The following is a 72089-nucleotide window of genomic DNA, read 5'->3' on the forward strand; positions in this document are numbered from 1 at the left end:
TTTGAAAGAAGATGTTGTACAGGGCGTTCTGGCATAACGCGACAGCTACATTCTGCTGCAACCTCGTGCTATTGAAAATCACCCTATGAAAATCATTATCGTTGAGCGGAAGGTTTGTGTTATCCGAACAACACCCACAATTCGTCAGTCCTGTTATAGCCAATTCATATTGAAAAGAAGTGCCTCATAACAGAACTACCTATATTAGTACTATCAGTTGAATTTGTTCCTGGCACACAAACTTTAATTACTGCTAAACAAACATAAGAGCCGATCTTTTTAAAAAAATATTATATTTGCTGTTTTTTTTAAATAAGTGGATTGATTGGACTTGGTTAATGATTGTAATCTGTGATGTCATAGCCCTCAAAAACAAGCAGACGAATATGGTACGATAGTTTGACATGAGCACAGCTAATCTATTATTTCACCTCGAATGGTTGTAAAGGAGTATTGGATGGTGATAAGCGAGGACAGAAGCGGATAGTTAATGCATTTCTTCCATTTTCAATCGAATGCATTCTTCGACTTGTCAAAAGTGATTGTCAGACAGTGAATTAGCAAGAACAGAAAATCCCTGCTTAATTCTGAATTGACAGGAGACAAAAATATTGATTGTGGAAATCTGTTGGTATAATATACATTTACATATACAACTGTCAGTAATATTACAGTTGTTTATAAATTCTGATGGGTGGTGGGCGGAGACCATTAGAAATATATTTTGTTTCAGGAAAAGAAAAAGACCAAAGCTGGACAGGAAGAATACAAAGTCACATGGCTGACCAGTTTCATTCCAGAGGAGGTAGACATTCTTGACTGAAGTATTCAAATATTTTTTAAAATTCAACAATGAGAGGTTCGAAGTTCTTAAGAAGATTGGTAGAGCAGGTTGTGGATGACGTTGTTGCCTTTCTTACTGAGCTGATAATTTTGTTTGCAGACGTTTCATCACTATACTAGGTAGCAACATCAGTGCACCTACCGTGAAGTATTGGTATGCTGCACTGCTTGCTATTTATATGTCCTGGTTTACTGAGGTGGGTGGTATCATTTGCGCTTTTCATTCTTAGTGATTGGTATATGAGTCTAGCTCTACATGTTTCTTAGTGGAGTCTTCCTGTTGTGGTCTGTTGTTTAGATACCGGCAGAGTATGCATTATGGATAACGTTGTTTTAGAAGATGTCATGTGGTGTTCTTCAGCTTTGCACAGCTCTGGGGTGCTGCATTATGTCACAGCTTGCTTAAGCAATGCATCTGGTACAGCTCAGTGTGTTGGTGTTGAGATGGTTGCTGATGTAGTTGGGCACATAAGTTGTTTAGGTTGCCTTCCCGTATACTGAAGCTTACCGTTGATCTTGGATTTGACCATTACGTCCAGTAAGGGAAGTCCATCCTTGTTCTTTCTTGCTTAGTGAATCGTATGTTGGTCAGGTTTTGTTTATGAGTTGATGGTATCTCTTTCCCAGTTGAGCACGTTTAGTATTGATGAAAGAGTCATCCATATAGTGAATCAAAGTTTAGGCTGGATAGTGAGAAGGGGTATCCTTTCTGGACTTCACATTACAGTTTCCACTATTAATCCTGATTTCCATAATTCCATGCATGTTAATTTGATTTGTCTGTGAATCTGGCCGTTGAAGATGAAATGGGTTGTGAAGGACAGATTCAAGTAGTTTCAGGGTGCTGTTCTGACTGATGGTTTTTTTGTGTAGGTTGAGGAGAGCCCATCCCCCACCACACACCCCCGACCTCATTTTCGCCGCATTCTACAGAGCGTTCATTGAGAGTGCACTGAGCTGCTGCATCACTGAATCGTTCAGAAATGGCACCGCCTTGGATCGTTAAGCACTAGAACACATAGTGAGGTCAGCTGAGAAAATTATTGGGGCCTCTCTTCCCTCCATTATAGATAATTACACCACACACTGCATCTGCAAATTTACAAGCATTGTGGAAAACCCTACACGTTCCTAACTCAAACTCTTTTCCTTCCTGCCATCTGGCAGAAGATACCAGCGCATTCGGTCTCTCATGTGCAACTGTTTCTTCCGCCAAGCCATCAGGCTCCTTAACGCTGTATGATTACGCTCTATTCCATCTTAAATTCTTTGCACGACTTTGAATCCTGCTAGAAAAGTATTTTATAAATAATAATTCTTTTATCACACTGTAATTTGTGCACCACTGTGCCTATTGTCTTGACATGTGAGGAATTACTATGCTACCTTACGTATTTTGCACTTGTTATGCTCTTTATGCCGCACTGTATATGATTGTGCAGTTTGTGCTGTCCATGTAGCACCTTGGTCCTGGAAGAATGCTATTTTACTATGTCAGTTATATATTGTAGAAACGGCAAATAAAGCTACTCTTGACTCTTAGTCTTGGTGTTGTAAGGTGTCTGTATCACTAATCCATCTCGCAGTGACGCTAACATTGCCTTGGTTACGGAGATGTCTTTGGATGTAATTATAGTACAGTCACATCAAAGGAGATCATAATCTCGACTTCATTTATTCTGGTGATGTTGATGAATTCTTGAGTGGAGTGGATAGAATGATTAAGCTGCTTGCCACGTGTTTCAGTCTCCATTGCAGTTATTTTTCTCGTCTTCTGTGTTGTTGAACTCAGAAGTGAAACTCTGGGTCTGAGGGAGACCTCTGGTTTCTGTGCCTTGGGGAATCAACAGAAGTAGGGTATGCTGGATCCCTCTGCATTCATGATTTGGTAATCAATCTTGCTAATTTCACCTGTCTTGTGTAGATATTTCACAGCTGACACAGACCAAGAAGACACAACACGTCTGGATACACTGGTTACCCTGCATCAACAACATATCAGAAATGACCAACAGACTCCTCCAACCCCTTGGTATCATGATAGCCCACAAACCAATAACTACGTTATGACAGCTACTGACGAGTATAAACGATCTAATTCCCTCTACTAACAGAACCAATATTACAAAATCCCATGTGAAGACTGCCAGAAATATTACATAGGGCAAACCAGAAGAAAACTAGCCATCAGGGTATATGAACAAGAACTAGCCGACAAAAGACATGATCAGCTATCACTTGTGTCCATACACACAGCCAAAGAAGGGCACTAATTCGACTGGGTCAATGTATCCATCCTTAGGACAAGTGAAACAAAGCCATACACGGGAATTCCAGGAGGACTCGCACTCAACCCCAAACTCAGTTAACAATGTGTAGAGGCAGGCCCCACATGCCAACGAGTATGAAACAAAGTCGGAAATGATACTGGCCAATCAGCAAACTGGAACACATAAATAGCAAGCGGCACAGAACACAAGTGTTTCACCGGACGTGCACTGATGTTATCCAGTATGGCGATAAAATATCTGCAAAAAACCTACCAGTTCAACAAACAAGTCAGCGACCTCAGTATGAAAGTTGTTTATGAAGAGCAATGTTGTGATAAGTGGAGACAAACTGCAAAATATTCATCCAGATTATGTTTGCTTTTGTCAATGTAAAGGATCCTTATCAATATCGCACATTTATTCTCAAACTTACATTCCTGTCCTGGGCCTGCTGCAATGCTCCAATAAAGCACACTGGAAGTTTAAGGAACAACATCCGACATTCCATTTAAGCCTTTCACATACTTGAGATATCAACACTGAATTAAAAAAAAACTTCAAAAAAAATCGCATCATGTCTGTTCTCCATTTTTCATAAATTTGATGTCCTCGTCCAACCCAAGGAACTTTGAGACATTTGCAACAACAACAAAAAAAACTGATGTTGATGAAAAAAAGCTCAGCAGGTGTGACAGCATCTGTTGAGAGAAATAACAGTTGGCGTTTTGGGTCCATTGCCCCTTCTTCAAAACAGATGTTAGCCGAGAAAATGATCGCATGAATGCAAAGTTAGCGAGGTGGAAGAGTAAACAGTAGGTGGAAATTATTTCCAAAGACAGTGAAGAAAAAGAAATGTGCAAACAAAGAAGTGGATAAGGGGCCACTTAGGAGAATGAATAGCTGCTAATCGAGACTATTGCTCGCTTACAAAGAATTGTGTGTGGTCATAGCCCATGTGATGATAAGACCTCGTGTATCAGGGTGGGAAAAAGACTTGGGGGAACTGTACTCAAGTCTTAAAATTATTGAACTCGATATGAAGTCCAGAAGACTGCAGAGTTCCTTCGTGGAAAATGAAGTGCTGCATCCCAGCTTGCACTGAACTTCGCTGGAACACTGCATTCAGCCTCAGACAGAGATGTTGGCTAGGTGTCAGGGTGATATGTTGAAGTGTCAGGTAGGTGGACAGAACGTAAGTGTTCTGCAAAGTGGTCACAGTATGTTTCCCAATGTAGAGGAAACAACATTGAGCAGTGAACACAGTAGCGTGGAATTTCAGACAAAATGTTTTTTTCCATCTGGAAAATGTGTTTTGGGGATTGGATATTGAGGAGGGAGGAAGTAAATGGGCAGTCATTGCACCTTCTGTAGTTGCAATGGAAGGTGCCGTACGGCTGTTGGGACTTGTCGGAAGTGAAGGAGGAGTGGATCTAAATATCCCAGAGGAACAGTGTTTGGTAGTGGCATACCGCTGGACGTAGTCGCAGCTAATGATCTCATTGATATGAATGCTGGGGGGAGATGTTTGTAATATTTGTCTCTTGCTTATCTTGCACGAGAACACATCGTCCCTTTTCACAATTTAATTTTCACTCATTTTACATTTTTTTTCTTTTGCCGGTTGTGAAGTTGAAAGCATGTACTGACCCTTGAAGAGACAGCGAATGCTATTTTACACGGAGAACTTACACGAACCTGGCATATGATGAGCTAGCAGTCTCAGAGTATATTGGAAAATTGAAAGTATAACTTTTGGCTGTGCAACAGATACCTGCGTTTTGGTTGCAATTTTGACAGGTGAAATTGTGAGATAAACTAAGAGGAAAAACGAAGGATACATCAGTTGTAGGTGACTGAAGGCAGAGTAAGTTTTGGAAGAATATCGGGAATGTTTGGACCAATAAGAAACGTGGAATTAAGTGGGCTAAAAGGGCTAATTAAATATCTTTAGCAAAAATGGTTAGGGAAAATCCCAAAGCCTGTTATTCATACATAAGGAGCAAGTGGGTAACTAAAGAAAGGAATAGCCCTCTCAAGAACAAAGGAGGAAAGTTCTGCATGGTGTCAGATAAAATGAGTGAGATCCTTAATGAACACTTTGCATCGGTATTCACCAAGAAGAGGGACAAGGCGGATGTTGAAGTTAGTGATAGATATTTGATTACTTTGGGACAAGTCAGCATAAGGAGGGAGGAAGTGTAGGGTATTTTAAAGGGCAGGAAGGGGAACAAGTCATCAGGTCTGGAAATATGTATCTCAGGTTAACGAGGCAGGCGAGAAAGGAAATAGCTGGAGACTTAACAGATATCTTTGCAGCATCCTAAAACATGGTTGAAGTCCCGGAGGACTGGACAACCGCTAATGTTGTTCCCTTGTTTAAGAAGGGAAGCAGGAATAATCCAGGTAATTATCGACCGGTGAGCCTGCCGTCAGTCGTAGAGGAACTGCTGGAGAAGATACTGAGCGAAAGAGTCTATTCCCATTTGGAAGAAATTGGGCTAATCAGTGATAGGAAACGTGGTTTTGTGCAAGGAAGGTCATGTCTTGCCAACTAAATAGAATTTTTTGAGGCAGTGACAAAGTTGATTGATGAGGGAAGGGCGATAGATGCCATATACATGGACATCAGTAAGGCATTTGATAAGGTTCCCCATAGTAGGCTGATGGAGAAAGTGAATTTGCATGGGGTCCATATGGCCCTTCAGCCCTCAATGTTGAGCCGACATGTGGAACCAATCTGAAGCCCATCTATCCTACACTATTCCATTTTCACCCATACGGTTATCCAATGACCATTTAAGTGCCCTAAAAGTTGACGAGTCAGTCACTGTTGCAGGCAGTGCGTTCCATGCCCCTACTATCTCTGAGTTAAGAGAATACCTCTAACATCTGCCCTGTATCGATCTCCTTCAATGCAATCATCCGAAATATTACTTTACTTACTCAGCAGTCCCGTGGCCGCTCCTGCTCAGCATGCACTCTGTCGATTCATGAGGTATGTTTTAAAATCAGTAACCCACATATGTCGGAAGTTTAAATTCAAGAAAATATGTGGACTGAAAATCTGGACAAATTGCGACCATTTAATCATTGTCACTTGTCGGGAAAGAAGCGGATCTGCTCCAATAAAATTATTTTTGGAGGCAACACTGTTGTCGTTATTTCAGAGATCAGGCAGCATGTGTCGAGAGAAAGCGGAGTTACTTGACTTATGCAGAGGGATCATTGGACGAGAGAAAAATAACTCTTGTTTCTCTCCACAGTTGCTGGCTGACCTGTTGAGATTTTCCACCAATTTCTGATTTTTGGCATACACAGCTAAGTTTGCTTTGTTTTGCCTTCCTTACAGTTGTCTGGTCTACATGTGACTCCAAATTCTCAGCGATTTGCTGATATAAATCCGAGATGAAGGTGCTCTTTTCTCTGCAGTTGACAAAAATACGCACAACCTAATGAAAGGCAGTTACTTGTAGTTATGATGTTGTGCCGTTACAGATTCTTGCATATCACAGGGACTGGAATGGCTATTGAACTCTCCAGTGTTTAGATGTTTCAAAAGGAATGGTGGAGGGGGAGAGGTAAAAGAGATTGGGGAATGGCGTTGCTATTCAGGGATAGTATCACAGCTACAGAAAGGGAGGTCATCGAGGGGGGTTTGTCTACAGAGTCAATATGGATGGAAGTCAGAAATGAGAAAGGAGCAGTCACTTAATTAGAAGTTCTGTACAGACCCCCCCCCCCCCCCCCATAGCAACAGAGAGACGGAGGTGCAGATTGGGACGAAGATTTTGGAAAGGTGCAGAAGTAATAGGTTTGTTATCATGGGCGACTTCAACTTCCCTAATATGGATTGGAAGCTACTCAGTTCAAATAGGTTAGATGAAGCAGGTTTTTGTCAGAGTTGTGTCCAGGAAGGATTCCTGATGCAATATGTAGGTAGGCAGACTTAAAGACAGCCCATGTTGATTTTGGTGCTTGGCAACAAAGAATGGCAGGTATTCGATCTCTCAGTTGGAGAACATTTCGGTGATAGTGAACTCAACTCCCTGACTTTTACTATACTCATGGAGAGTGATAGGAGCAGAAGGTATGGGAAAGTATTTCATTGGGAGGGGAGGAATTGCAATGCTATTAGGCAGGAAGTGGGGAGCCGAAGTTGGGAACTGTTGCAATCAAAGAAATGCACAACAGAAATGTGGCGGTCGTTGTGCTGATAGTGCTGGATAGGTTTGTCCCACTGAGGCAAGGAAAGGATGGCAGGTTGAAAGAATATTGAGTGACAAGGGATGTGGAACATTTAATCAAGAGAAAGAAGGAAGCTTATTTAAGGTTGTGGAGTCTGGGGTCAGACAAAGCTTGAGAGGGTTACAAGGCTGCCAGGAAGGACCTGAAGAATGAACTTCAGAGAGCTGGAAGGGGGCATGAAAAGAACTTTAGTGGTCAGACTAAGGAAAACCCTAAGGCACTCTACACTTACGTGAGGAACAATAGAATGACCAGACTGAGCATCAGGCTGATCAAGAATTGTGGAGGGGACTTGCGTCTGCAGTCTGGGGAAGTAGGGGTGGTTCTTAACGAATACTTTGTTTCAGTATTCACTACTGAGAGGGATCTTGATGTTTCTAAGGACATCGTGAAACAGACTGATATGCTAGAGTAAGTTAATATTTGGAAGAAGGACATGCTGAAAATTGTGAAAAACATAAGGATAGATAAATCCCCTGGGCCAGATGGGTTATACACTATGTCACTACAGGATATGAGGGAAGAGATTGCTGCAACTTTGGCGATGATCTTTCAATCGTCACTGTCCACTGGAGTAGTGCCAGATGATTAGAGGGTGGCAAACGTTATTCCCTTGTTCAAAAAAGGGAATAGGGATATTCCTGAGAATTACAGAATAGGCAGTCTTACATCAGTGGTGGGCAAAGTTTTGGAGAGGATCCTGAGGGACAGGATTAATGATTATTTGGAAAACCATAGATTGATTAGAGCTGGACAGCATGGCTTGGTGAGGGGCAGGTCATGCCTCACAAATCTTAGTGATTTATTTGAAGATGTGATGAAGGTAGAGCAGTGGATGTGGTGTACATGGATTTTAGCAAGCTGTTTGATGTGGTTCCACATTCTAGGCTAGTTCAGAAAGTAAGGAGGCATGGGATACAGTGAAATCTGGCTGTCTGGAAAAAGAATTGACTAGCCTATAGGATACAGAGGGTGGTATTAGATAGAAATGAATCGGCCTGGAGCTCAGTATTCCACTGGGATCGGATCTGGGACCTCTGCTCCTTGTGACTTGGATGAGGAAGTGGATGGTTGGGTTAGTATGATTGCCGATGACCCGAAGTTTGGTGGAGCGGTGGATAGTGTGCAGGGCTGTTATAGGTTGCAACGGGACATTGACAGCATGCAGAACTGGGCTGCTAAGTGGGAGATGAATTTCAAACTGGAAAAATGTGAAGTCAGTCACTTTAGAAGGTCAAAGTTGAATGTCGAATGCAGGCTTAAAGGCAAGATTTTTGGTAGTGTCAAGGTACATAGGAGTCTTGAGGTTCATGTTCATAGATCCCTCAAAGTTGACAACAAAGTTGGTAGGGTTGCTAAGAAGGCGTTTTGTGTGTTGGCTTTCATCAGCAGGTGGATTAAGTTTGAGAGCCACAGGATATGCTACAGTTCTGTAGAGTCCTTTAAGATCATGCGTGGAATATTGTGTACAGTTATGGTCACATCATTACAGGAAAGATATGGAAGCATTGAGCAGAGTGCAGAGGAGATTTACTAGGATGCTGCCTGGACTGAAGAGCATGTTTTATGAAGAAAGTTTGAGGAAGCAAGGAATTTTCTCACTGCAGTGAAGAAGGAAGAGAGGTGACTTGATAGAGGTGTAAAAGGTGTTGACAGGCATAAATAGAATGGATAGACCCGAGCCCAAAGCGGAAATTTCTATCACGAGAGGGCATACGTTTAAGGTAATTGAAGGAAGGATTAGGGGAGATGTCAAAAGCAGGTTCTTTGCACAGAAAATAGAGGGTGTTTGGAATGCACTGTCAGCATTGATAGTAGGGTCAGGTACATTAGGGACATTTAAGTGACTCCTGGATCGGCACATGGAAAATAGTACAATTAAGTGTATGGAGGTTAGTCTGATCTTAGAGTAGGATAAAAGGCCAGCACAACATCAAGGGCCGAAGGGCCTGTACTCTTCTTCCATACTGTTCTATGTTCCATGAAAGTCTTTTATTTACACTCACTCGCTCTTACATGCTCTCGTTTTAGCTTGTAAGTCAGAGACTTTATCAGAGTTAGCTATCATTGTGCTGCGTCTCCCGCAGGCACATGATAAAAATCTGGACAGGAAAGATCGAATAACAAGGAAGATCGAATAACATGCCAACAGGTTCTGAGAAGCTAACTGGATCAACTGAGCGCACTTGGAAAGCACAGACCATCGAAGTGCCTTTGAAGTTTGTCTCTGCATTCATAACCGGGATCAGATATGCTTTACGAAGAAAAGTCTTTGCATTTATGGGAGTTGGTTGAGGATGAGTGGGAAACATCTAAATAGAACACCCACAGAACAAGTGTAGCATGATGGTGGGATGGTGGTCATTGACTGTCGTTCAATCTAATAACTAGTAATATTTGCATTCATGAAATCTAAATGCTTGCTTCAATGTTCACATTTTCAACAATTTACTGATACTTTGAAGAGGTGAGATAAATTTTATGTGTTTGTTCTCATTCCTGTTCAGCACATTTTTCCCTTTCCTGGATTTTTGTAAAATAGAAAGAAAAGTGTGATATGGAATTAACAAAGTAAAGTTGCTATGACTTAACTTCTTTGTGCATCAGTGTTCAGTGAAGGTGATCTTTGGGAGACTTCATTTTGAATAAATTGGAAAACGTTACAATTACAGGACATTTATAACCGTGAAAGGAAAAAAAAAAGGCGTTCAGCTGTGCAGCGCTTGAGGAAAATTTAGGTACAATGAATGGATGGAGCAATTAACTGTAATCGTGTAGTAAAGTGACAAATTCAGGCTCAAAAAGACTTAATAAGGCTGATTTGGAATATCCTGATGATTTCTATTTAAGTGGAGAAATCATCAGTTCTCATAGAAATGTGTGGTTCAATAATACCGCAGAATAGTAACGTTGTTGCAGGGTGACCTATTTGCGATACATGCATTTCAAACAATGAGTTTTCTCCATAAAAGGGAAGAGTGAAAAGTAAGGTTGGATAGCTCCGGTAATAAATAATAACATTATATTTAATTAACAGTAGTAACTTAGCACTAAGAAAATATCCAGGGTTGAAAAAATGGAAAATAGAATTATGGTGGATATGGATGAAAGGCAATAGCAAATAAACAAATATGGCAGATCAAAGCCTTTGGCTGTTGGGTTTGGAATTTATAGACAGAAATACCGAGGTTCAGAAACGTTTACATTGAGGGAAATGTAAATAGAGCCTGAAATGCATTTTTGTAACAAAGAAGAACTTTCTCTGACATGTGTAATGATTTCCAACGACATTAGTAAGTTTTTTCAATGACAGGAAGGTTGGTGAAGTTTTGAGTAATGTGGTGGGCTATTGTCAGTTGCAAAGACATGTTGATAGAGCTGACCTAGTAGATGGCAGAAGGAGTTTAAAACGGAAAAGTGTGAAGTCATTCAATTTGGAAGGTCGAATTTGAATGCAGAATACGGGGTTAAAGGCAGGATTCTTGGCAGTGTGGAGGAACAAAGCGATCTTGGCGCTCATGTCCACAGAGCCCTCAAGTTGCTACCAAGGTTGATAGGATTGTTAAGAAGGCACCCGGTGTGGTGTCTTTCATTAGCAGGAGGATTGACTTTGAGAGCCTCGAGGTTATGTTGCAGTTCTGATCACATTGTTATCGGAAAGATGTGGAAGCTTTCGAGAGGGTGCATTGGAGATTTACCAGGATGCTGCCTGTACTGGAGGGCATGTCCTATGCAGAAAGTTTGAGGGATCTAAGGCTTTTCTCACTGGAGCGAAGAAGGATGAGAGCTGACTTAATACAGGTGTACAATTTGTTGAGAGGCATAAATAGAATGGATAACCCGAGACTTTTTCCAAAAGCAGAAACGTCAATCACGAGGGGGCATAATTTTAAGGTATTGCAGGCAGTTTTATGACTGATGTCAGAGGTAGGTTATTTACTCAGAGAGATTGGAATACACTCCCACAGTGGTAGTAGAATCAGAGACATTAGGGACATTTAAACGTTTGTTGGAAAGGCACATGAAAGTTATTCCAATGAAGTGTACGTAGATTAGTCTGATTTTGGAGTATGATAGAAGACTGGCACTACTTCAAGGGCCGAATGGCCTGTATTGTGTTACACTGTTCTATGTTCTTTATGTTCTATCACATCTTGGAGGATAATGTTCACCTGAGATATTTAGAAGTTTTTAGGTTGGCAGGAATCTGGAAAAAAGATGTTTTGCTGTGGTCTTTCTCATTGCCCTTTCATATTGGCCTTTTAGGTTTTTGTGTCTGATGTTCGCATTATATTACTATTGTTTACTTTCAATGGAACTGAACTGAACTGAAGTGGAAATTTGCACACATGAAGTAAAATTACACGATGAAACCTGTAAACTTCAAATGAAAACACAGAGGAAGGAAACTCTTGATATTGGGGTTTAGTGTACAGAGCTGGACTGATCGTATGAAGTATCACTTAATTCATGTACCTGTCTCCATATAATGTAACTAATCAAGAGTAAATCAAATCTTGATGAATTGTACTTCTCATCTGGCACTCAAGACCACTTATGTCCACAGCAAATTAATTACCAATATCCAGTTCAAATGTACGGAACTGGATCTGGATCCTCTGATAGTAATCATGCTGAGCTACACGACACCATATTACTCAGACAGTAACCATCTTGAATGATGACATCTGCACACACCACATCAACTTCGACATGTTCAACAATAAATGCAAATGTTCTCATCCAAATACATCTCTACAGAATGGAGCAACATGAACTTTAACAAGCTAAACTGAACGAAACATAATGAGCTGCAAAATTTACCAAAACAGATTTTTTTTCAAGGCTGCTGTACTATATTAGAATGTTGTGCACATGGTCAGCTAGTTGGAGACTATTTCACACTTTCAAGGGGATGTGCATTTATGTGTAGGACGTCACATTGACTGCAGCTTAACAATCTACAGAAGGGAAAGTTATGTCACCTCCCCTGACCTCCCCTAATTTTTATTGCATCAAAATGTATCTGCTTTTATATTCCATGCCAAAAGCCATGTATATTGTGCACAACTCATTTAAAGTTGGGTACTACTCAAGTGCAAAATTCGTTGAAACCATTGCTAAAACCTAAAAAAATTGTATCATTTATGAAGGACTTCAGCAATGATAATATTTTTGTCATTGGGTATTTCACAGCGGAGCTTGGTCAGCAACGCCTTAAAGGCCAGTGATTTCATCATACTGTAAAGATGAGCATGATGTTATTCATTATTTGTTCAAATTAGTGCAGTCTGGTAGACAATGAAAACATCTAATTAGCTCCCTCAAGTCTGCCATCAGTATATACTCGTGAATATTTCAGTGCAGTTCACATCACTCTCAGAGCTTCTGATAGAAATGCATGTCTCACTCAAAGGCCTGATCTTTGCAATTTACTATCCCGCTCTCGCTATTGTCGGGATCCCAGGTAGAGTATTAGAAAAAGTAATTCATTTTTGATATCATTTATTTGCCGAATTATCTTTATCCGTACTCTTATGATTACCAAATCCCAACGATTCAAATAAACTTGCTCTTCTTCGCTCAAAGTGTATAATTTTTACAATTTAATGGCAAATATTTTTCTCTCTATTTCGAATGGTTCCTCCCATTTGCAGCATTCTTTTCTCCAGTGAACATTATTTCAAATTCATGCTCATTGTATAGCATCTGTTGTATCATTGAACTGCTTTGGTGACATATTTTCGATACTTTAAATATATAGTTTCTCCATTTCATTGTCCACTTACTCTCCCATGTTACAATGATAATTAATTTGCCTTTCATTCACTCTAAACACGGACAGTAAATTTATTGTCGATAATTGTAATTTTTGTCAACTGAAATAGTTTATTACGTTTATATTTTTCAATCTAACAATTCCAGTAATGTAATTTCTCAACTTGTGTTGCTGTCGCTGTCAGTATGAATTATCACAATGTTTCATTTTCATAAATTAATTCTATTCCGTTATTGATCTACCCACTGCATGCAAAATTAACTGTCATCCTGGAATTCATGCACCTCGATTATGCTGCGGGTATTGCTTCTGTTAGTGAATTCTTGTTGCTTTCACTGTTTCCATTCTGTGATTCCATTCTGTCACCAACTCCGTCCCTGAGGATGAGACGTTTTCTTTTTTATCTTATTGTAAATGTAATTCTCTTGTATTATTAACTGTTGTGCTGTGTAAATTTTCAGACCGCAGGTAAGGTGTACACATATTTGTGATTATTGCGAAGAAAACTTCTATACTGATTGTTATCACACTGAATGAGACTGTCTGTTGTGGGATTGAAATGCTTGATTTCCACAATTACTTATTGAGTTCAGTCTTCTTTTCGTAAATACATCACTTGAAAGAATACTATAAGACATACAATAGTTGAAAAAATACAAACATGAAAGATTTGATTGTTTTAAAAGTGAATATATTTATTAAAATTCACAGAATGCAATACTTAGCTTTTAAATCTAAAAACAAGACACCATTTAAATCCGAAGCTGTGCATCTCTATGACTCTATGACTCTAGAATAGTTGCTGACAGGTTCACAGTGTCTTTGCTGTGTGGTGTGCTATGTTGATCTTTTGTTCAGAACAGTTGGAAATTTTTATTCATTCCTCGATTTTATTGAGGCTGGGTAACTCCAAGCATCTCAAGCAACTAAATAAATAGTTTCAATATCAACTATGGAGTAAACCTGTCATTCCTACCAATAGGGTAGAGTACTACTGACAAAGGGTTGCATTATAGGTGTGATGCCACTTGAATGAAACGTGATCAGCCAATAGTTTCGTTTACTCACTTTGACGCTATGCTTAATAGGTGTCTTATTTGTGATGTTGCTGGTATTAGCACTATATACTCGCTTTTAGTCTGCTCTTAAGGTCAAAATATCTGAATCAGTCACTAGTCTTGATATATTAAGGTTTTCTAAAGTTCTAAAAAAAGGGTCACTGGACCCAAAATGCTAACTCTGCTTTCTTTACACAGATGCTGCCAGACATACTGAAATTCTTTTTGAGAAATCTTTGTCTTTGTTTATAAACTGCTTTAATTCTGTTTCTCTTACTTTGTCAATGATGTCCAACTTTGCACTAAATAACTTAATTACAGATAAAATAGTTACAGAAGTTGTCTGTTCTCGTGTATGTGACACACCTCATCAACCCCCTGCCACCTTCGCTTCAATGCATGACATTCATCTTTTTCACTTGTTCTTTGCATCATTCTTAATTTCCTCTGTTGGTGATCTGTACTATGTTTTTACAACTCAGGTGAAAATTTTCAGCATAGACACATGTTGTCACATGTAATTGGCAGTAACCAAATTTCAATTAAATTTTGAAGTTTAACAATTCAACTCCAATCCTTAAGATAGATTGTTGTTTGTTCGTAAAACTTCAGTTGTCATTTGAATACCTGTCACCCTCTTTCTCTCAATCACATTGGCACATAAGCAGTCTGACATCTTCCTTTGTTATCTTCATTCTTTGTTACAGCAAACCTGGCAGTGATTGTGATCCTCTCCCGAGGAAGATGCAGTCTCTCCAGATGTATCACATATTACATGATATCAATGGCGGTGACAGATCTGTTGCTCATGATCACGGCTGTGATATTAAACAGGATTGCTGGCATTTATTTCCCACTTAGTTTCTTGTCTATCACGCCAGTATGTAGTCTCCGTTCTGTCTTAAACTATGGAATTATAGATTGTTCTGTCTGGTTAACAGTCGCCTTCACTTTTGATCGATTTGTGGCCATTTGTTGCCAGAAGTTAAAAATAAAATATTGCACAGAGAAAACAGCAATTTTGATCATAGGAACTGTGTGCACATTGAGTTGTATAAAAAATAGTTTCCTGTATCTTATATATGAACCTGTGTACATAACCGACAACATACCCTGGCTCTGTGGGATGAAATCAATGTTTTATACTTCACCATTTTGGATCGCATTTGACTGGACTCACCACATTTTAACCCCTTGTCTTCCATTCATTCTGATTTTGCTACTGAATGCTCTGACCGTAAGACACATTGTAGCTGCCAGTAAGTCCCGTGGGAGACTGCACATCAAGAGAAGTGGAGAAAATCAGAGTGACCCTGAGATGGAGAAGCGAAAGAGGTCCATTATTTTACTGTTTGCAATCTCGGGTAGCTTCATCCTTTTATATTCACTGCTTCTTATAACCTTCCTCTATGTACGAATTGCAAGAGTTAGTTACTTCTCTGGTTCGAATTTTGATGAATCAAACTTTATTCTGGACGAAACTGGATTCATGCTTCAGCTTTTGAGTTCCTGTGTCAACCCATTTATTTATGCAGGGACCCAGAATAAATTCAGAGAGGAGTTAAAGAATGGGGTCAAATATCCTGTGCATCGAATTATTAAATTATTCAAATGATGGAGACAATAAAATTCTACTTGAATTTTGTAAGCGCTATGTGACGATTGCACAGATTCAGGAACATCCCTTACTGCAAGATTCCATGTCATAATTTAGTCCCATGTAATTTTCAATTCTCTTTCCTATGCCAGCTCAGACTTCATGTATTTCCTGCTGCACTAACTGCCTAGGGAAATGGAACATTCATGTAAGGGCTGCAGTGCAACGTATATTCTGTACATTTTATAGTTTTATAGTGACAAAGGCAGGAGGAGACCATCTGGCCCATCGAGCTTGCTCCACCATTCATTAACATAATGAGTGATCTATCCATTGTCTCAGCTCCTTCTACTTGCATTATCCCCATAACCCTTAATTTCCCTACCATGCAAAATCTTACCCAACTGTGTGTTGAAAATCTTGAATGAATCTCTACTGTTTCCCTGGCAGAGAATTCCACCATAGATTCACTACTCCCTGGGAAAAGCAATTTCTCCTCATCTCTGTCCTAAATCTACTCCCTCAACCTTGAGGCCATGTGCCCTTGTCCTCGTCTCAACCAGAAGTGGAAACAGCTTCCCTGCGTCTAACTTACCTATCTTTTTCATAATTTTATATGTTTTTATAAGATCCTTGGAATGGTAGTAGATGGGAAGTATTCAGCCTGGAGATTGGTGATCAGTGGTGTTCTAAGGGAGCGGCACCCAAGAATGAGAGATAAATTGATAGATGTATTCGATGGTAAGTGGCATAGATCGAGTGGAGACCCTAGAATTTTCCCAGGGCGGATATGGCTATCATGAGGAGGCATACTTTTAATATTATTGGAGCAAAGTTGAGGGGAGATGTCAGAGGTAGGTTCTTTACACAGAGATTGGTGGTTGCGTGGCATGCACTGCCAGCGGTGGTAGCAGAGTCACATACATTATAGGCATTTGAGAGACCCTTGGTTAGGCACATGCATGATAGCAAAATATAGGGCACGTAGGTTAGTTGTATCTGAGACTAAGATAAAAGATAGGCACAACATTAAGGACCAAAGGGCCTGTACCGTGCTCTTCTATGTTCTATGTCATATGTTCTGTCCCCTCTCATTCTTCTAAATTCTAGCGAGTATAATCCCAGCTGACTCAACCTCTCCCCATAGGGTAATGCCCTCATCTCCAGAATCAATGTACTGAGTTTCCTCTGCACCACTTTCAAAGCCAATTTATCCTTCCTTGAGTAAGAAGACCAGAACTGCTCACAATATTCCGGTGCGGCCTGACCAACACCTTGTACAATTGCAGCAGAACCTCCTTGTTCTTCAATTAAATTTCTCTCGCAATGAAAACCAACATTACGTTTACTTCCCTGATTACCTGTTGGATCTGCAAATCAACTTTTCCAGATTCATGTATGAGTACTCCTAAGTTCCCCTGCTGAAAAACATGCTGCAATTTTTAACCGTGTCAATAATACTCTGATCTATGTTTATTACTATCAGAGTGGATAACCTCATATCTCTCAACATTGTACTCCAGCTGTCAGACCCTTGCCCACTCACTTAAACTAAGTGAATCTCTCTGAAAACCTTCCACATCCTCTGCACAGTTTGCCTTTCCTCTCAATGTGGGTGGCACGGTGGCACAGTGGTTACCACTGTTGCTTCTTAGCGCCAGAGACCCGCATTCAATTCCTGCCTTAGGCGACTGACTGTGGGGAGTTTGTATGTTCTCCTCGTGTCTGCATGGGTTTCCTCCAGGTGCTCCGGTTTCCTCCCACAGTCTAAAAATGTGCTGGTTAGGTGAATTGGCCATGCTAAATTGCCCGTAGTGTTAAGTGAACGGGTATATGTAGGGGAATGGGTCTGGGTGGGTTGTGCTTCGGTGTGGACTTGTTGGGCCGAAGGGCCTGTTTCCACACTGTAAGTAATCTAATCAATTTAGAGTCATCAGCAAACTTGGATACTATAAACTCGGTCTCCTCTTCCAAATAATTTATATGTATCATGAACAGTCGCGGGGTGAACATCACGTACTGCTGTTCCTGTTTCAGTCAAGGGACATCAATAAGCTGGTTTGGCATGGAAAGTAAGTCATAACATGTACTAGAAAAATGACCTGTCTGCAGTCAATTATTGTAAATCATTGATCACCAGGCAGCATCAGAACGCCTGCTGAAATAAACACACACACACAAAACAACAATAGCAATAAAAACAACAACAAATTACAGCAGCAAGTATCTAAACATCACCATCAGTAAGTCCAATTTCTGAACTGGTTCATGAAGCACAGAAATAAAAATACTTGCTTCCTTATAGTTATGTTTTGTTGAAATTTCTCACATCTGGTCAATTTGCATTTTATCCATTTAACCTCTTCCTTCATAACTCTAGATTAGTCTGTTTTGTAAATTGAGCACGAAGTGTTATCTTTGACGAGAAGTTCAGCTTTGTACAGGCACTACGAAAGGTTTTCTCTTCTCCTTCTGTATTGGAGAAAGTGGATCAAATTCTCATGGAAAACATTATTTCACCTTTAGAGGCAGTCAAGCAACAGCAAAATCACCCCTCTATATTGCAAAGACAGTATCTTTAATTCATAGATATTTTACACGTATCAAGGCGATACAAAAACGAAATAATCAAATAAACTCAAGGCCTAGCCTCCTAATTTCATTTTTTGTACAACGTTTTTGTGTCCATAACGATAATTAGTTGTCTATTAGAAAAGGTAACATAGAGGAGGCACAATGCCTCAACACTTTAAAATCTATGTTTATATTTAAGTACCTATAATCTTCCCCGTAATTTTGCAATGTCCAAAGTAGGTGGGAAGGCAAGTAGTGAGAATGATACGAAGTAATGTAGATGTTACTAAAAGTCCACAAGGGACATAGGTAGGTTATCTGATTAGAAACATTCTTGACAGAGGAAATTTAACGTAAGAAAATGTTAGTTCATACATGTTGGTACTTAAACTCAATGTGTAAATACCTTGTGGTTGAAATTAGCAATGATAAATGAGATTTAAATAAAAACAATACAGTTCAAAAGCAGGACAGAGTACAGAATGTCTACGAAGACGTTTAGAAAGAGCATGCCTAAAAGTCAACCAGAAAGATTTTAAAACGTTAAATGAGCTAATAGAAATGTTTAAATATGAAACTGATTTACACAGCGATCATTGGCCGAAAAGAAAATTTGATTGGATATCTAATAATAGAAAAGAAACATTATCATTTGTTGAGGTATATTGCATCATTCTTCACTATAGAGGATGGATCAGATGTTCCAGAAGCACAATAAGTAAGGAAGAAGAAAGGAAAGGCTGACTATGGGAGACCATAAATATCAAAGAAATGGCACTGAGCAATTTCTTTGGAGTGGTTAGCTGTAATATTCGATTCCTAGCCAGTCTTATTCGAAGGATTTTAAGGAAGTGACAACTGAGATTTTTCAGAGATGTCCCGTTAGATTCTAAAATGAATACAACTCCGTTATTCTAAAATGAAGAAAGACTGAATGCACGAGACCATAAAACGATGAACTTAACATCTGCTGCAATGAAACTGTGAGAATCTATTTTTAATTCGTTTATCAGGGCAACTAGATATTTTTAAGGTGTCCCTGTCGACTCAACATGGTTTACTGAAGAGATAATTTTCAAAAACAATTGATTACATTTCTTAGGGGAGTAAGTACGTGATGTGAATGGAGGGACCCTGTGGGCACACTGTAACGAGATTCCCGGAAGACACTTTATAAGATGCCAGATCAAATGGCCTTGCAATAGGTGCAAGCTAATATTGTAAGGAATCGGATACTGGTTTGCAGAGAAATTTGACTTGTAATGGAAGGATAGTGTGATCGCAATTGCATGCTTTTCAGTTTGGCAGCATGTAGTGTATAGAGCATCACATGGGAGGAACAAAAGCAGAAATTGTTGAATAGCACTTAACCGGTCTGATAGCATCTGTTGGAAGAAAATAGGATTTTAACGTGCCAGGTCCATTCCTGAAGAAGGCTCATGTGACACAAGCATAGTACGCCTCCCTCTGGGCCAAAATGCTTGGGTTCTGATCCGACTAACTCCAGAGGACATTGTAAAAAAATCTTACCTTGATTTGTATAAATCTAGTTTCCATTCTCAAACATACATGTGGTTGTTAATAATGTGTTCAATGACTCTATCAGTGGTCAGTGGGTGAATTGTCATCCAACATTGTGGTATAAATGTTGGGTGGCACGGTGGCTCAGTGGTTATCACTGCTGCCTCACAGTACCAGGGTCCCAGGTTCAATTCCAGCGTTGGGCGACTGTCTGTGTGGAGTTTGCATATTCTCCCCATGTCTGGGTGCTCCAGTTTCCTCACACATTTTAAAAATGTGCGCGTTAGGTGAATTGGTCATGCTCAATTGCCTATAGTGTTAGGTGCATTAGTCAGAGGGGGATGGGTTACTCTTCGGAGGGTCCGTGTGGACTGTTGGGCCGAAGGGCCTGTTTCCACACTGTAGAGAATTTAATCTATTCTAATGTAAAAAATCAGATCACTGTTGGTAAACATGCTATAAGATTGTCCTCAACCAGCATCCGATTAACAATAATCTGCTCATTTACACTTAAGTCTACCCTTGCAAAGGCCGCTCAACTTCCTGTCAACACAACAGTTTAAGTTCAATCTTGGGACAAAATATCTGAATTTCGGAAATAATATGTAAGTGGCTGCTAGCAAAATCAAGATGTGGAGGAAGATGTTTGTAGTAGTTAGATTTCATTAATCTCAGATACAAGATATCCCAGGATTGTGTCTTGGATGCAGCCATCAGAAAATTATGGAATTAAAACTGTGTGCTAGGAGGCCATTTGGCCCATTGTATCTACCACAAACCGCTGAAGGCAATCTCATCCCGCTGACCATGCATTTCTCATGGCCAATCCGGCTAAACTGCACATCTGTGTACTGTGGACAGAATCTGGAGCACCCACAGGAAACCCAAACAAACTCTACAAATTCTGCACAGGCATTCGCCTCAGCCTGGGAGCGGCCCTAGATCCCTGGCATTTTGCAGTAGCAGTGTTAGCTAGTAAGCCACCATGCCATCTCCTCTTCAGCTGTTTTATCAATGATCTGCCATCATCTCAAGATGAAAAGTGAACATTTTCGCTAATGTTTGCAAAATGTTCATCACCATATGTTCCTCCTCATACACTGAAACAACTGTTGTCAAAGTGCAGCTAGTCCTGGATAATATCCAGGCTCGGGGTTAAACGTATACGTGATATTTGTATTGTTCAATTGTCAACCTATATCCATACCTAAAAAGGCAAGATAAAATTATTTCCCCTCCACATTCAATGGCACTATTCTTACTGAATCACCCATTATCAATATTCTGGCAGTTAGCAGCAAACGAAACATGAGTTAGAAGAGCTATGTAAATGCTGTAAAGAAAATAGCAGATGTGGGGCTAGGAATAGTGCAGCAAGTGACTCACCTCATCACGTCTTTCCTGATGCCAAAGGCACCATTCAAGTGAGTGATGGAATATTCCTTACTTACCTGTATGGACGCAGCAACAACTAAGCTGAAAAACATCAACATCATCCAGAAGAATGCAACCTACTTGATTGGCAACACAACCAAAGAAAAACTTCCTTCATTACCAAAGCTCTCTATTAGAATGATGGACCATATAAAAGACGAGCCACACATGCCACTTTTCAAACCAGCATCTCTACTATCCAGATGAAAAGGGTAGGAGAAATATGGCAGCGACACCACCTGAAATTGCTGCTCATTACCTTGACTGAAGAACAAACGTTTTGTCGCTCCTTCAGTGGCACTGGGTGGAAATCCTTAAAATCACCTCCTTTCCCCATATCCCTCCCCACTGCCGCCATAACCATTATGGCAATGTGTGTATAACCTCCCTGATTGGACTGCTGCAGTTCGAGACGTCACTCACCGTCACCTTCTCACGTTCTGCTTGGCATAAGACCTAATTACTGACCTAGCTGGACATGTTTAAACCCCATTAAAGGATATTGAGAAGATAATACAAGAGCGATGATTCCTTGCTTTTAAAAACAAATGCTTTCATAAACTTTCGGATTGCTGGACAGTCCAGCAATTTTTGTTTGTCCACGTTATCCTTGAATCGAGTCACGCTGTAGGCCATTTCAGAGTTTATAATCACTGTCTTTGTTGCATGGTTGAAGTGACATGTAGGTCACATAGGGAGTGCAGGTTTCCTTTCTGAAAGAACATTCGGACACGACAAAAGATAGTTTCAATCTTGTTTGACATCAGGTATGGATATTATATTATAATGTGTTCATGTCATTCCACAAGCAGCAGGGTGGCACAGTAGGATTGGAGGGAATCCATGACCCAAAGGTCGATGGGTCAAAGCAAACGTCTGCTATTTGTATTGCTCCGCCCATGGGCGTGGCTTCGTACAGTGAAAGTCAAAGTGTTATGACACGGTTGGAATCTCTTCTCCTAATTCAACGAAACACCCAGTAAAGCTCATCTCACCTCGTAATCTGTTAAAGTATGAATGACAGAGAACTCCCAATTCCACTATTTAAAGAAAAAAAATCAATTTTGTTCTTTAACTCTAAAAGTGATCATTAAACAACAACTATTTGCAACTACAGGCCTCCTTTCCCTTAACTGTTTGTTATCAGACTCCAAATCTATAAAAAAAATTGTTCGAATAAAAGCTCCGATTAAAATTACATTAACTTAATTTCAAAACCATCTAGGGGCTCTCATCATCAGCGTCTGTCTTCATTCAGCTGCAGATCTCCTTGGATCATCTTCAGTCTTTCATATGGAAGAGGTGTTTTGAATGGCAGTTATTCTCTCAAGATGACAGTGACTCGCACTAGCTAACTACCAAAATGTTTGATTCTTTATACACGTACTACCAGATCGTCTCATTGGTTCAGTATGGGCAAAAACAATTAATTCAAATTCGATTGGTTTTCATATCCTGGGACATAGTTTTAACTGATTGGGTTAATATGAAGTGTTGTGAAAACAGCAACCAAAACGCAGGTCCTTGTTTCACAGCCATATGTTTCATAATTTCAATTCTCCAGTACATACAGCGACAGCTAATCTGTCACATGACGGGTATCTGCAAGCTCTCAGTGCAAAACAGCTTTCACTCTCTCTTAAAGGGACAGTACACGCTGTCCACTTCATAACACCTTGCCCTTTAAAATAAAATTAACCATCATCATGAAGCTATCTTCTGAGTCAATTTTTCAAATGAAATATAGAAGGCTTCAACACACCTTTCTCATCAAAATGTGGCAGTGTTTAACATATTTGTATATATCATTATCTTGTCTCTTCATCGCTATCCTGTTACCTTGGCTTTCCTGACTAACTCACAACTTCTGGAGTTCAAATTCTCTCTGCGTTTCTCTTTCACTTTCATCTCCTTCTCCTTCTCTTTGCTCAGCTAAGAACCTTCTGTCTCTATCTTTTTCCTCTCTCTCTCTTTCTACTCTCTCTCTTTCTCCTTTTCTCTCTTTTCTTTACCTTTTAACTCCATTTTCCCCAATTGTCAATCGACTGCACTTGTCTGTTTCTCTGACACACCTAAGAGCTTTACTAACTCCCTTGCAAGTTCATCTTTACTGTTGTCCTTGGATAAACACAATTCTACCGTCTTTGCTAATTCTAAAATTGTGGCCTTTTTCTGATCTTCTAAACTTTCTTGGCAAATTTTGAAATCATCTCCGAGTCCCAGGACCTCTTTAGCAATTTTAAGAGCCGTTTCTCACACTTTTACTTCAATGAACCATATGTAACTGAAATTAAACAAATTGTCTCACCTACGTTTCATTTAAATATATAAGACACTATTTGGCAAGTGTTGAAATCTACTGGGATCTTTTGTTCTCCAAATCTGTTGAAACCTGTCCAAATCTCGGATTTGGTCTGTCTAAACCTGTGCAAATCACGGACCGAGCCCCCATACTGTTATGACACAGCAGTAAATACTTTTGTTAATTAAACCAAACACCACGCAAAGCTCACCTCGCTTCGTAATCTGTATGAGTGACAGAGAATTCCCAAATGCCAGTATCTAAAGAAAAAAATGTTGATTTATTATTTTACTCTAAGCGTGAATGTTAAACAGCAACTATTTACAACTCTAAGTCCTCTCTCTTGAAGGCTTGATATCTGCCCCCAACATTTCCAATAGAATACCGTATTAAAATTACATCAACTTAATTTTCAAAACAACCCAGAGGCTGTCATTGTCGGATCAGTCTTCTTTCAGATGAAGATCTCCCTGGATGATCTTTGGGTTTTTACTGCAAAGGTGTTTCATATGAAAAAGGTCCCTTTAATAGAGAGAATTTTGAATGGCAGTCGCCCAAAAGATGGCAGTTACTCTCAATGGCGAATTTTCAAAACGTCCGTTTCTTTATTTCCATAACATCGGCTCATCTCATTCATTCGTGGTTGGCAAAGACAATAACTTCAAATTTGATTAGGTTTTAGTATCCTGGGGCCTAATTTAAACTGATTGGTTAAATTCGAACTGATGTGAAAACAGCAACGAAAACTCAGATCTTTGTTTCACAGCCAAGTGTTCAATTTTCAATTTTCTACCGCACTCTGAGACTGCAGTCAGTCACATGACATGTGCCTGAAAATTCTCAGCGTAAAACAGCTTTCACTCTCTCTGAGGTACAGTACACATCTTCAACTTCATAACATGCCAAGCCTGCACTAACTGATGCCACCTTCCTTCAATCTTATCTACATAATTTCCAATGCCTGCACATCCTTCTTGTAGTGAGATGATTAGAAATGCATGTACCAGTCCAAATGTGGCATTGCTAATGTTGTTTACTGCTGAAACATATCTTGATTTATTTATATTCTATGCCCAGAAGATTAGGGTCATGCCATACACGGTCTTGACTACATTGTGTTGTCACTTTCAGGTGACTGTGGTTCTGCAAACCTAGGTCCTTCTGTAGGTTATGCCATTTACTTCTCCCCATGATTTTCCAAAATTTGCCATCTATCATTTGCTCTGATTAAATTCCATCTGTCATTTCACTATGTAACGCTGCAAACAATCTATTTGCTGATGTATCCACTGGACAGTCCTCCTCACTACCTGCAGCTCTCCCAAACTTTATGTCATCGCCAAACTTTCTAATCAGAGCACTTATTATCTTTCAAATCATACATTTGCATTGCAAATGACAGAGGTCACGATCCCTGTCGTACGCAAGTTTTCACCAATCTTCAGTCAGAAAAATGTCAATCATTAATGTCTGTCTTCTTTGACCAAGCCAGTTTTATATCTGTCTTATGAGCTGACAGCACATCCCATGTGACTTCACGTTCTCCATTAGCCTTCCATGAGGAACCTTGTCAATGGCCGACATGAATTCTATGCCGAAATATCCACTGCTTTGTCCTTATCATTCATCTTTTCACTTCAAAAACAAAACTCAATCACATTTGCAATACAAGGCCACCGTGGCATAAAGTCATGCTGCCTATCACTAATAAAAGCATGCTTTTCAAAATGTGAATAAAATCTCTCCCTGATAATCATCTCCAATATAATTTCCCCAACATTGACATGGGGTTCACCGGCCTGTGAATACTTGTATTATCCCGGTTCCCCTTCTTAAAAATAAGAACAACGTTTGCTTTTCTCTTGTCCTCTGCGTTCTTGCCTGTGACTAACCAGGGCACAAAGGTGGCGTAAAATCCCAAGCAAATTCGTCGCTCACCTTCCTCGGTCTTCTGGGATAGATTGCATCAGGTTCTGGGGCTTGTTTACCGTAATGCTTTTCAAACCTCTTGACATATTCTCCTTTTATATCGACATGTCCGGGAATATTAATATATTTCTCCTTAGACTCAACATGTAACATGTCCTTCTCCTTTGTGAGTTATTTGTTAAGGACCGCATTCACATCTTCCAGCTCCACGATTAAATTTCAATTCTCGTCCTTGAGTGAACCTACGCTTTGAAAAGTCTTGGGATTTTCCTTAATCATGTTTGCTAAGGCCATTTCTTGGGCCACTTTAGCTCTCCTAACTCCTTGTTTAAGTTCTTTCTCATGTTCGTTATCATCATCAAAGGCTCTGTTTGTGTTCAGTTTCCTAAACCTGTGCTTCTTTTCTTTTTCTCACTAAGTTGACAATTTCTCACGTCATTCAGGTTTCCTGAGTCTTTCCATCCTTATCCTTTACTTTTGCAGGAACATGTTGATATGGAGCTTTAATCAATTGGCGTTTTAATTTTTTTCACATAGCAGATACCCATTCACCTTCAAACATCCATCCCCAACCTACATTACCCAGTTCCTGACTGATGTTTGTTGTAAATAGCTTTCCACAGTGTTTTTTTTTTGTTCCACGCAAGGATTACTGTTATCGTGACCCAGAAGTAACTTAAAGCTGATGAAATGATGGTCACTGTTCCCAAAATGGTCCCCCACTGAAGTGTCGATCATCTGGCTTGGCTCATTCCTCAGTACCAGATTTAGAATGGGTCCTTCCCGAGCGGGACTTTTGCATACTGCTTTGAGAACCCTCCTGGATGAACTGAACAAATCCTTCCTATAAGTGAGTCCAGGCCAATTCATGGGAAGTTCAAATCTCCAATCGCAACAATACTGTTATTTTCACTTTCCCATTGTCTCTTGTTCGCGGTTGAGAGGCCCTCCGTACTGATTGCACGTTGCCTAGTCCAGTGTCCAATTCATATGGCCTCGCTGGAGTAGTCTTCCAAATAGTCCTTCCTCAATCCAGCTGGGATATTCTTCCTTGTTAGCAAGTCAATTCCCCCACCACTTTTATACGCATCGCCATCTCGCCTGAAAAAAAATCAAAAACCTGCAGCATGAAGCTGGCTTATACCTATCGCAACTAAATCAGTAATGAGGGCAATATCACAATTATTGGCACTAGTCCAAGTTCGAAGTTCATATGTTCTTCCAGTCAACAACCTGGCATTGAAGCAAATGCATCTTGGAGCACCAGTCCCATCGTGTTCAGTAATGTCATCCTATCAATCCTTCCTTTTAGAGTTACTGGCTTTCGTCTCTACGTCCTCTTTGGCCATTTCACTTTATGAGCACTGCTCTGATTTTCACCCCGAAACACCACTTTAAATCCTAATGAGTGTCGCTGGCAAAGTCCTTTCTGGGTTATAAATGCAACTAATTCTTCTTGCAACTCATCCAGTACTAGAAGTGATCGATATTGGAAACCATATCTCCAACACCAACCGTTTAATCCATATTTAACTGCATTATCTTCTTATTCCAAGCCTCACTGACACAGGACAAAGAATGCATTCCAGAGTTGCAAACCGAGTGCCCTGATTTTCAATTTATTACATAACTCCCTGAACTCCTTTGCAGGATCTTGTCATTCTTTCTGACTATGTTGTTCATACCAATGTGTCCCATGAACGACGGCTGCTTGGCCTCTGATCTGAGAAAATACTGTACACGGTCAAAGGCATCCTTGATCCTAATAGCAAGGAGACAACACACCAAGCTTGTGGCCGTTTTGAGGCGACAGAAACGCCGATCGGTGCCTCTTACTATTATCACTGCTCGACAGCACTTTGACTCTCCTTGTTGTACAGCGGACCCATTTGTTGAGGCAATGTACTCGCCTTTTTTGCTGTCATCTCCTGATAGGCCACCATGATTAACAATATGCAAAATAATATTCTTATCAGAGAGGAATATTGAGAACTCCTGCACTGACTGGCTGCGTCTTCTAGCGGTCACCCATCTTGCTACTTAGAGCTGGGGTGCGACAACATCTTGGAAACTGGCATCCATGGCACTTTCCGCCTTCTGCATGCTTCGAATTGTATCTGAATGGTTCTCCAATCTATTTCAATGGTGTGACAGGAGCTACAAGTATCCTGCAGATGTAGACATTTCCTGCAGATGTAGACATCAGGGACTGTCTCTGATATCACACATTGTGCATTGGCGATCATTTCGTGCCCTGTAACCGCTCTTTAATTAAACAAAAATTTCTATTAAAATTAATTTTCAGCTAACCAGATGTTTCTCAGTGTTAAGTTTTCAGGAAAAAGCAATTAAATACACTTTGCTACGATAATCACTTTAGGAATTACTCTAACTTGCAGTATATGCTACTCAACCACTCACACAAATCCCCTGATTCTAAATGTTCATAGCTTAAAGCTACGAAAATGTGAACACAAATTGAAAAGTAACGACTTACCTATCAGGTGCCCTTCTGTCTCAAGTATCACTTTTGAACTTGTTATGTCACAAAGTAGTGCTCCTATGTTACTCTGTTTTCACTCTGCGTTTGGCATCGCACAGAGTGTGCTAAGTCTAGGCCTTGCTTCTGTGGTATCTATCTGGAAGTTCCCATTATTGTTGAGCCCAAGTTTCGCTCTGTTCTGAAGGCGCTGCTGCTGCTGATACACCGGCTGTGTCTCAAAAAAAGGAGTATTTTTTTCGGAAGTGACGAAGATGGTTGAGGAGGATCTGGAGTGAAAGTTGTTTACAAAAACATTTGACAAGGTTCCTCATTGTAGGCTGGTTTGGACGACTAATGCACATGGAATCCATAATGAGGTGGCAAATTGGAGATAATATTGCCTTGCTGATAAGGAGTAGAGGGTATTATTGTCGGGCTTTTTTATTTGCATGGAAGTCTGTGGTGTTATCACGGGCAATTTGCAGATGACTTGAAATATTTGGCATTGTAGGTAGTGAGGGAATGTGCCAAAACTGGGTAGAGATCATAAGGAAATTTGGCAAGAGCAATGGCAGATGGAATTTATATCAGGCAAGTGTGAGGTGTTACATTTTGGGGGTCATTCAAAGAGGAAAGTGTCGAGTAAGTGGCAGGATCATGAGGAGCATTGATATACAGAAGGCACTCGAGATGCAAGTCCATGAATCCTTGAAAGTCGTTTTACAAGAGGATAGGCTGATAAATAATGCATAAAAAATTCTTGTCAATATCAGTTGGGGAAATTCATTTTAATCGTTTGCAAGTCATGTTGCAATTGTGTAAAACAATGGTGAGACCACATTAGGAATAAAGTGTGCAGATTTCTCACGCCACTCGAGGGTGTTTTCCGATGTTGTAAGTTCGGAGAGTCTCTACATTGTGGAAACGGGCCATTCAGCCCAGCAAGTCCACACTGACCCTTCAAAGAGTATCCTACCAAGATTCATTCCCTCTTACTCTACCGCTGAATAATGCACTTAACCTATACATCCCTGAATACACTGGGCAACTTAGCATGTCCAATTCACCTAACCTGCACAACTTTGGGGTGGGGGCGGGGGGGGGGGGGGGGGGTGGTGGTGTGTGAATGCACACAGACACAGGGAGAATGCGCATTCTCGATACAGAGGCTGGAACTGAAGTGGGGTCCCTGGCGCTTTGAGGCAGCAGTGCTAACCACGGAGCCACTGTGCCACTCCGAAGTTTGCCAAGTTATTGCCTGGATTGGAGTGTATCAGCTGTAAGGAGAGGTTGGACAACTTCGGCATGTTTGCACTAAAACATCAGAGACTGAGGAGTGACCTCACAGATTTTTTATAAAATTATGAGAGACATGTATAGGATTGATCTCGAATTTTCTTTTCCGTGGGTAAAAATATCAAACACTAGGGCCTTAGGATTACAAATACATGATCAGGCAGTGAAAGGAGGGCTGATTGATGGGCTAAATATATCACAGCAGTGTGCCAGCCAAAGAGATTTTGTGACGCTGTGGGTACCATGTTTATTATGCAAATGTCAGCGAGCCAGATTAATCATGTTCCAGCTTTCTGGCGTTACATTGAACCAGATAGGAAGGGTTTCAGTTGAATATGGAGTCTACTTAGGCGAGGTTATTTTGCGAGGCATAGGGTGTTTATAGAGATCAATGACAGGAACGTTCTGTCCAAGCTGCCTGGAGTGCAAGTTGCAGAGGTGTAAGGTGTATGATAGAACATAGAACATAGAACATAGAACAATACAGCACAGAACAGGCCCTTCGGCCCACGATGTTGTGCCGAACTTCTAACCTAGATTAAGTACCCATCCATGTACCTATCCAAATGCCGCTTAAAGGTCGCCAATGATTCCGACTCCACCACTCCCACGGGCAGCGCATTCCATGCCCCCACCACTCTCTGGGTAAAGAACCCACCCCTGACATCTCCCCTATACCTTCCACCCTTCACCTTAAATTTATGTCCCCTTGTAACACTCTGTTGTACCTGGGGATAAAGTTTCTGACTGTCTACTCTATCTATTCCTCTGATCATCTTATAAACCTCTATCAAGTCACCCCTCATCCTTCGCCGTTCCAACGAGAAAAGGCCGAGAACTCTCAACCTATCCTCGTACGACTTCCTCTCCATTCCAGGCAACATCCTGGTAAATCTTCTCTGCACCCTCTGCAAAGCTTCCACATCTTTCCTATAGTGAGGCGACCAGAACTGCACACAGTACTCCAACTGTGGCCTAACCAAAGTCCTGTACAGCTGCAACATCACTTCACGACTCTTGAATTCAATCCCTCTGCTAATGAACGATAATACTCCATAGGCCTTCTTACAAACTCTATCCACCTGAGTGGCAACCTTCAAAGATCTATGTACATAGACCCCAAGATCCCTCTGTTCCTCCACCTGACTAAGAACCCTACCATTAACCCTGTATTCCGCATTCTTATTTGTTCTTCCAAAATGGACAACCTCACACTTGGCAGGGTTGAACTCCATCTGCCACTCCTCAGCCCAGCTCTGCATCATATCTAAGTCCCTCTGCAGCCGACAACAGCCCTCCTCACTGTCCACAACTCCACCTATCTTCGTATCATAATGATGCCAGATGATTAGGAGGTAATGTGTCAAGAACCTAATGTGGCAGCTGTGTGGACGGGTGACTGGGTAAGGTGTCAGGTGACAATTGGATCGGGTGTCTGTTGAATTATGTGCCAACCCATACTGTGGCCAAATAAGTGATGCTGTGTTTTGACCATGTGTCGGTGTGGGTATGGCCTGATCTGACAGGGTGGGTATCAGGTATAGGGTTTTCATGGCTAGCTGCGAGTTGTTTAATTAGTATTTGATCAGGTAAGATTTGGCCAGGCCGGAGCACTTCTCTTTCAGATTGTTTTCCGGACACGCTTGTAATGTCAGGCTGTATCCAGCAGGAATGTATATTGTCTAATCACATTTGTTGCAGGTTGTCAGATTGGGCCTTGTCCAAGCCGGAACAGGTAGACTGCAATCAGACCAACATCAGGGGTAGTGACTGAGCTGTTGAGTCAGGCCAGGTCCAATGCAGGTGGGGGGAGGAATTTAGTGAAGGGAGGGTGTCAGTTTAGGTTGTAAAGGCTTTGTGAGATCTGAGGCTGTGCAGATGGGGAGCATGTTGTAAATATGCATTCGGTTAAATAGTTACTGTGGTGTTGGATTGTGTATTTAAAAGTCAAATTTACTTAAATAACTACTCAGCTTAATTTCAACTGAAACCTTCGATCTAAATGGAGAATTTCACAGAATTTCAGGTGCAGAGCTGTACCCAATGGAAACTGATATTCCCTGGCAATTCATTTTGCTCTACAGTGGGAATTCTGAATAGTTTCCATGTGCAACTTTCATCTAAGCTGATGAAATAATTATCTGGCTATTGAAATATTCAGAAGAAACTTTCATTTTATCGTTATGTACATTCTAACCTTAGATCATAGTGTATCTAATTCGTTTGTAGTAAACTGGGAAATAGTCAATGTCTTAGGAAAGAATGTTAAATGGATAGTTTTGACTTATATAAAAAAACTAACTTGTCAATTAAGAACATCTCGAAAACAGAGTCAGAGGTAGAAAAAATGAGTCAGCGTGAAATCTGCAGATAGTGATAACTCACAAAAGGCTAAAGTTGTTGAACGAATGAAAACAGGGTGGAGAAAAAGGAAATGTTGGCAGATGTTGGAATGGGAGTGAGCAATAGAAGAATGGTGTCAAGGGCATTATTGTGATGGCCAGTTTAGCTATGTCGTCTGCAATGAAGAGATGTATGGACTAGACAGTTCGCGTTTTTGTCACTCATTTAGTTAGTGGACTTCAAAGAATGAGTGAGACACAGGAATCATTGCTGGAGTGAAAGGAGTAGAAGCAAGGGAGACAATGGCCTCTTGGAGTTATTGTTAGACTATTAACACAGAGACCCAAATACTGTCAGAGTCATAGAGTCATAGAGATGTACAGCATCAAAACAGACCCTTCAGCCGAACTCATCCATGCTGACACAATATCCTAAAAAGTCTAGTACCATTTGCCAGCATTTGGTCCATATCCATCTAAACTCTTCCTATTCATAAACCCATCCAGATGCCTTTCAAAAGTTGTAATTGTATCAGCACACACCATCCTCTGTGTGAAAAATCATAGAATCCCGTCGGTGTGCCAAAAGGCCATTCAGCGCAACAAATCCAGATCCCTGTCGCTCCATCCTATATTCACTCCTGACTAATGCACCTAACCTACAAATCCCTGAAAACGATAGGCAATACAGCATGGACAAATCATCTAAACTGCAGCTCGTTAGAAGGAAACTGGAGCACCTGAAGGAAATCCCCACAGCTAAAAGCTAGGATGGACAGAGTCGTCATCTCTGGGTTGTTGCCGGTGCCACGTGACAGTGAGACAAGGAATAGGGAGAGAGTGCAGTTGAACACGTGGCTGCAAGGATGGTGTAGGAGGGAGGGCTTCAGGTATTTGGACAATTGGACTGCATTCTGGGGAAGGTGGAACCTGTACAAGCAGGACGGGTTGCACCTGAACCAGAAGGGCACCAATATCCTGGGAGGTAGGTTTGCTAGCACTCTTCGGGGGGGGGGTTTAAACTAATTTGGCAGGGGGATGGGGATCCGGACTTGTAGTCCAGCAAGTAGGCTAGCTGTTTGTCAGGATGTCCAAGAATGTAGGGAGGCTGTGGAGAAGGTAGCACTGACAGGGAGTACTTGTGGACACAGAGATGGGCTCAAGTGTGTAGACTTCAATACAAGGAGTATCAGAAATAAGGAAGGTGAACTTAAGGCGTGGATAGGTACCTGGGACTACGATGTTGTGGCCATCATGGAAACGTGGATAGAAGAGGGACAGGAATGGTTGTTGGAGGTTCCTGGTTACAGATGTTTCAGTAAGATTAGGGAGGGTGGTAAAAAAGGAGGGGGGGGGGGTGGCGTTGCTAATTAGAAATGGTATAACGGCTGCAGCAAGGCAGTTCGAGGGGGATCTGCCTTTGGAGGTACTATGGGCTGAAGTCAGAAATAGGAAAGGTGCAGTCACCTTGTTGGGTGTTTACTATAGGCCCCCAATAGCAGCAGAGATGTGGAGAAACAGATTGGGAAACAGATTTTGGAAAGGTGCAGAAGCCACAGGGTAGTAGTCATGGGTGATTTCAACTTCCCAAACATTGATTGGAAGCTCTTTAGATCAAGTAGATTGGATGTGGCGGTGTTTGTGCAGTGTGTCCAGGAAGCTTTTACAACTCAGTATGTAGATTGCCCGACCAGAGAGGAGGCCATATTGGATTTGGTACTTGGTAACGAACCGGGACAAGTGATGGGCTTGTTAGTGGGTGAACATTTTGGTGATGGTGACCACAATTCTGTGACTTTCACCTTGGTTATGGAGAGAGATAGGTGCGTGCAACAGGATAGGTTTTGCAATTGGGGGAAGGGTAAATACGATGCTGTAAAACAGGATCTGAGGAGCATAAGTTGGGAGCATAGGCTGTCAGGGAAGGATGTTGTGGAAATGTGGAACTTTTTCAAGGAAAAGATACGACGTGTCCTTGATATGTATGTACCTGTCAGGCAGGAAAGAGATGGTCGTGTGAGGGAACCTTGGTTGACAAGGGAGGTTGAATGTCTTGTAAAGAGGAAGAAGGAGGCTTACATAAGGCTGAGGAAACAAGGTTCAGACAGAGCATTGGAGGGATACAGGATTGCCAGAAGGGAGCTGAAGATAGGGATTAAGAGAGCTAAGAGAGGGCATGAACAATCTTTGGTGGATAGGATCAAGGATAACCCCAAGGCATTTTATGCGTATGTGAGAAACATGAGAATGACGAGAACGAGGGTAGGTCCGATCAAGGACAGTAGTGGGAGACTGTGTATTGAGTTGGAAGAGATAAGTGAGGTCTTGAATGAGTACTTTTCTTCAGTATTTACAAACGAGAGGGACCGTATTGTTGAAGAGGAGAGTGTGAAGTGGACTGGTAAGCTAGAGGAGATACTTGTTAGGATGGAAGATGTGTTGGACATTTTGAATAACTTGAGGATAGACAAGTCCCCGGGCCTGACGGGATATATCCTAGGATTATATGGGAAGCAAGAGAGGAAATTACAGAGCCGTTGCCAATGATCTTTTCGTCTTCACTGTTAACAGGGGTGGTACCAGGGGACTGGAGAGTGGCGAATGTTGTGCCCCTGTTCAAAAAAGGGAATAGGGATAACCCCGGGAATTACAGGCCAGTTCGTCTTACTTCGGTGGTAGGCAAAGTAAGAAAGGGTACTGAGGGATAGGATTTATGAGTATCTGGAAAGACACTGGTTGATTAGGGACAGCCAGCACGGATTTGTGAAAGATAGGTCTTGCCTTACAAGTCTTATTGAATTCTTTGAGGAGGTGACCAAGCATGTGGATAAGGGTAGAGCAGTGGATGTAGTATACATGGATGTTAGTAAGGCATTTGATAAGGTTCCCCTTGGTAGGCTGATGCGGAAAGTCAGGAGGCATGGGATAGTGGGAAATTTGGCCAGTTGGATAGAAAACTGGCTAACCGGTCGAAGTCAGAGAGTGGTGGTAGATGGTAAATATTCAGCCTGGAGCCCAGTTACAAGTGGAGTTCCACAGGGATCAGTTCTGAGTCCTCTGCTGTTTGTAATTTTTATTAAAGACTTGGAAGAGGGAATCGAAGGGTGGGTCAGTAAATTTGCAGATGATACGAAGATTGGTGGAGTTGTGGATAGTGAGGAGGGCTGTTGTCGGCTGCAAAGGGACTTAGATATGATGCAGAGCTGGGCAGATGGAGTTCAACCCTGCCAAGTGTGAGGTTGTCCATTTTGGAAGGACAAATAAGAATGCGGAATACAGGGTTAACGGTAGGGTTCTTAGTAAGGTGGAGGAGCAGAGGGATCTTGGGGTCTATGTTCATAGATCTTTGAAAGTTGCCACTCAGGTGGATAGAGCCTGTAAGAAGGCCTATGGTGTATTAGCGTTCATTAGCAGAGGGATTGAATTCAAGAGTCGTGAAGTGATGTTACAGCTGTACAGGACTTTGGTTAGGCCATGTTTGGAGTACTGTGTGCAGTTCTGGTCGCCTCACTTTAGGAAAGATGTGGAAGCTTTGGAGAGGGTGCAGAGAAGATTTACCAGGATGTTGCCTGGAATGGAGAATATGTCATACGAGGATAGGTTGAGCGTGCTAGGCCTTTTCTCATTGGAACGGAGAAGGATGAGAGGTGACTTGATAGCGGTGCATAAGATGATCAGGGGAATAGATAGAATAGACAATCAGAAACTTTTTCCCCGGGTTGGACATAAATTTAAGGTGAAAGGTGGAAGGTATAGTGGAGATGTCAGGGGTAGGTTCTTTACTCAGAGAGTGGTGGGGGCATGGAATGCGCTGCCTGTGGAAGTGACAGAGTCAGAATCATTGGCGAACTTTAAGTGGCAATTGGATAGGTACATGGACGGGTGCTTAAGCTGGGACAAATGTTCGGCACAACATCATGGGCCGAAGGGCCTGTTCTGTGCTGTATTGTTCTACGTTCTATGTTCTATGTTCTATGTTCTATGTGGTGATTGTACAAACTCCACACGACAGTTGCCCGAGGCTGGAGTCAAACCCGCGTCTCTGGTGCTCTAAAGCAGCAGTGCTAACCACTGAAACATCATGCTGCCCCTTTTGTCTCGTTTAACTATTCCTCTCTCACCCTAAACCTATGCCCTCTAGTTCAGGACTCCCCCACCCCAGGGAAAATACCTTGTGTATTTATCCTACCCATGCCCCTCATGATTTTCTAAAACTCTATAATGTTACCCTCAACCTCCGATGCTCCAGGAAAAACAACTCCGGCCTATCCAGCCTCTCTCTGCCCCTCAAATCCTCCAAACCTGGCAACATTCTTGGAAATCTTTTCTGAACCCTTTCAAGTTTCACAACATCCTTCCGATTAGGAGGGAGACCAGAACTGCATGCAGTATTCCAATAGTGACTAAATCAAAGTCCCGTACAACCGCAGCATTACCTCCCAACTCCTATACTTAAGGCTCTGATCAATAAAGGAAAGCATACCAAATGCGTTTTTTGTTGTCCTATAATCCTGCGACCCGACTTTCAAGGAACTATGAACCTGCACACCAAGGTTTCTTTGTTCAGCAAAACACCCCAGTAACTTCCCATTAAGTGTAGAAGTCCTGCTCTGATTTGCTTTTCCAAAATGCAGCACCTCACATTCGTCTCATTTGAACCCCATCTGCCACTCCTCAGCCCATTGGTCAATTGATGAAGATCGCATTCTACTCTGAGATAATCTTTTTTCTCTGTCCACTGCACCTCTAATTTTGGCGTCATCTGCGCACATACTAACTATTCCCCTATGTTCACACTCAATTCATTTATAATAAATGACAAAAAGCCGTGGAACCAGCACCAATCCTTGTCACATACCAATAGTGAAAGGTTTCCAGTCAGAAAATCAACCTTCCACCACCACACTCTCTCTTCTACTTTCAAGCCAGTTCTGTACCCAAGTGGCTAGTTCTCCCTGTATTTCATGAGATCTAACCTTACTAACCAGCCCACCATGAAGAACCTTGTTGAATGCCTTACTGAAGTCCATTTGGGTTCTTTGAAAGAACTGGACAGTTGTTACATGTTAGAATGTATTACAGTATTTAATAATAATGAATGATAGTGAAGTAAATACATCCTACTGATGTTGCAAAGTCTTTCAGTATGACAGAATTAGTGAAACATTTAATGTCAATGGAAGCCACAAGAATACAAAAACTATCAGGTCACCTGATGAAGGAGCAACGTTCAGAAAGCTTTTGATTTAAACCTGTTAGACTATAACCCGGTGTCGTGGGACTTCTGACTTTGGTCACCTCATTCCAACATCGGCATGTCCACATCGACATTCAATAAATAGGAGGAACAGTTTTATGATTGTTGACCATAATTTATGTGGATATGTCCAACGAGTCTGCATGGATTCCCAACTTTGCAATAAGCATAAATACATTAGACTGAGGGGAAGGTGCAAATTATCAGACGTTTTCCAAACAACACACAAATTTGCACAAAAACACAAATGCTTGGGAGAAAGAAGACCTCAGTAGATCTGACAGTCGGGGAGAGAAGTGAGAGTTAACGTTTCAGGTGCAGTAGCAGATCTTTCAAAGGAAAATTGCCCATGTTGGTAAGATCAAGAAGCATAGCTGCAGATCGCAAGAACGTATCAAACATTTGTAGGGCTGGACAGAAAACAAATCTTCAATCCTGAGTAAAGCAACTTATTGGAATATCACTTACGTTCGCAGAAGATGCAAGAGAAATTTGAATGAACGCGGAGATACCCGAAATTAGCACACATGTCGGTATGGTGGAGTCGTTTTCTTTTATTAATGTAGGCATGGAGTATATGGACAATATGATTATGCTGGAACTGTATATAAGGCTAATTAGGCGACATTTTAATTTTTTGTACTCATTTGCACTGTTCACTTCATTATGTTTACATTGGTAGTAAACCACTGTCAGTTAACCAATTATGCTCGAAGTGGAAAGGAAGGATACTGTTTGTTTTTCAGAAATTGAAGATATTAAAGGCTTTTTCCGATGGCTACGAACTTCTGAACCTGACTGCAGACTTTCAACACTGCTACACCGTGATGGATGTGACATTCACAACCAATCAAGCCATTAGGGCGGCACGGTGGCGCAGTGGTTAGCAGGTAAGAAGTGTATGCACCAGGGGTAATACAACTGGTGCAACCATTCGGTTTTGAACAAAACAGCATGAACAGCAGACAATAGAATGTAAAATAACATAACTTACGTGCAAATCCAATCAACTCTATCCAAAATTTAATACGCTATTCCAAATATTTGCGACATCCCCAAAAACATCCCTTTCAAAAAAGAAAACAATCAAACACAGGCATTATATAATAGCATACCTCGAGTGTGGAAACAGGCCCTTCAGCCCAGCAAGTCCACACCGCCCCTCCGAATAGTAAACCATACCAACCCATTCTTGTATTACCCTACATTTATACCGACCAATGCACATAACCTATGCACCCCTGAACACTATGGACAATCCACTTAAACGACAGGCTTTTGGGCTGTGGGAGGAAAACCACGCAGGTATGTGGAGAATCTGCAAATTCCATACAGACAGATGGCCGAGACTGGAACTGAACCAAGGTCCCTGGCACTGCGAGGCTGCACTGGGAGACACGGTGGCACAGTGGTTAGCACTGCTGCCTCACAGCGCCAGAGACCCGGGTTCAATTCCTGACTCAGGCGACTGACTGTGTGGAGTTTGCACATTCTCCCCGTGTCTGCGTGGGTTTCCTCCGGGTGCTCCGGTTTCCTCCCACAGTCCAAAGATGTGTGGGTCAGGTGAATTGGCCATGCTAAATTGCCCATAGTGTTAGGTTAAAGGGGTAAATGTAGGGGTATGGGTGGGTTGCGCTTCGGCGGGTCGGTGTGGACTTGTTGGGCCGAAGGGCCTGTTTCCACACTACGTAATCTAATCTAAGCATTGCTAACCACTGAGCCAACGTACCACCGCAAAAGGGTCTAACAGAAGAGATGGCAGAGAGAGAGAGGATCAGCATGGAGCCGTTTCTATGGGTCCAGCAGTTCCCAGCTAAAACCTGACCAGCAGCTGCAAAACAACCAGAGTGCTAAAACCAAAACAAACCAGAGGAAAGCTGAGCTGAGAGAATTATCCATTTCCCTTTCTTGCAAAAGAGTTTTCTTTAAAGTTAAAAACTTTTTGCGTGAGGCAGTGTCGGTTAGCAATAAGCAACTTGTTCCTAAAACCCATACAAACCAGACACATCAGAACCTTGATGTTTACTGCCACTCTCAAAAACGAACCAAGAACAGAAACACTTTGCCAAAGGAGCAGCATTGTCACAGATCATTCTGGAGTGTTAAGGAAAATCTCGAAGATCTTTTCATAAGATGATATTCGGAATCAAGAATGTTTGACATGGGGTTGAAATACAGATTTAAGTGTGCAAAATTGATTGCCATTTCGGAGGTAACAAACATGAGAAATGCCTCGTAAACAAAATCATGCACTGCAGAACGGGTCTCAGACACGACCATCTACTTACGTACAGAATTGGTGGCTGGAAAAAGCACAAAAATACAGTTTAACCGATTAGACACGGACACAGAGAGAAACTGACTTTAAACCAATGAAAGCAGCATGACTGAAAGGGAGGTTGGAGAACATATCGAAGTAAAAAGATTGATTATCTGTTACATCACAATGTTACAGACATATAAGAATATGGGCTCTGGGAGGTGTTATAGTGGACTGAGTGAAAAAGTCCATACAGACACCCCATCTAGAGTGGTTGTAAAGTGCATGTACTCCATGTCTGAACCAATAGCTATTATTGTAACGTGTTGCGATAGTGAATGTGTGTGAAAGAAGACCGACCTCAGAATCGGATGGTGTAGGAGTCTGTACCCATGGAACCACAGAGAAAACAAAAGGCAGGAAGCGTACGCTGACGGTAAAGCCTGATAAACGTTAGAGCTGCACTGTTTCATACAATGAAACTTCGTCTAGGTAGGCTACGTACGTGTGGAAGAAGTACCACTCAATGATACAATCATTCACACAATTGGCAAGGAAGGAAACATAGTCAAGGAACATCCTCAAGATGGATAAAAATGAAGTGAGCTGGAGAAATCTTGAGTCCTTGATGAGGGCATTTTATTGTTAGTGGGTAAAGTGATCTTTGGATAGAGAACTGTAGGATATAAAGAAACAAGAAACACAACTTGAGGAGAATGATTATGAAATATAGCAAATTCTGGAACAAATTATTTAAGTCGATTAACTGAAAAAAAAAGATGCAGATCATATTCTGCTCACAACAATAGATAAGAAAGAACATACCTGGAAGTTAAACAGAGAACTGAGTCAGATGAGTTGAGCAGAGCTTGAATTTATTGCAATTCGGAAAGCAGGAAGTTACATATCTGATATATCAAGTCAGGCATTGAGAAAATGCAGTCCCAGTGGAATGAAGTACCGCATTTTAAGGTCATTCATTGCTCACACACACTATTGGGGTTGGGGAGGGAAAGGGAAATTTTAGATTGCTTATTTAATGTCGGAATTTTGAGGAAAGATCATCAGAACTGGCAGAACTAGTGGAGTTTAATGGCAGAGGAAAACTTTACCTGTGTAAAGCAAAAGTTACCATCCATCCCAGCACTGGGGCTACCCGATGGATGAAAACCTTTTTATGTTTTCTGTGAAACTGATAGCAGTGTGTGTCAAAACCACCATGAAAACATGAATCCGGTAGCCGCTGATTCTGTGAAAAGAGGTTCTGTAATGGCCAAACTGCACCTGTGCTAATGATTTGGAGAGTGGCACATGAGCAATCGAGATGACTGAACCCATCACATTGGTGAGACAAGGTATCCTACTGCACTCCCCTTCCCTGCCGAGTCTTGAGACCTTAATGTAGTTGGGAAAATGAAAAGCAGTATCTGACAGCCACAGAATTCAATGTGAGTCTGTGCTACAAATATAACTGCGGATAAGTAGGATGTTTGGTAGAACTGATGGAAGGAAGTAGATGGACATGCATACGAAGTCAAAGATGGAGAAAGTGTTGGGTTTGTTGAGGAACCACGGGGTGTAGACGGATCAAGGAACGATTATCAGGGAAATTCCTCACTGCTTGGACACTGGAAGATATAAAGGGAAACTTGACGATGGGAGACCATATAGCAGAACTAAAAGCCATGACAGCAGCTCTGAAATTAGCCAAGGGTCAAAATGTCAACATAGACACAGAGAGTGTAGATGTGTTTTTGGAATAGTGCATGACTTTATGGCGGGTTGAGGTTGGCGTAGATATCCACTTCATCTGGATGCCACATACAAAATGAAGAATAGATTACAGGACAATCTGCTATAGAACCCCTACAGTAGTGGAAACGGGCCCTTCAACCCAACAAGTCCACACCGACTCTCCGAAGGATATCCCACCCAAACCCATTCCTCTGCATTTACCCCGACCTACACATCCCTGAACACTATTGGAAAGTTAGCATGGTTTATTCACCTAACCTACACATCTTTGGAGCGTGGGAGGAACCCAGAAGCTAGATTCAAACCCCGGTGCTGTGAGGTAGCAGCACTAACCACTGAACCACCATGTTGGCCCAATGAGCACTTCGTCAGCATGAATTTGGTATAACACAATCGAAGAACTGGGGACACTGCTTCTGAAGTGCCAAGTTATAAAGCATCTATTTCTCGTAAAATGATTCACTCCCCATTAGCTTAAATGGTGCTGGCATTTCGCAAATATTTTATAACATGGGATTGCACAAGAATGGAACTACCACATTTTAGCAGGCATAACTATACCAGACATGAACTATACCACCTTTCAACACCCCAAAAGCCAGAAGAATAGCAGAATAGAATGGTCACAGAATGTTGCTAGAAATGATTAACGATGACGACAACTGTCTCCACAAATATGAGTGGGAAATTTCACGCCAAAGAAACATTTTACAAGATGCAACTGACCAGGAATGTGCACATTAGAATGAGCCATCAGTATCGAATAACAGCAGAACAATAAAAACGAAATAAAACTAGCCCTACAAGAAAATAAACCTTACAAGTTACACAAAAGAACAATACAGACAGTTAAGAAGGTCGGATTAAGCTCGGATTGATCAGTAAAAAATATGGAAAAGTCGACCTAGTAAGAGGGATGAACTACAACTGCAAAGATACGGACAAAAAGGACTTCCTAGCCGCGTTGGAATCAACCCTGAAAGACAACAGACTTACAGAAGAAACCTATCAGCCCATCAGACAGATAGCACCATCGACACTAAGCAGGAAGAAAGAAGGGAATACCTACAATGTACAGGAAAAGAAAGCCCTGGAAGGACTCAGAAAAGACGGAAATATTGTAATCCTACTGGCAGACAAAGGGCGCATAAACATCTTCCTAAACAGAACACAGTACAGTACATGGAAAACGCAAACTCACGACTCAAAAGTACTGACACCTACCAGCATGTGGCGATGGAGCCAACTCCACAGCAAGACACCACATCAGTGTACTGAAGAAAGTCCACAATACTCCACAAATCAGGCGAAATTAACAAGACAAATCTCCAAAGAATTAAATCTGGTCATCCAACACACCTAGTTTCTACGGATTTACTAACGTACATAAACCAGGAGCCTCCCATAGTCGCACTTCCCGACACATTGACTTACACATGAGCAAGGGAAATTCACCGTAAACTGAAATACCTAGTAGAAGTCTCATGCCAATCCATACCCTCCAGTCAAGAATTTCTGAACATCATCAAAGCCACCAAGGTAGAAGTAGACGAAGTCATGTCCCCCGTCGATGTGACGGCCTTATCCACATCAGTTAACATCAGCCTGATTAAAGAAACACTGACCTCACTACTAGACGAACCAAGGACACAAACAACAGACAGCACCAACTCCATCAGCAGGGACAACATCCTCAAGCTAGCAATCTTGTGCCTCAACTTCAATGTCACGACCTACAAACAAATCAATAGGACACCCATGTAATCACCAATATCAGGATTCTTAGTAGAAGTAGTGATGCAGAGACTAGATGAAAAGCCATAGCTATGGGTGCAATATGCTCAAACTAGCCTGAGGATATGAAGCCAATGCAGTCCCATTGAGTGCGACCGGCAAACAACCGTATTTCCTAAATACAGGAAACAAGTATTACCAAGATGTGTTAAGTACAAACCATCTCTCACACCCCATGTGGCAGGAAAATAGCAGAACAGAACGGCTGCAGAATTCTGAGAGAAATGATTCATGATGCCCACAACCGATTCCATAAATACGAACAGGAGATTGCAGGCCAAAAACTTTGTACACCAATGTGATTGACCAGCAATGGACAAGCACATTAGAAATAGCCATCAGCATGAAACAACATGTGAAATGCTACCTCCTGTTGAGAGACATTACTTATATTCAACATACATTACAATAACATTACATTAAGAAATAACATTTTGTGCATTCAGTACATTTATGAACACGTTCGGAACGTTAAATTTTCTTTGGAAAATATTGTAATGCTTTCAATACTTAAATGGATAAAGAAAACTCCAGATTTGATTCTCAATCACATCAAAACCTTCAGCAATATGCATAAAAAGATGACGAATTCAGCTCCGTAGTTCTGATGTGAACACGTACAATTCTGAGAGTGGACCTCTATTGTATTGATTATCACGTGGGTAAATGTTGGAAGGGAAAGTACATACATGTGAGGGTCTGAAACACTTTCCAAGCGGTTAGATTGCATTTCTTTTTAAACATTGTTCGAGGTGGACTTGGAATTAATTCAGTAGAACGGTGAAACGTTAACTGCGATCAATGCATGAATGCATGACAGGACTGGTGGTGTTTGTCTAACTCAAGGCTGCCACGTTGCTGCGACTTAGCATGAATTACATTGGCAATGCATAAATTGAACACAGAATGTGGAAAGCAGTCAAATGAACATTTCCAATGTGTAATAAATATTCGGATATGTTTCACTCCTGCTATTGTTTATTAATGTTTTTATTGATTTAACCCACTACCTGTGGTTGAACTGATGGCAAAAGAGATAAAAAAAAACCCGACAAACTTCTGGAGAAACTTAACAGATTTGGTAGCGAAAAAAGTTCTTCATCAGAATAAGATGACTGATAAGATGCATTCATGAAGCGGTCAAGTAGTGTGAATTGTGAACTACACAATCTTCGTACAGGCACCGATACCAGAGAGTAAAAAGCATAGGCATTCTTTCTGAAGGAAACACCATTTATTTCTCACATTTCTCAATTATCCAAGCAAGCTGTCCACTTTCTCTGCTGTACTGCTCTAACAGAGATTTACTGAGAAGAACCTTGTGGCATTTCAGTGTGGCCGAGTCATGCATTTCTTTTCCGCAAAGTGAGAACTTTAAATTCAGGCGTGTCCTTTTCTTTTCCATGTCAATTTATAATCCTTTGGAATTTTATTTGCTCTTTGACAAAATTCTACCATATTGATAGTTTAACTATTTGCCCAACTTCATCTCTAAAATTAAGTTTATTTCTCGGACCATCCTTCTCTCTTCATATGCTGGCTTAAGAGAATAGGCCTCCTGATTACATTTTGAGAACTCTGCTTCATCCGAGAACTTCACACTATTATGATACGAAATATTGGGGAAGTTGAAATCTTGAACACTGAAAAATTTAATCAACTCCATTGAATCTAGAAACCAAACTATTACCTCTTTCGGAGTCAGGTTAAGCCTTGGCAGATTAATATTCGAGTTTAGCTACGATTTCGAACCAGAGCATTGGTATCTGGAGACGATGAGATGGATCTTATGCCATGTTGTTCTTTGCAATTTTATGTCTTTTCGACCATACCGTCGATGACACTTCTGGAAGCATTAAGTCTGCAGTTTGTCTTCTTAACAACAGTGACTTTTCAGTTATTTATTAGAATTTGCATTAATTGTCTGTTGTAAAAAAAACTTTCCTCCAATTAACGCTTTCACGACAGGACCTTCCTTTATATGCAATCTTAATTGCTTATTTTCATGAGACAGTAATTTGGCAAGCAGTGCTCCCTGCTCTCTTCCCGGAAACAGCTTGTTTATGTTACACTATGTTACACTGGCTCGCTGCCCTGATCCAGCAATGGTCAGTGCAAGCTGGAATAACAACACCTCATTTTCAGCTTGTGAACTCTAGAGATTTCTGGATTCTGGGTGGGGTGGGTGGGTAGTAAAAGATGGAGGGGAGTAGCATTGTTCTTTAGAGAGTGCATGACAGCTGCAGGAAAGAAGGTTGTTCGGGAGGATTGTCTACTAAGTCAGTATGCAAGAAGGTTACATAGAGAAAAGGAGCAATCACATTATTGGGTGTTTTCTATAGGTCCTCCAATAGCAGCAGAGAGATTGAAGAACAAATTAATCAGCAGATTTTGGAAAGGTGCAGATATAACAGGGTTGTTGTTATGGGTGACTTCAACTTCCCCAATATTGATTGGAGCGTCCATAGTGCAGATGGGCTGGATGGATTCTGAATGTGTCAGCTGTGTCCAGGAGGGAAAACTGACAATATGTAGTTAGGCCTCTAGGGTGGAGGCCATATTGGATTTGGAGCTGGGCAATGAGCCAGGCCAGGTGTCAGATTTTTCGGTGGGACAGCATTTCGGTGACAGCGACCACAACTTTCTCACTTGACCACAGCCATTGAGAGGGATAGGAGCAGACAGTATGGGAAGTTTTTTTAATTGCAGAAAGGAAAATTATACTGCTTTTAGACGGGAGCTGTAGAGTATAAATTGGGAACAAATGTTCTCTGGGAAATGCACAACAGAATTGTGGAGGCTGTTTAAGGAACATTTGTTGCCAGTATTGCATAACTTTGTCCCACTGAAACAGGGAAGGAATGAGAAGGGGAAGGAGCTTTGGATGACAAGAACAGAGGAGCTGCTCATCAAAAGGAACAAGGAAGCTTAGTTAAGATTGAGGAAGCAAGGATCTGGAACAACTTTAGAGGATTGCACTGCAGCTACGAAAGAGCTCAAAAATGGCCTGAGGAGAACTAGGATGGAGCACGAAAGAGTCTTGGTGGGAAGGATTAGGGAAACCCAAATCGTTTTACACGTACGTGAGGAAGGAGAGAATGATCAGAGAGAGTGTAGGACCAATCAGGGATAGAGGAGGGAATTTGTGCCTGGCGTCTGAAGAGGTAGGAATGGCCCAAAATGAGTTTTTTGCTTCATGAGAGAGAGAGAGAGAGAGAGAGAGAGAGAGAGAGAGAGAGAGAGAGAGAGCATGTTGCTAGTGAGAAAACCGTGGAACAAGTTGATAGGCTTGCACAGATTGATATAAGTAGAGTGGATGTGCTGGAAATTCTGCGAAGCATCAAGATAAATAAGTCCCCAGGGCCGGACCAGATATATTCAACGTTATGACGGGAAATGAAGAATGAGATTGCTGCACCTGTGGCGATGATCTTTGCATCCTCACTCTCCGCGGGAATATTGCAGGATGATTGGAGAAAGTCCAATGTTGTTCCTCTATTCAAGAAAATGAATGGTAAAATCCCTGCGAATTCCAGACCTGTCAGTCTTACATCTTGATAAGCAAGGTACTGGAAATGATTGTGAAAGTTAGGATTTAAAACTATTTGGAAAAAAAACATAGTCAGCATGGCTTTGTGAGGGGCAGATGATGCTTCACAAGCCTTCTTGAATTCTTTGAGATCGTGACGAGACAAATTGTTGAAGATTGAGCAGTGGATGTGGTGTATATGGATTACAATAAGGCATTTGGTAAGGTTTCCCACGGTATGTTCATTCAGGAGGTTAGGAGCAATGGGATACAGGAAAATTTGATTGTCTGGACAGAAAATTGGCTGAGCAAACAGCAGGTAGTTGTGGATGGAAAGTATTGTGCCTAGAGTTCAGTGACCAGTGGTATCCCGCAAGGATCTATTCTTGGGTCTCTACACTTTGCAGCTTTTATAAATGACTTCCTAAGTTTTCCAATGACACAAATGTCAGTGGTATTAGAAATAGTGCTAAGGGCTGTTGCAGGCTGCAATATGACATTGACCAATTGCAGAGCTAGGCTGAGAAGTAGCAGATGGAGTTTAACCTGGATAAATGCGAAGTGATTCATGTTGGAATGTCGAATGTGAATGCTGAATACAGGGTTAAAGACAGTATTATTGTCATGTAGGGAAACAGCGGGATCTTGGGGTTCAAGTTCATAAATCCCTCAAATTTGCCACGCAAGTTGAAAAGGTTGTTAGAAGGTGTTTTTTTTGGCATTCATTAGCAGTGGTATTGAGTGTAAGAGCTACGAGGTTTCTCTGCAGCTCTATAAAACACTGGTTTTAATCACACTTGGAATATTATGTCCAGTTCTGGTCGCTTCATTATAGGAAGGATGTAGATACTTGAGAGAGGGTGCAAAGGAGATTTACGAGGTTGCTGACTGGATTGGAGGCTTGTTTTATGAAGGGAGGTTGAGTGAGTAAGGGATTATCACACTGGATAAAAGAAGGAATACAGGTGACTTGGCAGAGGTGTACACTGTAGTACGAGGCATAGATAAAGAAGAGAGCCACAGACTTTACCCCAGGGTATAAATGGCTGTCACGAGGGGTTATAATTTTAAGGTGATTGGAGGAAGGTATGGGGTGATGTCAGACGAGGTTCTGTACATAGAGAGTGTTGGTTGTGTGGAATGCATTGCTAGCAGTGGTGGCAGTGTCAGAGACATTAGAGACATTTAAGCGTCGGCTGGATAAATACATGGACGGCAGTGAATTGAGGGTTGTGCTTGTTAGGTTGTTCTTAGATTATGGTAAATGCTCGGCATAACATCGTAGGCCGAAGGGTCTGTTCTATTCGATGCCCTATGTTCTATGTGACATCTGGCAGTTCTTGTACATGCATTATATGAAGTCAATGCGCAGGTACAGCAAGTGACTAGGCCATCAGTTGAAAAGCTACTATTTATTGTCAGTTATATGGTGTATGAGTTTTGGCATCAAAGAACAACGAACAAGGAAAATTACAGCACTGTAACAGGCCTTTCAGCCCTCCAGAACTGCACCAATCCAAATCCACTATCTCAACCTGTCACCTATTTTCCAAGGGTTTGTAACCCTCTGTTCCCTGCCCATTCATGTATTTGTCTACATACACCTTAAATGATGCAATCGTGCCCGCCTCTATCAAATCCACTGGCAATGTGTTCCAGCCACCACCGTTCTCTGCATAAAGGACTTACCACACATATCTCCCTTAGACCTTTACCCTCTCACCTTGCAATCGTGGCCCCCTCTGGGAAAAGGCTTCTTGCTATCCACCTCGTCTATACCTCTCATGATTTTGTAGATCTCAATCAGATCCCCCCTCAACCTTCGTCTTTCTTATGAAAATAGCCCTAATTTACTCAACCTCTCTTCATAGCTACAGCTTCAAAAATCTAGAATGAATCCATGTCTGGAAGAATAAATTGTGTTTCTTATTTGAGAAAGCATCGAATGACATTAGAAACAGTTCACTCAACTCATTCCAACGATGACTTTGTTATCTTGTGAGAAACATTTAGACAGACAATGCTGATATCCATTTCAGATTATAAGAAGGCCCAGTGATTTTACTGAAATATATAATATCCTGAAAGACTAGAGAGTGTGAGTACTGGAAGGGCAATTCCGTCTGTGCAGAAGACTGGAATGAGGAGCCTTGGTTTAAGAGTGTGAGGTCTCCCTTTTAATACGGAGATAAGGACTCTTTTTCTCTGAGAATGTTTTGGTCATTGGAAGTATCTTCCTCAGAAATAATGGAGGTTGTCACATTGCACTTATGTGAAGCATCGTTGCATAGATTTTCAATATGAAAACCAATGGAGGAAGACAGGAAAGTGAGTTTGAGAGACCACGAGGGGATCATGATCTTAATCAATTGTGGAACTTTTCAAAGGGTGGAATGATGTATCCTTTGTTTTATTTTTAGCAGTGGCCACATTTGGGAATGTATAACCTGCAGTAAAGAAGACCTTGCGAATGGTAGCGGTCATGGAAGCAAACCAAAAATCTATCATTGTCTACTGCTAAAATAATGATGATCCCAACTGATATTTCTATTGGACAAGTCAAATTCCTGAACAGACTCTAACTTGATGGGGTCATTTCATTTATTTATTTTATGTAACGTGGTGACCTTGCACTCAAGCATAAGTACCCCCAACTTGTATGTTTTATTTTAATACTAATGCACAAGTTTGTGACAGAAAATAAATCCATTATATTTTTAAAGAAAACCGCAAACTAAGCTATTGACATATAACACAATTTAAAATAATTCAGACAAATGGCAAAACAACATCAAATCTGCTCTTTACCACTGTCGCGTTGCAGTTACTTAAAGTACCAGAGATACTTCCGTTCCCCATGAAAAGTGTGAGCTTTGACAAATTGCTTTTTTTACTCTACTCTGTCCTCTGAGTAATAAAAGTCTTCGCTGTGAGACCACACACAATTTAGATATTAAACTTTGTCAGCTTTGAATGATCAACACAATTTTGCAATCAACACACCTGATCTGGGCGTTTTCACAAACAACAATTCTTCACCAAGGGTACTGTAAAAAAAATTAGATTAGATTCCCTACTGTGTGGAAACAGGCCATTTGACTCAACAGGTCCACACCGACCCTTTGATGAGTAATCCACCCAGACCTATTTCCCTCTGACAAATGCACCTAACTATGGGCAATTTAGAATGGATAATCCACCTGACCTGCACATCTTTGGATTGTGGGAGGAAACTCACGCAGACACGGGGAGAATGTGCAAACTCCACACAGACAGTCGCCCAAGGCCGGAATCAAACCCAGGTCCCTGGTACTGTGAGGCAGCAGTGCTAACCACTGAGTCACCGTGATGCCCTTTCTTCAACTTATTTCCTCAAATGTTCTGAGTAATCTGCCCTTTCTATGAACGTGTAAACTTACATCTAGTGTCAGTCATGTCTTCCTCAAACTCTAAAAACCTTCACATTTATTTATCATATTCAATTCTTGGATCTTCAAGATCCAAAATTAAGCTCGTGTTTGTAATACGTTCTCTCTTCTGTCTTACAGACCGACAATAAAATAAATTTCACTCCATTTGGCATATATTTGTTTAAAAGAATGGTTCTACGAAGACTTACTTAATTGTGTTTAAAATTACTTTTAAAAAAAGCCGAAAATGTCATTCGTTTGAAATGAAAATTCTAAAATGATTGCTCAGACAGATGAAGCTCGCACCACTTTCATCGTGATGAGTTAAAAGTAACAAAGGCAATCCTGACTTAGACAGCAGTGAAATAAATGAATGCAATTTAGACTACGAAAAACAGAATGATGGCAGGCAGATGGGTGGAAGGGGAGGAGTTTGGAATTGTATGTAAACTCCAGTTCACTAAGGTCATGCTCCGAAGTTGTGCAGTTTAATGCTGAGCCTCAGAGGCTGTAAGGTGCTTCAGTGGAAAACGAGAGTTATTGCTCATGCATGAGTTGTGCTTTGATGAACCATTTTAGCAGGCCCTGGATGGAAGCACAATAGTTTATTTAAATGACAACCATGTGGATACATTCATTAAATCCATGGTTCTTCTATGGTTCTTAGCTGGTTCCACAATGCCTAGTTTGTTTTTATGCACTAGCCACTTCCTCTTTACCATGGATGTGTTATGATTCTCCACATTTATCTGCCACCAGGATGACCTGAAGGTTGCTGCGATCATTTGTTCGTGACAAACACTGTTATTTAGAAAAAAATAAATGCCATTAATTCTCCTCGGCTTAAGGCAGTAGTTCCCCTTCAAATATCTGCTAGCTCTTTGGTTAATTATATTTTAGAGCTTTTGTTTTGTTACTTTTTGCATATTTCGTTCTTTCACTTTCATATACAACATATCTATGTAACATCAAACTTGTCAAGTGAAGTGTCTCAATTCTTCTCATTGACTTGTCTCATAGAATCATAGAGTCAGTGAGATGTACAGCACGGAAACATACCCTTCACTCCAACCCATCCATGCCGACCAGATGTTCCAAACCAATCTCGTCACACTCGCCAGCACCCAGCCCATATCCCTCCAAACTCTTCATAGTAATATACCCATCTAAGTGCCTTTTAAATGTTGCAATTGAACCAGCCTCCACCACTTCCTCTGGCAGCTCATTCCATACACGTACCACCCTCTGTGTGAAAAAAGGTTGCCCCTTAGTTCTCTTTTATATCCTTCTCTTCTCACTATAAACATCTGCCCTCCATTTCTGGAATCCCCCACCACAGGGAAAAGACTTTTTTTATTTATCCTATCCATGCCCCACATAATTTTGTAAGCCTCTATAAGATCACCCCTCAGACTCCGATGCTCCAGGGAAAACAGGCACTGCCTGTTCAGCCTCTCCCTAAAGCACAAATCCTCCAACCCTGGCAACATCCTTGTAAATCTTTTCTTAACCCTTTCAAGTTTCACAACATCTTTCCGATAGGAAGAAGACCAGAATTGCACTCATTATTCCAACAGTGGCCTAACCAATGTCCTGTACAGCCGCAACATGACCTCCCAACTCCTGAACTCAATACTCTGACCAATAAAGGAAAGCATATCAAACAGCTTCTTTACTATCCTATCTACCTGCGACTCCACTTTCTAGGAGCCAAGAACCTGCACTCCAAGGTCTCTTTTTTCAGCAACACTCCCAAGGACCTTACGGATAAGTGTATAAGTCCTTTTTTTGCAAGGTAACATCATCAGTGGCGACCTCCAAGTGAAGCGTAGCTGTTGTCTCCTCCTTTCTATTTATATGTTTGTCCTGGATGGGGTTCCTGGGGTTTGTGGTGATGTCATTTCCTGTTCGTTTTCAGAGGGGTTGATAGATGGCATCTAGATCTATGTGTTTGTTTATGGCGTTGTGGTCGAAAGAAAGGACAACGGAGAACTACAAACCTGCACATACAGAAAACCGACAAACACTGACCAAATACGTAACTACATCAGCAACCATCCCAACACACACAAACGAGGCTGTATCAAAACACTATTTCAATGAGCCACCACACACTGCAGCACAGACGAACTTCGGAAAACAGAGGAGAACCACCGATACAACGTATTCGAGAAGTACGGATACTCAAAAAATACAGTCCGCGGATTCCTCAAGAACAAACCACGACAAGCAGACCAAACACAGCCAGAAATCCTAACCACCTTACCATACATCAAAGAAGTTTCAGAAATGACAGCCAGACTACTAAGACCCCTCGGAATCCTAGTAGCACACAAACGCACCAACTCTCTCTAACAAAAACTAACCAAACTTAAAAGACCCAGTACAACTCATGGACAAAACCAATATCATCTACAAAATTCCATGCAAACACTGCCATAAACACTACGTAGGACAAACAGGAAGAAAGTTAGCCACCAGGATACACGAACACCAGCAAGCCACAAAAAGACACGACACTCTCTCCCTCGTAGCCCTACATACGGATGAAAAAAAAAACACCAATTCGACTGGGACAACACATCTATCCTGGGACAGGCTAAGCAAAGACATGCCAGAGAATTCCTCGAGGCCTGGCACTCCAACCACAACGCCATAAACAAACACAAACACACATACCATCTATCAACCCCTCAGAAAACGAACAGGAAATGACATCACCACAAACCCCAGGAACCCCATCCAGGACAAACATATAAATCGAAAGCAGGAGGCAACAGCTTCGCTTCACTTGGCCATCGCCACTGATGATGTTACATAACCAGGTAATGAAAAAAGATGAGACAATAAAGATAGTGGTTCATGAATTTTAATTGGAAAATGGAATCCACGTGCATTCTTTGTTAAGGAAGAAATGGAGATCTTGACAGGTTAATGCAAATGCAAAATTGTCAGAAGTTCACCAAATTGTGTTGCTTGTAGAATACAGCCAGCACGAATTGCAGGTAGCACACGCATTGCCTATAGGAGGTCATCTACAACTGATGAAGAAAAATTTTTATTCGTCTGGATTACATATAGCTGGGGTTGATTTTTTTCTGCAACTGCCATACGTGTCAGATATTATGAAAGACATAAGCGGTGATATAACCAGTGTCTTTCATGACAACTCACGCATTTGAAGAATCTTTTACGTGGGTTGTGTACGTCCCCTCCCTAAAACCAGAAGTGGCAACCAATATTTGCTAATAGAAATAGATGTGTCTACTAGGTTTCCGGAGTCAATTCCCTTCCAGAATTTCATAGGACATAGAACATGGCAGTACAATACAGGTCCTTCAGCCCTCGATGTTGCACCGATCTGTGGATCCAGTCAGAAACCTATCTATCCTACACTATTCTATTTTCATTCATTTGCTTATCTAATGACCACTTAAACGCACTTAAAGTTGGCCAGACTACTACTGTTGAAGGCAGTGCGTTCCAGGCCCCGATTTCTCTCCAGGTAAAGAAACTTACCTCTGACATTGACCTATATCTAATAGCCTTCAATTTAAATCTATGTACCCTCGTTCTAGCCATCACCATTCGAAGAAAAAGGCTCTCACTCTCCATCCTATCCTACCCTCTGATTTTGTTACATCTATCAACTAAGTCACCTCTCAAATTTCTTTTTTCTAACAAAAACAGCCTGAAATCCCTCAGCCTTCCCTCATAAGACCTTACTTCCATACCAGGCAATATCCAAGTAAATTTCATCTGCACCCTTTCCAAAGCTTCCACATTCTTGCTATAATGCGGTGATCAGAATTGTATGCAATACTCCAAGTGTGGCTGCACCAGAACTTCGTACAGATGCAGCATGACTTCGTGGTCAAGAACCCAGTACCTCTACCAATAAAAGCTAACACATTATATGACTTCTTAGCAAAACTATCAACCTAGGAGGAAACTTTCAGATATCTATGTACATGAACACCAAGATCTCTCTGCTCATCTACACTGCCAGGAATCTTACCATTAGCCCATTACCCTTTATTCCTGTTGCTCCTTCCAAAATGAATCACCTCACACTTTTCCGCATTAAAATCCATTTGCCATTTCTCAGCGCAGATCTGTAGCTTATCTATGTCCCTCTTTAACTGCAACATCGATCATCACTATCCACAACTCCACCGACCTTAGTGTCATCCACAAATTTACGAATCCATCCTTCTACACCCACATCCAGTTCATTTTAAAAAAAGAAAATAATACTGAACCAAGACAGATCCTTGCGGTACACCACTAGAAATTGAACGCCCGGATAAACATTTCCCATCAACCACCACCCTCTGTCTCCTTTCAGCTCGCCAATATCTGATCGAAACTGCTAAATCGCCCTCAATCCCATGTCTCCGGACATTGTGCCATACGTTATTGTGGGACACCTTATCAAACGCCTTACTGAAATCCAGAAATTCCACACCAAAGTTTTGGCCTCATCGACCTGCTTGACCACCACCTCAACGAACTCAACAAGGTTTGTAAGGCATGACTTAGACTTCATATAACTGCGTTGACTATTCCTTATGAAGTTATTCCTCTCTAAGTACTTATAAATCCTATCTTCTAGAACATTTTCCATCACTTTACCCACATCCAAAGTAAGGCTATAATTACCAGGGTTGTCTCTACTCCCCTTCTTGAACAAAGGGACAACATTTGCGATCCTCTGGTCTTCTGGCACTATTCCTGTGGACAATGAGGACAAGGAGATCAAAAAACAAAGGCTCTTCAATATCGTCCCTGGCTTCTCAGAGAATCCTAGGAGAAATCCCATTCGTCCTTGGGGAAATATGTATTTTCACACTTTCCATAATTGCTAATGCCTCCTCCTTGTGAACCTCACTCTTGTCTAGTCTAGTATCTCAGTATCCTTCTCGACACCATTATTATTTTCATTTAGCGCCTCTTCTATCTCCTTGCACCCCACGCACAACTTCCCACTACTATCCTTGATTGACCTTAATCATCATCTAGTCTTTTTTAAAATTTCTGATATACCTTTAGGAAGCTTTAGGGTTTCCCTTGATCCTATCTGCCAACGAATTCTCATGTCCCCTCCTGGCTTTTCTTAGCTCTGTCTTTTTGTTTATCCTGGCTAATTTGTAACTCTCAAGCGCCCTAACTGAGCCTTCATGTCTCATCTGAACAAATGCTTTCTTCTTCCCCTTGATCAGAGATTCAATTTCTTTAGTAAACCACGGGTCCCTTGCTCGACCACATCCTCCCTGCTTGATAGGTACATACTTATCAAGGACATGCAGTAGCGGTTCCTTGAATAAGCTCCACATTTCAATTGTGCCCATTCCCTGCAGTTTCCTTCCCCATCCCACGCATCCTAAACCTGGCCGAATCGCATCACAATTATCTTTCCTCCAGCAATAACTCTTCTCCCGCCGAATATGTGTATTCCTTTCAATGACTTAAGTAAACATAACTGAATTGTGGTCAGTGTCAACAAAGTGCTCACCTACCTCCAGAACTAACACCTGGCCCGTTTCATTATGCAGTACCAAATTCAATGTGGCCTCGCCCCTTATGGGTTGTCTACATGCTGTGTCAGGAAACCATCCTGCACGCATTGAGCAAAAGCTGACCGATCTATTGTACTCAAATCATAGCATGTGAAGTCAATATTTGTAAAGTTAACGGCTCCAACAACAACTACCCTCTTACTCTCGTTCCAATCCAGAACTATCTGTCAATGTAAGCAAGGATGTGGAGAAGTAGCTTGCTTTCTTTACCCGTTATGGACGAATCAGGATGATTCATTCAGACCAAGGCTTAAATTTCACAGCGAAATTATTGAAGGAGGTGATGGACAGTTCCGGCATCAAACACTTTACAGCAAGTGTGTACCATCCTGAATCTGAGGGACACTTGGAAAAATGACATTAGAACCGAAAGACCATGTAGAGGGCTTATTGCCACGGTTACCTAAATGATTGGTGTAAACATGTCCAATTTATATTATTCACTATTAGACATGTTCCATATGAATTGACCAAGTTTATGCTATTTGAATTGGTATTCAGACTCGAAGTAAGCGGATTTAAAAAATTAATTAAGCACCGTGAGGTGGCTCAGTGGCTACCACTAACGTCTGACAGCATCAGGGACCTGAGTTCACTTCCAGCCTGAGGCAGCTGCCAGTGTGGAGTTTGTGCAATCGCCCTGTGTCTGCTTGGTTTTGCTCCCACAAAGATGTGCAGGTCAGGTGAATTAGCCATGCTAAATTGACCACAGTATCAGGTGCATTACCCAGAAGGGAATAGGTCTGGGTTGGTTACTCTTTGGGGAGTCAGTGTGGACTAGTTGGGCCAAATGGCCTGTTTCCAGTTGTAGGTAATCTAATCTAATCAAATGTTAATATGTCTGAGATTGCATTGATAGATTATGTATCTGAGGTGAGAGAAAAATTAAGCAGATATGTGAATTTGCTGCACATTATTTGAATGGGAAACAGCTCCTAATGAAGCAGGACACAGATCTGAAATCTAAAATTCATTAATTTGCCCATGTAGATAAAGATTGGTGCTGTTACAAATGATAGGAAATCCCTTCAAAACAAGGCTTACTGGTCCCTGGCAGACTGAGAAGACGGTAAGTCAGATGAATAACTTTTTAAATATGCCAGATGTGAAAAAAAAACGTATTTTGTGTCTGACATATTAACATTACTGCATCAGCATAATGACAGGGAAAGAAAGCCAGAGGAACAGGCATTAGTTACTGCCACTGAGAGTGAGCAATAAAATCCAGAAGATATACATTTTGATGTCCTCCAGAATAAATTGAATAATGAGAAAGTCCACAAGAAATGGGATATGGCAGTCACCTATGTGTTCAAGGAACAAATACCTGAATTGGAAAAAGCAGAAATAGAATGCGGAGGGGTTAGATCTCATGGAATGCAGGGAGAACTAGCCATTTGGATACAGAACTGGCTCAAAGGTAGAAGACAGAGGGTGGTGGTGGAAGGTTTTTTTTTTCAGACTGGAGGCCTGTGACCAGTGGAGTGCCACAAGGATCGGTGCTGGGTCCTCTACGTTTTGTCATTTCCATAAATGATTTGGAAGCGAGCATAAGAGGTACAGTTAGAAAGTTTGCAGATAACACCAAAGTTGGATGTGTAGTGGACAGCGAAGGGGGTTACCACAGACTACAACAGGATCTGGACCAAATGGGCCAATGGGCTGAGAAGTGGCAGATGGAGTTTAATTCAGATAAATGCGAGGTGCTGCATTTTGGGAAAGCAAATCTTAGCAGGACTTATACACTTAATTGTAAGGTCCTAGGGAGTGTTGCTGAACAAAGAGACCTTGGAGTGCAGGTTCATAGCTCCTTGAAAGTGGAGTCGCAGGTAGATAGGATAGTGAGGAAGGCGTTTTGTATGCTTTCCTTTATTGGTCAGAGTATTGAGTACAGGAGTTGGGAGGTCATGTTGCGGCTGTACAGGGCATTGGTTAGGCATTGTTGGAATATTGCATGCAATTATGGTCTCCTTCCTATCGGAAAGATGTTGCGAAACTTGAAAGGGTTCAGAAAAGATTTACAGGGATGTTGCCAGGGTTGGAGGATTTGAACTCTAAGGAGAGGCTGAACAGGTTGGGGCTGTTTTCCCTGGAGCGTCGGAGGCTGAGGGGTGACCTTATAGTGGTTTACAAAATGATGTGGGGCATGGATAGGATAAATGGACAAAGTCTTTTCCCTCGAGTCTTGGATTCCAGAACTAGAGGGCATTGGTTTAGGGTGTGAGGGGAAATATATAAAAGAGATTCCTCAAGAACAAACCACGACAAGCAGACCAAACACAGCCAGAAACCTTAACCACCTCACCATACATCAAAGAAGTTTCAGAAATGACAGCCAGACTACTAAGACCCCTTGGAATCCTAGTAGCGCACAAACCCACCAACACTCTCAAACAAAAACTAACAAAATTAAAAAACCCAGTGAAACCCATGGACAAAACCAACGTCATCTAAAAAGTCCCATGCAAGGACTGCCACAAACACTACTTAGGACAAACAGGAAGAAAGTTAGCCACCAGGATACACGAACACCAGCTAGTTACCAAAAGACACGACCCACTCTCCGTCGTAGCCCTACACACGGATGAAAAAAAAGCATTTCGACTGGGACAACACATCTATCCTGGGACAGGATGAGCAAAGACATGCCAGAGAATTGCTAGAGGCCAGGCACTCCAACCATAACGCCATAAACAAACACATAGATCTCGTTACCATCTATCAACCCTCAGAAAACGAACAGGAAATGACATCACCACAAACCCCAGGAACCCCATCCAGGACAAACATATAAATAGAAAGCAGAAGACAACAGCTTCGCTTCACTTGGAGGTTGCCACTGATGTTACATAGCTAGGTAATGAAACGTTTGGATATCAAACCTACAGCTCTGTGAGCAAAGCTACACCCTATATAAAAGAGATCTAAGGGGCAACGTTTTCACGCGGAGGGTGGTACGTGTATGGAATGAGCTGCCAGAGGATGTGGTGGAGGCTGGTACAATTGCAACATTTAAAAGGCATTTGGATGGGTATATGAATAGGAAGGGTTTGGAGGTGCTGGAGGTGGGACTGGATTGGATTGGGATATCTGGTCGGCATGGACAAGTTGGACCAAAGGGTCTGTTTCCATGCTGTGCACCTCTATGACTCTATGACTCTATCACTAATGCCGTAGTACATGAGGTTGACGTAGAACATTCTGTTCAGATAAAACAATATCCCTGCAGGCGTAATCTTCTTACAGCAATGCAGTTGTTGTAAGGAAGTGAAAGCGATGCTCGAAGAAGGCATCATAGAGATGAGTCAAAATGACTGGAGTTGCCCATTTGTATTTCCCAAGCCTAATTACAATAAATTATTCTGTATACACTATCAGAAGTGCAACGCTGTGACAAAATGTGACAACTTCCCAATTTCAAGGCTGGAGAATTGTTTGGAAAAGGTGGGACAAGGTACTGATATCACAAAGTTGGACATACTGCGCAAATACTTTTGTCAGAGAGAGCAAAGAAGTGCTTTTCTCACCCCAGTTTAAAGTAATACACCTTTCAAAGGCTTTCGAGTAGAATTGTTGCAGCATTGACTAATTGGGCAGTTCACATGGATGACTTAGTGAACTTTAGCTATTTGTGGAAAGATCACATGGAGCATTTGGCAGAGCTCCTTGAGAGACTACGCAATATAAAGTTGATCATAAACTTGTCAAAAAGCGCATTTGCGAAGGTGGAAGTGACGTTTTTAGTGCAAAGCATTAGACACGGACAGATGACACTGAGTAACGCGAAGACAAAGGCCACCGACAAATTTCCCAGACCATCATCGAAGATAGGAAGTGCTATGATTTTTAGGACTGAGCAGGTTCTGAACGAAATTTGCTCTAAGCTTTTGTGGCATGGTGTCACCATTAGCTGATTTATTTATTTTGAAAAAAGCAAACACGCAATTTCGGTGAACAGAACAATGACTGAAGTCCTTTGAGGAGTTAAAAGTATTGTTAACTACCGCACCAGTTTCAGTTATATCTAACTTTCTCAAAGTCTTTGAAGTAGTCAATGGCACAGCTGATGCAGGTGTTGGAGCTGTGTTGGTACACAAGGATGAGGGTGGAATTGAATGGTCAATCTGTTATTTTTCAAAACGAAACCTAATATGCACCAGAAAAGATATTCAACTATTGAAAATAGTTATTGAGCTTGATACTGTCGTTACAACATTTTAACACTCACATTGCGACAATACAGCAGAGATGGTTGTGTATACTGATCACAATCCGTTGACATTTTTGGAGGGAATTCAAGAGAAGAGCAAAAGGTTATTTCGTCGGAGTGTCATGTTACAACAATAAGTATTTAATTTTACAGATTGGACGTATTGCAGGCCATGAAATGTTATTGTGGATGTTTTATCACGGATTTAAAAGAAAAACACATGTTTATATACGACAGAAATGGTAATATTCAAAGTTATGCATATATAGAATGATTATAACGTATGTAACTCAAGATTAGAGAATTACGGGTATTGTAATGTAATGGAGTTAAGGCATGAGATAAATACAATGAAGGCATCTTTATAATAATAATAGTTCACAGTTTATTACGGAGGAGGTGCTGCATTGTTTGCTAAAGTAATTATGAATTGGAAGACAAAGCATTATAATTTAGTGTTTGTAAAATTTAGTGTTTGCAAAATATTGGTGTTTGTGAAATGCTAATGGAGAAAGCATTTGTGGTCACTTTAAAATATTGTGCTTTTTTCAGTGCTTAGAGATTTAAAATGGATGTCTGCAAAATCAATTTGAAAGTTTGCAGGTGCACAGACAGCACCCTAATTTAAACATTTGTATTGAAAGGCATTACATTTTGTAGCTCAAGCTGCATTTTTACTAAGACAACAAACTTTTGAATTTAGCCTATCAATTGAACCTGGCCCTCAGATACCAAACAGCTTTCAAATTTAAATCTAATAGTTTTGACAACTTCAGGCTGATCTGATTGTAGATCTTCTGATATGTCATCCAGAGTATAAAAGAGGTAATTTGAAAATCTGCCATCAGCGAGAGATAGGAGCTCTCAGGTCTTAGAGAAAGCTTCATCTATTTCAACAGTACTGACGAAAGCTTCATCTATTTCTCCAGTGAGTTCACTGACGAGAAACATGGTAAATGCACTGATTGTGGGAACTACTTTAAAGTATCTGTGGAACGGATGTCTTACCAAATTGTTTTTTCAGGTGCTTTTACTGAGGAACTGGATTCAAGTGATTGCTGGACCTCACTGGACACCAGATTTGATTTCAGCATTGGGCAAGTGCCTATGTGGAGTTTGCACACTTTTCCTGTGTCTGCGTGGGTTTCTTCCAGATGGTTCGGTTTCTTCCTACAGTGCAAAAATGGGTGGACTAGGTGAATTCGCGATGCTAAATTGCGTGTTCAGGAATGTGTAGGCTAGCTGCATAATTTAGGGGAATGGGTCTAGATGGGATACTCTTAAGAGGGTTGGTGTGAACTTCTTGATCCAAATGACCTATGTCCACACTATAGGGATTCTATGATCCTTTCCTTGATTCCTATGAAATCTACGTTGAGGTCAGTTTCAAACTATGATAAGATTAGACAACTTGGAAGAATTGTAAAAATGTGAAGAGAAGAGAGAAGTGTTTCAAATTCATTTGCAAACTTTAATATTTGGCACTCTGGTTCAATAAAAGGGGAAGAAATCCAGATGCAATGATTAAGGTCTCAATTGTATTTTACTACCCGGCATTCCCGCGGTTTAGAGAGGCCCCGATGAATAGAAAGGTGAACAATGCGCTGATACGGTACCTCTTGTGGACAGTGCCTGAATTAAACAAGTGACTGCAAGCAACAATGATTAATTTCCTCGACTCCAGAAACGTTATGAACGGAGCAGGACGATGCGGCCAATTGACCAGGTACGTGGAAGGAGAGGTTTAAGGAATATGTTGTGTCAGCCACAAAATCTGGAGAAGAACGTCCGGTCCTGTCGTTTGTGCGAATTGGAATGACGTCCATAGGCTTCCTCCTTGTTCTTCTTGTCGCTCCCCGTAACCCCACATCTAGTGCTGAAGAGGGATTATACCTGAAATGTTGACTCGTCCACCTCCTAATTTGGCCTGGCTTGCTGTGTCTGCTATTGCCTACTACTCCCTGGAACAGGCACCAAAGAGTACCCGCCATATTTATTTAGGGCATTGAGCAGCAGGGCAATTTTGTGATCCCATTTTTATAGGGAGCAATGTTTGGAATATCCAGGAGGAGCTGGCTGCCCATTGTTCAGAAAGGAGTCAATTTGTCCATCAATATGCATTTGACTTTCACACCCAATGCTGTAATAGTTAAGCAGATTCATTTCACAGAAAGAAAGAAAATGATTCAAATTCTGCTTTCCCCAGTCCTCTACCTAATGACACACCATGCCCGAATGGTTCAAAGATCTGTTGCACTGTTCAGTTTCATGAAAACCCAAGGGAGAAAGTCAAAACACTATGGAAACATCATCGTTTGAATGCTGATCAACAGGAGGGGGGATTTTCAGCAGACATGACGCTCAGTCATCCTGGGACAGCAGAAGGAAGCGATATGAATTTCTTTCCTGGGCTGACAGTAATAGATTCTGGAAATTCCTTTCCAGTAGTATGGACGTTTCCAGCTTCACATGAATAAAAGTCGATTACCGGTAAATGAAGGTTTACAAAGTAGAAATTCCTTACACGTTCATTTATAAGTTTAAAAAAAACAGAAACAAGAGATGAAATCTTAAATTACAGAAATTAGTGATTCTTGAGGTCTACAAATTCTACTCACTAAATAACTCAGCTCACAGCAACAAATCATCTTTCATTGGTTTTGGTAATAATATTGAATGTTTGCAAAGAATGACCTCATCACAGTTATGGAAAACGAATTTGAATGGTTAGTTTAGCAGTGGAAAAGCAGTGCTGATGATGATGGGGATATGTGAAAAGTACACTCGATGTTCGACAGGTTAGGGTCTTATGTGAATTGAAGGTGATGGCGTTCACATACATCTGCTGCCCTAGTCGTTCTGGACAGAGGAATTTAAGAAATGCGAAATTACATCAATTTTATGCTTCAGTATGGGTGCATAAATTCTCTCTCTTGCAGACTCTGCTTCTCCCTGTCTCTGATTTCTTCCATTGAGGCCAGAGTCTCGTGTGCGTACTCCCATTTGAGATTACTCTACCGACTATAATTGGTTTTCACGACAATTCCACTGATTTCAATAAACTACCAATCAATTGAACTCAATCTCACAAAGTTTCAACGCTTCAGCCAGATCTCTATTATGCCATTCTTTCTGTTTTGAATCAATTCCACACACTTTTGAAGAGCAAGAATTGCATTTGTAAACACAAAATCATGTTATGGAGGCACACAATTTATTGCAATCTAAATTCTATCAGATTTTAGTCATGGAAAGTAAAATGACCATTCATAGTGTGAAAGACTGTGTGCATGTTCTGTGCACTGGCGAGGCTTCAGCCAATCATCTGCTCTATCTGAACACAAATGTAGTCAGTATGGGAAGAAAGCATGGAGATATGCAGTTTGTAGAAAGGGATTTGTTTCCTCATCAAAGCTGGAAGCTCATTGGCGCAATCACATAGAAGTCATTCTCCTGTGCTGGATATGGAAGAGTTTCACCCAATCGGCCCATTGTTTGAGACACCAGCAAATTCACACTGGCGAACGACCATTCACCTGCTCCAAATGTGGTAAGGGATTCACTCAGCAATCCAATCTGCTGAGATATCAGCGAGTTCACGCTGATGAGAGACCGTTTAAACGTCAAGATTGTGCGAAATGCTGTAAAAGTTCTCTTGAACTTATGTCCCTTCAGCGGGTTCACACCGATGAGAGACCATTCATGTGCTCCAACTGCGATACTGCGTCCAGGACATCATCTCAACTCACTGCACACCAGCAAGTTACCAGTGAGGGAAGCCCATTCGCCTGTCCTGAGTGTGGGAAAGCATTTGCACAGTTATCCCAACTGTTAACACATCAGCGGGTTCATACCTGAGGGAGACTATTCACCCACTCAAAACGTGGGAAAGATTCCTTTCAGTTATCCCCCCGCTGAGACACCAGCGAATTCACACGGGGAGAAGCGTTTCAGTTGCAATGAGTATGGGAAGGGATGCACTGCTCCATCCATCCTGATCGCACACCAGTTTGTTCACCCCGAAGAGGCCCTATTTAGGCGCTCTAGGTGCGGATTTGGCTTCAAGCCCTTATTTAATCTTACAGCACTCCAGCGAATTCACATTTGGGAGAGGCCATTCATCTGCTCTGCCTGTGGGAAAGGTTTCACTCAGTTACCTCACCTGTGGAGAAGCGAGAGATGCATAAGTAACTGCAGTAATTGGATTGTGTTGTTAATTCAGAAACAGCAGGTGGTTATAATTGATAAGCAGCCTGTTCTTAAAATGAATAAAGCACTGAGACCGAAGAATATGCCCCAGAGGACTCTGAATGAAGTGGAAATAAAAATTGTGAAAGTGGTACCTATAACCTTTTGGTCATCAGGTTAATGTTAAATGACTAGAGAACTAGGAAATAAACAGTGAATCAAGATAAATCGAGGTGAGTCCATTTAACATTCATGATTTAGAACGCATTTGATAAGGTTCCCATGGTAAACTAATGGAGAAAGTGAAGTCACATGGTGTGCAGGGTGTTCTAGCTGGGTGGGTAAAGAACTGGTTGAGCAACAGGAGACAGTGAGTAGTAGTTGAAGGGAGTTTCTCGAAATGGAGAAAGGTGACCAGTGGTGTTCCACAGGGATCAGTGCTGGGCCCACTGTTGTTTGTGATATACATAAATAATCTGGAAGAGGGCACGCTTGGTATGATCAGCAAGTTTGCAGATGACACGAAGATTGGTGGAGTAGCAGAAAGCATAGGGGACCTGTCAAAGAATACAGGAGTATATAGATAGACAGGAGAGTTGGGCAGAGAAGAGGCAGTTGGAGTTCAATCCAGCTAAATGTGAGATGATGCATTTTGAGAAATCTAATTCTAAAGGGAATTATACAGTAAACGGAAGAGCCTTGGGAAAAGTTGATGAACAGAGAGATCTGGGAGTTCGTGTCCATTGTACCCTGAAGGTTCCTCCACATGTGGCTAGAGTGGTATGCTTGCTTTCATCGTATGGGTCATTGCGTATAAGAGCTGGCAGGCCATGTTAAAATTGTAGAAGACATTGGTTCGGCCACGTTTAGAATATTGTGTAGTTATCATCAAAAGGATGTGGACGCTTTGGAGAGAGTGCAGAGAAGGTTTACGAGGTTGTTGCGTGGTATGGAAGGTGCAAGCTATGAAGAGAGGTTGAGTAGGCTAGGTTTGTTTCCATTAGAAAAAAAAAATAGATTGAAGGGAAACCTGATTGAGGTCCACAAAATCATGAAGGGTATAGACAGGATAGATGGAAAGAAGCTTTTTCCTAGTGTGAAGGATTCAATAATGAGAGGTCATGCTTTCAAGATGAGAGGTGAAAGGTTTAAGGGGGATATACGCCGCAAATAAATTACACAGAGGTTGGTGGGTGCCTGGAACGCGTTGCCAGCAGAGGTAGTAGAGGCAGGCATGGTAGATTCATTTAAGATGCTTCTGGACAGATGCATGAGTAGGTGGGGAGCAGAGGGATACAGATTGTTCGGAATTGACCGACAGATTTAGACAGTACACTGGCTTAGAGGGCCGAAAGGCTTGTTTCTGGTGTGTAAACTTTCTTTGTTCTTTGCACACAATAATTTAAAAGAAATGTAATGATTACATGGAAAGGTACTGGCTAATGAATAAGCATAAATGATTATTCAATAAACGAAAATCGGGTTCAAGAACTTACTGGATTTACTTTTCAAAATACACAGACAAAGTTGATGAGGGCAAAGCGATCCATGTTCTGTACATTAGCTTCCAAAGTTATCAGATAGAATACTACAAAACAAGCCTATAAGCAAAGGTAGAGCTCATAGATTTAAAAAGACATTAAAACTGAGACACTGAATTAAATAAGTGACAGTGAATGGAGTAATATGGCGTGGGCCTTTTTTTTAACCTCGAGTATAATTTGTATTGAAGGTCCCCAATGACAAAGTTGGAGTACCTATGTTACCTAATACGCATTGCCACAAACCCACAGCAAATAAATTTGAACACATGCTCAGAGGTATTTAGTCACTGCTTGTCAAACATATTGACCTGTTAAAGGTTTCCTTTCAAATTCTTCTTCAGAAATTTACATCAAGGAGACAGTCAATACATCAGCTATCTCTTGATCAGACGCAAATTTTAAACTGTTATAAACTACCATTCGGACAGATTCCAAGGCAAGTTTCAATCGTGAAGAATTTTAAGGTACAGTGGCTCAGTGGTGAGCACTGCTGCCTCACAGTGCCAAGGACCTGAGTTTAATTCCAGCCTCGGGCGACTGTCTACATGAAGTTAGCACATTCTCGCCATTTCTGCATGGGTTGCCTCTGAGTGCTCCGGTTTCCTCCCACACTCCAAAAACGTGCAGGTTATGTGAATTGGCCATGGTAAAGAGCCGACTGTGTTCTATGATTCTATGTACCCCCAGCCTGTGAAAATTGGTTAATGGTTCAATTTCACTTCTGTAATGGGCCATAGACAGGAGTTCATCAAGACTGCAAATTTCAATATTAAATGTCCCTTCCCCACTCATGCCAAAACCAATTGGCTGTCTTATGACACTGCATTGAACGCAACTGCTCTTTAAATATCCAGTGTCACATTCAGTCTGTTCATGCTGCTTCATGCAACACCAACTGAGAATACATAAATTCCTGACAATGAGATATTAAGGGGAAGTTCTGACCTGCCAAAAATTCCCAAGCAATCTGAAAGTGTGCTTTCTAAGGAAATTAATTTCTTCAGCGAAAGCAACACATTATCTTTGAAAGGATTTTTAAAAAAACATGACCTGCCCACTACCTATGAAATATATGCCAATGTCTCAAAGATTCCCCCCAGCCTCAGGATCTAAAAATATGTGAATTAGATTCCACTTCTGGTTTAACATTGCAGTGATGCATTTGCAATACTTACAAATTCAAACTTCACAAGCACAGGGAATGCTGAAATATCACTTATGTTCAACGATGTAGAAAAGAAATGCATATCACTCTCTGCTAGTGAACACTTTATATCGTCAGAGTGCTGCATCACGGAGCGAGGCTGGCTGGCCCAAACAAGGGCTGGACTTGGCCTCCCTCTTTCTAATCCTTTTATATCTATATATTTTTCCAAATGCCTTTTAAATGTTGTTAATGTACCCGCCTCAACCACTTCTGCTGGCAGCTTATTCCATATGCGCATCACCCTCTGTGTAATCATGTTGTCCCTCAGGTTCCCTTTTATTCTTTCCAGATTAAACTTAACCTGACGCCCTCTAGTCCTCAATTCCAAAGCTTTGTGAAAAAAGACTGAGCGTATTCACCCTGTCCATGCCTTTCATGATCTTATACACCTCTATAAAATTGCACTTCCATCTCCTCCATTCCAAAGAAAGAAATCCTTGCTTGTTCAAACTCTCCTTATAACTCAGACCCTTGAGTCCAGGCGACATCCTTAGAAATTGCTTTTGCACTCTTGCAATTTTATTAACATCCTTCGTATAACAAGGTGACCAAAACTGAACATAATATTCCAAAAGCGGCCTCACCAACGTCTTGTATGACTACAACATAACTTCCCAAATACTATACTCAGTGCCCTGACCGATTAAAACTAGTGTGCCAAAAGCCTTCTTCACTACCGTGTTTATCAGTGACTTCACTTTCAGAGAACTGTGAACCTGAACTCTAAAGATTCCTCTGTTTCACTATATTCCTTACGGCCCTACCATTCACCATCCAATTACTGCCTTGTTTACTTTCCAAAATGCAAGACCTCAGACTTAACTATATTAAATTCCATTTGTCATTTATTAACCCACATCACCAGCTGATCAAGGTCCTGCTTCAATTTCTGATAAGCTCCCTCACTTTCCACGATATCACCTATTTCTGTGTCAGCTGCAAACTTAACTTGTACATTCTCATCCAAAAAACCTGACATAGATAACAAACAGTAATGGACCCAGCACCGACCCCTGAGGCACTCCAGTAGTCACAGACGTACAGTCCGAAATACATCCTTCCACGACTATTCTCTCCTTTTACTATAAAACCAATTTTGCATCCAATTTGACAGTCTCCATATCTTTCTCCGTGATCACCCGGGGGGAGGAGGGGGAGAGGGAATATTTATTGAGACCCTTGCCAATCTATGGCAGTTCTACACATACATGTCCACTTTGGGCCTCGAGGGGTTCTATTTTCTCTCTAGTTACTCTTTTTCCTTTAATATACTTAAAGTACCTCTTTGGATTCATCCCAATCTTCTCAGCCACGACTATCTCGTGCCCCCTTTCCCCCAGGTGATTTTCTTCTTCAGTAAATTCCTGTATTCCCGGCATACATCCACGTATTCCCTTAATCGCAACTGCCTGTACGTGAGCCATGCCTCCTTCTTGTTTTCTGGTCAAAACCTTAATATGTCTTGTAATCCCGGCTTCCCTATTACTTCACCCTCACGAGATGAGGAGAAACTTCTTCACCCAGAGAGTGGTGGCTGTGTGGAATGCTCTGCCCCAGAGGGCAGTCGAGGCCCAGTCTCTGGATTCATTTAAGAAAGAGTTGGAGAGAGCTCTCAAAGGTAGTGGAATCAAGGGTTATGGAGATAAGGCAGGGACAGGATACTGATTGAGGATGATCAGCCATAATCATATTGAATGGCGGTGCAGGCTCAAAGGGCTGAATGGCCTACTCCTGCACCTATTGTCTATTGTCTCTTGTCTATTGTCTATAATATATAGACCTTGAACTCTAGCTGTCCCACTTTCAAAGGCCGTCCAATGTCACAGGTATGTGCAAGCAAACTACTCCAATCAAACCCTGTAAACTCCAGTCTAGTTCCATGAAAATTCGTCTTGCCCCAATTTAGAACTTGAACCTGGGGACAATTATTGTCCCTCTCCAAAATATTTTAAAAATGATAGGACAATGGTAACTGATCCCAAAGTGCTCCTCCACTGTCAGCTCGGTCATGAAAATATGGAGATGGTTTGGTTTGAGACATACAATCCAGCCGTAACATCTTTAAAAGTAGTGGATAAGAGTCATTGCTGTCAGTCCACCATAGAAATCTTTTTGTATGAACGTTGTTGTACTCCTAATGCAGATGCAAAATTGACATTCTCTGACAATACGAACAACAAATATTTCATGTACCTCCCATTCTGACAAAACAGGGCAAATGTTTAGTCCCACCCATTTAATCTCACCCCAATCATTCGCAAACTGATGGATACATTAGTTGTCAAAGCTATCAAGCAGCATTTATGCAGCAAAAGCCTGCGCAGTTTCGCTCATTTGGATTGCACGAGAATCATGGGAGTCCTGGGCTCATAACCAATATCTTGCACACATTATCAGCCAACGCTGAAATAGAACAAGGATTCAACATCTGTGGCTATGAGTTTCAGAAGCTGGGAATCGTGCAACAGCTCCTGGTCCCAAATTGCCCCCAAAACATTATCTTACTGCTCAAAGTTTGCCCGCCATTTGCAAGGACAAAAGGCAGGAGTTTATGGGATACTCCTCGTTAACATGATGAGTGCAGCCCTGACAATGGTCAAAAAGCAGATCAATTCAGGTCGAAGCAGTCCTGCTTGATTGATTTTCCATTCTATATACTTCAATCGAGGCATTCGAAAAGGAATAAGACTGTTAATTTGACAGGAACACGGTTCATGGTGACGACGAAAAAGCAAGAGAATGAAACTGTGTGAGACGTTCATTCAGAAAGCCAGTGCAGACACGACGGTTTGAATGACCTCCTCCTACTTTCTGTCAATTCCGTGATCGTGGTTCTGAAGATCTAGACCCCTTTGTAGGGCCTCTCGATCTCGAGATCGGTGAAAAGAATCACTCGAAGTACGGTCTGTTTAAAGCAAGTTTACCAGTTTAATAAATTAAGACAGCCTGGTGCAAATTTGTCCAGCAACACGGAGGTTAAAAGCTTTTGTGTTTTTTTGGAGAAATGGCACAATTAAATTCGAAAATTGCATATTATTTATTTGCTTTTTTAAAGAGACAGTACAGCCTTCATTACAAGAAAAGACCAATCACATATAATAAGGTGACATGATTTACAACAGGTTAATCCAATGATATTCCCTGGGAAAGGGTTATAAATGTACGTAGATCACCATCTCATGCAAGCAGTTCAAGGTTAGTTCGAATACCAAATCACTGGATTATGATTCATATTATGAAAAATCCATTGTTCTCTCTTATCTCTCAATACAACCAACTTAGCAAAACATCAGTTCAAGTTCACAGAATCAAATCAATACTTACAGCCATGTTGTTGTTTTATTTTAAAATGAAAAGCGATTTTGCTATTAATAAAAAATCCACATATACTTATTGCTTCTAACAACAGCCTAAATTCAAATTTTTGATCCTCAGTTCCACCATCCATCTTCATTCACACCATCCTTGATACACTGTGGCAACAGTTTGTCATATCAACAAGATTTCCTGTAATGCACCCTAGCTCCTTTAACAGCACTTCCTAAACTGTGATCTTACCATCGAGAAGAATAATTGCAGCAAACACATGGAAGCATCATCCTGTATGAATTCTCCTTCAAAATACAAGCTAATCTGACATGTAACAACATCAACTTTGCTTTCTTGTGCCTGGGTCAAAATGGGTCAAAATGTGGAAACACAAACTCCTCCTAAAAATTAGCAGTTAATGGCCACAACTTTGGGTGGTACTGGGGCAAGAATTTGCAACTGGGGGAATAAAAGAAGGAAGAATTTCCAATCGTACTTAGAATCAGCTGTTCTAAATTTCTGCTCTTTTCTTTCAGTTAAGTGTTGTAAGGAGCCCTATGTTCAATCCCTATTCTGATCAAGAAGTGTGCCATTACATATGTGTGTAAATTGATCAGGAAATATCTCATGAAGAGATAGCCCTAGTATTCCAGTGGCAGTATCCTTAGCTCTTATTTAATGAGAATGGGAACTGACTTTTTCTAATTTCTTTCAAACCGTCATAACTGATATGCACATGAATCAAATCTCTCTCCGAGATTCATTGCTGAAACCATACTGATAAACCATTGCCTCTTCACAAGGACCTTTACATTCTTCCCGGTTATTGTGGCCCTTTTATTCCACCTACCATTTACTCATTTCCCCTCCTCCAACCTATCCACAGCATATAAACAATTACCTAGCTAATATGAGTTCTGAGGAAGGGTTACTGGACCAGAAATGTCCACTATGTTTTCTCTTCACAGATGCTGCCTTAGCTGCTGAGATTTTTTAGCAACTTCTGTTTGTGTTGCAAACTGTGAGAGTGAGCAGGGAGAGAGGGAGGGGAGGATTTGGAAGGTGCCCCAAAGCTTCGTGAACATCTTGTGTCAATCAAAATCCTCAAATAAGAAACTCCTGATTCTCTTCGTAGGGTATGTGGAACAATCCATCTTCCGCAACTACACTGGCCCCACCCCCCATCTTTTCCTTCGCTACATTGATGACTGTATCGGCGCTACCTCGTGCTCCCACGAGGAGGTTGAACAGTTCATCCACTACACTAACACCTTCCACCCCAACCTCAAATTCACCTGGACAGTCTCGGACTCCTCCCTCCCCTTCCTAGACCTTTCTGTTTCTATCTCAGGCGACCGAATCAACACGGACATCTACTACAAACCAACCGACTCCCACAGCTACCTGGACTACACCTCCTCCCATCCTGCCCGCTGTAAAAACGCCATCCCATTCTCCCAATTCCTTCGTCTCCGCCGCATCTGCTCCCAGGAGGACCAGTTCAAAATACGTACAACACAGATGGCCTCCTTCTTCAAGGACCGCAATTTCCCCCCCGACGTGGTCGACGGTGCCCTCCACTGCATCTCCTCCACTTCCCGCTCCTCCACCCTTGAGCCCCGCCCCTCCAACCGCCAACAGGACAGAACCCCACTGGTCCTCACCTACCACCCCACCAATCTCCATGTACAGCGCATCATCCGCCATCACTTCCGCCACCTCCAAACAGACCCCAGCACCAAGGATATATTTCCCTCCCCTCCCCTATCAGCTTTCCGTAGAGACCACTCCCTCCGTGACTCCCTTGTCAGATCCACACCCCCCACCGACCCAACCTCCACTCCCGGCACCTTCCCTTGCAACCGCAGGAGGTGCAACACTTGCGCCCACACCTCCCCCCTCACTTCTCTCCAAGGCCCCAAAGGAAACTTCCATATCCACCACAGATTCACCTGCACCTCCACCCACATCATCTACTGCATCCGCTGCAGCCGGTGTGGCCTCCTCTATATTGGGGAGACAGGCCGCCTACTTGCGGAGCGATTCAGAGAGCACCTCTGGGCCACCCGGACGAACCAACCCAACCAACCTGTAGCACAGCATTTCAACTCCCCCTCCCACTCCACCGAGGATATGCAGGTCATTGGACTCATCCACCGCCAAACCACAACAACCCGACGGTCGGAGGAGGAGCGTCTTATCTTCCGACTGGGAACCCTCCAACCGCAGGGGATGAACTTGGACTTCACCAGTTTCTTCATCCCCCCTCCCCCCACCTTGTCTCAGCCGGATCCCTCCAGCCCGGCACCGCCTTCCTGACCTGCAGTCTTCTTCTTGACCTCTCCGCCTCCATCCTACTCCGACCTATCACCCTC

At 41.6% G+C, this 72089-nt stretch overlaps 1 protein-coding gene across 1 annotated transcript; it reads left to right on the top strand.

The window, feature by feature from the left end:
- The first annotated feature begins 12755 nt into the window (after window positions 1-12755).
- Window positions 12756-15810, top strand: LOC148149484 (putative G protein-coupled receptor 139). The gene is made up of 2 exons (XM_087990227.1): window positions 12756-12825; window positions 14903-15810. The coding sequence occupies exons 1-2, from the start codon at window positions 12756-12758 to the stop codon at window positions 15808-15810; spliced, it is 978 nt and encodes a 325-aa protein (XP_087846353.1).
- Window positions 15811-72089: the final 56279 nt, after the last annotated feature.

The sequence above is a fragment of the Chiloscyllium plagiosum genome, unplaced genomic scaffold, assembly GCF_037043375.1.
Source record: "Chiloscyllium plagiosum isolate Xiang-an unplaced genomic scaffold, Cpla_swu_hap1 HiC_scaffold_8, whole genome shotgun sequence".
NCBI lineage: Eukaryota > Metazoa > Chordata > Chondrichthyes > Orectolobiformes > Hemiscylliidae > Chiloscyllium > Chiloscyllium plagiosum.

Coding starts and splice junctions, on each gene's coding strand:
- LOC148149484 (XM_087990227.1), top strand. CDS start 12,756: ATGCATGTCTCACTCAAAGGCCTGATCTTTGCAATTTACTATCCCGCT. Junction 12,826..14,902: donor CGCTATTGTCGGGATCCCAG/GTAGAGTATTAG, acceptor TCTTTGTTACAG/CAAACCTGGCAGTGATTGTG.